Raw genomic sequence first — 63,980 nt, forward strand, 5'->3', positions numbered from 1 at the left:
TCAATCTGTGGATGAACATGTTTAAACATTATGGTAGGAAGGAATGCGGCGTGAGGGATGCAAGGAGAAGATGTAGGAATGGGGAGGTCGGGAACAAGATGGGGAAAAGGAAATTTGGGGAAAAGGAAATAATATTAATGTTGAGATATCGAGATGAGCTTTGGTGCACTGAAGACACTGAGCAAGTGGTAAACATTGATTAGGATCTATAAGGGGGAAAATAGTCATGTGTAAAATATATGGGAATAAGGAATGAGGCGTGATGGATGCAAGGAGAAAATGGAGGAATGGGGGTGTCGGGAACAAAACAATTTTTGTTTGGGGGTAGGGGATTTTCGGAATAGTTATGTTAAGAAATGATGAGTATGTAAGGTGAGTTGTGAGAGACACGATTGGCAATTTATCGATGGAGTAAATTGAATGCAGACAAGACGATAAAAGGCAAAGTGGGGAATTATAAGAAAGGCACGTACAAAATGCATACTATGAAAGGTGGGACCACTAAAGAACTCGACGAAATTAGGGGGGGGGGGTGGTGGTAACAGAAGAGTAATGTTTAAAATGATGAGGATTTATGGCGAGTTGTGAGACACGATGGGCAATCTGTGAACGGAGACAATGCTTGGCCAAGGGAACAAGATGAATGGAATGTTGGGAATTATAAGAAAGGCACATCGTGCCTACGTGAATGATGGGACCACTACAATACCCGCAGAATTAGGGGGGGGGGCGGGAGGTAATTATTTAAGAAATGATGAGTGTTTAAGGCGAGTTGTGAGACACGATTGGCAATATGAGTGAAGACAATGGGAATGTGACGAATGCGTTGTGGGAAATTATAAGAAAGGCAAATTATGCCTACATGAATGCTGGGACCACTACAATACCCGCAGAATTAGGGGGGGGGGGGGCGGGAGGTAATTAGTTAAGAAATAATGAGTGTTTAAGGCGAGTTGTGAGACACGATTGGCAATATGAGTGAAGACAATGGGAATGTGACGAATGCGTTGTGGGAAATTATAAGAAAGGCAAATTATGCCTACATGAATGCTGGGACAACAGGGAACTCACAGAGGCAAAATGCTTGTGTGGAATGAAGGGGATGTTAGTTGCTGCAAGGCATTGGGAATGTACGAAAGCTGATGGCGTCGGGGACACTAAAGAAAGCAAGGCGTGGGAGTGCGTTAAAACAAGAAACGGCTTGAGACTAGTAGGAGGCAAGAAAAGGAGTAGAGAGAGAAGCGTGGCAATTACTGTACAGGGGAAGTCTGTGAAAGACTAACTAGGTGAGATAAGCAGAAACATGGACAGACAAGGCAATGGATTTTAAATATGGCCAGGCCTGCAGGCAAGGAAGGTAATGGCAGAGCTGGGTGCAGCAACACGAATAGACAATGCAAAGTCATAGGCCCTTTTCGAAACCGTAGCATCGGCTTTTGATTCGGCTCAGGCTATAGACTGGCCCGCGGTTGTTTTGACAATGCTGCGTGCTTAGCGTATGTGCTCAGGGCATCAGACGAGAGGATAGAGTCTGAAGCCGAATCCAAACCGAAGCCTTTGTTTCGAAAAGGGCCTTGCTCTGAGTGTCATGTCAGGGTATGTAAAAGGTGTGGCTCAGTCTGCTTGGTGTTTAACACGCAGTGTCTTAAAGGTGTGTCTTTGGAAAGATTACAATGCAGTAAACAGCGTCTCAACCAAAGGGGAAATTGACTGGGTATTTATCATAAGCAATTCCTTCAACAGAATATTACTTTTCCTGCTTGACACCCATGTGTGGAACAAAACAATTTTACCAAAAGCTAGTGTCTTGATACTGTGTTCACCCATGGAGGGAGAAACTGAATTCTTCCTCCAATATTCACCATATCTCAAATGTCTTTCGAAGGGCGTGTTACGAGAGAATGACTGGGTGTGGTTTAACCTGGAGGAACACAAAACAATTCATGTTGGGGAAATGCAATTCTATGCAAGGCGTATAGCTGTGGAATTATACATTTACGTCTAAACCCAGAAGGAGATACGGGTCAACAATGGAACTAGACATTTATAAAGATGGTTATTTTATAAATCATACCAACAAAATTAACATCAGATCACATGTCCTGCGTCACATAAATTGTGTGATGGAACAAAATCTTACCTTGATTTAGGTTAAGATAGAAGGCAAAGGGGCGTGTTACGCGAGAGTGACTGGGTGTGGTTTAAACCTGAAGGACGCAAAGAAATTCATGTGTGAATGAAAATGCATGGGCAGTGCAAGGCGTAGCTTTGAAATAATGTAGTCTAGGTCTATAGCCCTATATCCAAGCAAGGAGGTAGAGTATGGCGGGTGTGAACAATGCACGGGAATTATATATTTATTAAGATGCCATAAAAATGAGGGCATGGATAACAGTGAGGCAAAGCTGTATTAACAAAAAGGTGATAACCGGCGGAATGGTGCACGGGCAGCCAGCCAGCTCTACCGTGGGTGGTGGGTTCAAGTGTAGAAATACATGCTTTGGTGTACAGGATAGTAGGGCCATGACAGTAACATGGAAAAGAACATTAGCCCTGTTGATGTATGGCGGACACTATTGGAGTGCACTGTTTGGTTTGGGTGTAAACAGACAAACTCTAACCTATAGTGTCATATCCAATGTGTTCACCCTATCTCAAAATGTCTTATGGGGGACCGTATGCAAGATATGTTTCTGTTCATCAAAATTGCCACTGTCGTAGTAATTTTGTTCTCCAAATTCCAATTTAAACAATGTGGAATCCTTTAGAAAAAAATTGGAATTTCTTTTTCAGGATGGCTATTCTATACTACAGGAAAAAAATGGCTGCCGGGAGGTTGGTGGGTGGGTTCAGTTGTAGACAAACATTAGTTTGTGTACAAAGTAAAAAGAGACGGACCGTGATATCAACAACTGAAGAAAGGAAAATAGAGGGGAGACCGTGTACACTATTTTCTCTGTACAGCAAAATTTAAATGTCATACAAAAAATGTCGTTAAAAAATCGGGGAACATTTTCAGGAGGGCAATTCAATACTTCATGAAGAAAATGCAGATCGTATACAGAAGATGAGACGGGGATGAGAGATGATAAAGGAATGAGATATAAAGATGGTTGAGCTGATCGATGAATGGGGGAAGAGTGATGGAGAGATTGGGTACTGCATAATGTGTAGAGATCATGATGATGATGTAGAGTGATTGAAATAGATTAGCAGCGACAGAATGGGATATGTTGGTGGGTCTTTCGAGATAACGTATAATCCAGTCTCAACACAAGTCTACTGTGTGATGTACAACCCCCCCCCCCAATGAAACATAAGTAAATGTATACATGAATAAACAGGTAATATAACTGAAATGAAATTTAAACAAATACAAAAATAACGGGGGAATTAAATATAATTAAAAACAATAATAATAATAAACGCCACAAACCACAAGACTGGCACAAAACATCAACCGAAACCTACTTATATTATTAACATAACAAAGAAATGACAAACATTGTTTTTAAGAACATTATAAACTAAAAGAAATATATTAAGGTAGTTATACCAACTTAGTTATCCAACACTGTGGAATATAAACTAGGTTTTATTCGAACAGCACAGACAAAAACACTAACATTTATGGACAGTAAAGCAAACAGATCAAATAAAACAAATAAAAAATAAACCATAATTGTAAAATATTTGTCATCAAAATTGAAAATAGCGACGGCACTGTGACAGCAATAACGGCCGCCATAAAGAAATCACTACGAGTGTACAGTTATTATTATTGAATACATATTCAGTTGAAATGAAAAATAAAGAATTGGGTTGGTAAATTATGGCTCTAGGATAATATTTATTCAACGGCAGTGTCGGAAACCATGAAAGGTTTTGCTCAGACGAATGTTGTAATTGGACGAGAATTAAATGGCGAAGTAATAATGCCTTTGAATTTTTTAAATGAACTCGAACGTGCTTTGTGTTTAATAATCGGGTCAAAGTTGTCTGGATTTGCTCGGAACAAAAATGCTGTCTGATCCGACCGAAGTGCATCACTAGTTAAAATTTCGCTGAATACACATTTTAGTTAAAGTGTCACCGATTACTTATTTAGTTTAAATGTCACTGAATATTCATTTAGTTAAGATGTCACTAAATATTCATTTGTGGAAAATGCCTTTGACTTTTTAATTTAGTTAAAATTTAACTGAGAAATGCATTTAAATAAAATGTCACAAAATATTCATTTATTTGAGACGGTCTCTGTATGCTTGCTCTTGCACGGGCAAAAGTAACTTTGTCAGTTCCATTGTTTTTCATGGATTTGTGCGGTAAACAAAATGTGCTCTGAAATGGTCTATATTACAAAAAGTACTAATTGTGCTAGTAATAAACCAAAGTTATACTCGACATGAAGTTTTTTCCCGGATGATACCCACGGAACAAGCATAAATGGCGTGTTATCTACTAATTCATCTCAGATCGATTTAAACAAGAATATAAGATGGACATCAGCAGAAATACTGGGAGAGAAAAACAAAACATGTGCGATGCACCTCTTTTTACCCAAATAAAAACAGCAACAAATGAACATCGCAATGCACCTTTGAGATTCTGAAATGGTCTAAAATAGATTTTTTTTTTTTTAACCAAAGCTGTTCTCGCCATGTTTTTTTTTCCTTCGGATGTTACCCACGGAACAAGCATAAATATCTGTTTATCTACCATTTTTATCTGACATAAATTTAAACAAGTACAGATGGACACCAAAGGAAATACAGGGACAGGAAAACAAACATGTGCGAAGCACGTTTTTTTTTTTACCGAAAGAAAAACAGCAACAAACGAACATCGCAATGCACCCGTGATATTCTTGCCTTCCTTATATGGTCAAACTACACACGATATAGTATTTAAAGCTACGATGTCTAAAGCAGCAGGGTATACTTATATCTATAGCGAGAGGGTTAGAGCGTGCCTGCCAGGCGTTCTGTATCTTCTAATGTTGAACTCTCTCACAAGCCTTATTTATACCTTCGGGGCCTGTAATAGTGTCTAGTTTCTCGCAATGCTGTATGCATTACCGATGAGTCTGAACCCTACTAGATGGGATACGGGGGCCGGGTGGACGGCTGGCACGGCTGGATGGATGCCCTGACGCGGGGGGAGTTACTCTCTGTCTCCCTCGCGCTCTGGCTGAGTATTGTCGTCACTGGTTTTAATAACATCACCAGGAATAGAAAACTGCTTTTGTTGGAGTTTACCCATTGATGGGGGAGATTTTGTATACCTGCTGGCGAGATTGATTGCATTGCAATTTCGTCTTAAAATGCATGGGGTATTTTTTGGTGATGATATATTTTGATAGGAAAGATCGATCAACCCTTGGTTTATGGACTCTCTGATAAGGAGAAGAATCACAGAAAACGTCCATTTTAATTTGTAAATGCCATTGTAAGCGTGCCTAGTATTTTCTATACACTAAATACAATCAGATGAGAAGCATCTGGCATTTATATATAGTATGCAGATGGGGGGTGCAAACAAAACATGATAGTTGACCTTTTTACAACATTATTTTGACGTTCTTTTTTCTCATTAATATCTAATCCTTGGAATATTGAGATACACCTACAGAATAATGTATTTTGTTTTGTCGAAGTGTTCATTGCGCACACAGTGCAGTTGGGTATCTCCAAGTTGCCTGAAAAATGGCATAATATCCTTACATAGGCCTAATCCCAAAAGATGCCCTCAAATTTGACTATTGCTTGCACATAGCAGCCTCATACAGGCCTACGTCTATAACACAATGCCATACACAGACACCTTAAGATCAACTCAAAACTGGATTTATAACAGGCAAAAGTATCCTTTGGTTTTTGGAACCGAAAATTTAGACAAGTAAGAAATACAGTAGCATTTCTGAGATATCGCCCAAAATGTTACTGTCAGAAATGCTTCTCATATTTGTACCCCTTTCTTTAACACCACGTTCCTTGGGGAATTGTTTCTCAAAACGTTAAACATTATTAACAGCTTTGTTTGTAGTTATTACTCAAATGTATTGTATGCCCCCATTGTTTGTTTCACATCACATTAATTTTATATCATGGCAGCTGATTTTGTCTTCACTTTTCATGCCATTTAGGTGTCTGGTTTCGGAGTAGGCGGGTCACAATTATATATGTATTTTTGTACAAATTATTTAGGGAAATCCCCTTATATATTTCGCTCAAACTTCTTAAAATTACTTCATTACAAGTAAAACAGCGCAATTGCATAGAGCAGAGTGATTCATTTAGGATACACCTTAGAACAAATTAATCAGTTTTATGATGTGAACGGAAAGCCCCCAAATCAGGGGGAAAACTCAGCCATTCAGCAAAGGAACTTACCTAACCTACTCGAAAGGCCTCAGTCCAAGGAAGGGTTCGAACCGCGATACACAACGGTTAAATTAACACCACCACCACACCAACCGGATCAAGCAGCATCAATATTCCAGTTTGCTAAATTCAAGCGCACTGAGATCATGCACCGTATAAGACTGTATTATGTCCGAACAGACACAGATAATAACATACATTTTGATTTCAACAACAACAAAAATAATAATATAACGACAGGAAACTTTACTAATAATTGCACCAACATTTTAAAAATTTATTTTAAAAAACTTTAACAAATTCTCGGTCAATAAAAATCATAAGACATTCTATCAGTATCGAAGCACTAACCTAACCCTCACGCTAATAAAATGGGTATTTAATTTAAACACCACTTAATTTTACAACGTTTCCTCTGGTAGACTGTACAATTAAATAACCCAGAACGCCTACCGTTTACAGGGGAGTGGATTTTTACCCTTGTGGTAGTGTGTGATTCACAGCGGTCAATCTGTTTCAGTTTTATTTGAGCTACTAGGTTGAGTCAGAAATTCGAAATAAAACCGTATGAAGTAAACCCATGCGGACTAGAGATATTGGGTGATGTAACGTATACGAACTTTGACCAGATTCAAATAATACATTTTCGAAACTGTAACAATTTGTGCAGTAATTAACAAAAGTTTACCCTCCCTTTAAAAATGAGTTTAACAAATAAATAAGTGAACAACATTTTATTTTCATGGTGGGCCTACTTTCGATTTATTGTTCTTCTTCTCATGGTATTTCCCCCGAGAATATCTTTCCTATACAAAACACTTCGAACGATTTCTCAATGTCGGTTCAAAAATGAATAAATATTGCCGTTACTTATAGATTTATTTTCTGATAAACACCAAACTTAAATCTAGAAATTCACTGGTCATCCAGCAAAAATAGACTTAAAATGTCAGACCCGTGAGTGTATCTATTTTGAATATGATGTCTCCAGTTGTGAAGCGCGTCTTGATACATAAGTTGCACAAAAACATGACCCAATTTCACAGAGCTGCAGTAAACAAAAGTGAGCTGAAGCACAACAAAACTGTTGCTTAGCAGAATTAGACTACCAACCAATACACTATGTCACATGTACAATCTATGACTGGTATCCTGCTCATGAGCATTATTTTCGGCTTAAAGGCAGTGGACACTATTGGGAATTACTCAAAATAATTATTACCATAAAACCTTTCTTGATTACGAGTAATGGGGAGAGGTTGATAGCATAAAACATTGTGAGAAACGGCTCCATCTGAAGTAATGTAGTTTTCGAGAAAGGAGTAATTTTCCACGAATTTGTTTTCAAGACCTCAAGTTTAGAATTTGAGGTCTCGAAATCAACCATCTAAAAACACACAACTTCGTGTGACAAGGGTGTTTTTTTCTTTCATAGTTATCTCGCAACTCCAACAACCAATCGAGCTCAAATTTTCACAGGTTTGTTATTTTATGCATATGTTGAGATACACCAAGTGGGAAGACTGGTCTTTGACAATTACCAAAAGTGTTCAGTGTCTTTAAGCAAAATGTTCTGCTTTTGCAAAATTTAGTTAATGGCCTGACGTTTCGACAATCATAGTCGTTCTCAAAGGCTTAAAGAGAAAGACTTTGCTAGGGCCGGAACTTCATTCTATTAAAGTCACCTGGAAGTGGTATTTTTTCAAAATAAAGCTTTTGCCACTAATAATATGTGTTTTGATGAGTGGAATGTGAATAAACAGTTAACTAAGGTTTTAAAAAAATCAGTTCTTATGTTATTTACAAATTTAAGAGTAGACCCCGACCCGAGAGGGCGCTGTTCGTGACGTCAATCGAGGCAGACTTTGCCTGTAATGCGTGAGTAAACACAATTGCAAAGTACATGTACGGACCAAGTCGTGGGTTTGTACGTTTCAAAAAAAGATTTTTTGTTTTTTCCGGCAATGCCGACCAGGTGTAATGCTGCTGAATGCAGAAAAACACTTTTTGAAATGTACCAACTCACGACTTGGACGTACATGAACTTTGCACGAGTGTTTACTATACGCATTGCAGGCAGAGTCTGCCTCGATTGACGTCACAAAAGGGGTAGGCGGAGTCAGCCCCCCAAACAACTTTATATATTTTTTAAACATATAAATCGTGACAAACAATTACTAAAAAAATTGTTTTATTGTTCGTAAGCATATACTCTTATGTTTGAAAGAAAAAAAATTATATTTCCAGGTGACTTTAACTATTTTTCCCCCTTTTATACCATAGATCCTTTTAGTTTGTAAGAATTTGCAACAGCTTATTTTATGTTCTCATTTTGCAGTTGTGTGTTATAGATTATAAAATGGCCCTACAAATTCGATGATAGGAAATCCAATTCCGAATTGAACTTCGACGGGAACTCTCCCCCATCAGACGCATCTCTCCGCTCGACCTCCCTGCTTGCCAAGCCCGGCTGGACCGGTCAGACATTAGGCCAGAATCGGGTAAGTTTACCGTCAAGTTCATCAATGAATTTTTTTTTAAATAATCCTTCGCAATTTTGAAGAAACCATTTGCGGTGTTTGATTTTCAAATCGAAACTATCAAGGATGCTTTTTCAAATTCTCCCCACTTTTTTTTTTTTTAAATAAGTAACATTTTTTTAATGAGTAAATGTTATAGGGATTGGGGGTGTGTCTTGGGGGTGTGAAAATATGTGCACTGTTATTATCTTATTATTCACAACGGAATACATCATTTTAAAAGCCAAAAACTGACAAAATACGTGAGCGTTTCAGACGTGATGAGGGTGGATTCAAGTACTGAGCTTGGTAAGTTTGATTTTTGTGTATGTACAGTTGGGTGAACCTAACCTTCTACACTACACCACGCTCCTTCTGGAGGCCATCAACAAGTATGTTTTTACCTTTGTAAACTTTGGTTAGTTCAACGTTTACGTCTTAATAAAAGCAACAATAACAACTGCGTGAGCGATACAACAGCTTGCTAATTTTCAAAGTGTCTGTAAGTAGGCCTACAGCTAAATGAATGATTTAACCGAGTAGGATTCTTACCAAATACCTACAGCATTAGACCAGGGCTCGGCTGTGTATCAATCTTAATTGCTAAGCAAAATGTGCCGTGACAATATGAGATCTTGCTGTCAATATTGACAACTCATCTGATTACGAATCTTAGTGCGTTGTGGAGTCGTGGCAATAAAGGGCTGCACGGTTCACAAAGAACTAAATAAAGATTCATCTTAAAAAAGATCGATATTGCCATAGTTATTTGTATTGTGCCATTAAATTTTCCAGCAAATAAGGTTGATCCACAGTTCAAACGCATTTTTTTTCTCTTTGTGAAATAGGCCCCCTCGACTCGATTTCACAAATACAAAGATTCATCATAAGATAAGTTGTCAATACCACTATAGTGATTTGAATGGTTAAGTCACAGTTGGCTCACTAATTGAGATTGATGCACAGCTTCATTTCGATCTTTATTTTTTTAGAAATCTGGCCCAGGTGTCTTAAAGGCACTGGACATTAATTTGGTAACTACTCAAAATAATTGTTATCATAAAAACTTTCTCAGTACTGAGCCATGGAGAGCTGTTGGTAATATAAACAAAATAATAATCATTGTGAGAAACGGCTCCCTCTAAAGTAACGTAACGTAGTTTTTGAGAAAGAAGTTATTTCTACTTAATAACCTTAGGCCTAACCCTTTTATAAGGCATCGGTAATCAGACAAATTTGTGCGAAAAGGGTGTTTTCTGTTTTTGTTCTCGTGCAACACAAAGCCTTAATGTTGAGAATTACAGATTTGGGACAAGTGATCAGCGGTGTTCTTTAAATCCGTCTTGTCACTAAGTAGAAAATCTGCTGCGTTCTCCCCCCTTCCAAGCGTCTTAACGTTAGTTTAGATCTTAAGTGCTAAGATTTCTTCGTGTCTGTCTGCACGTGGAATATCGATTTTAATACAAAACACTCAGTTTAATAATGGTCCATTAAATGTTGTATAATGCTCCATCGCATATTATAATGCTTGCCCATATAGAAGATCGTGTTAGCATATTGTAAAGGCCCATTATATTAGCAATTTACTCTCTCACATGGCTCGTGGATTTTTATTTATTGCATGTATAATTCATACTAGAAGTTTGATGCACTACTGGTTAACGGGAGAAAATTATCTTCTGAATTGGTAAATTATGCGTATGATAACATTAGGCATGGATTGTATGCAAAGTGCGTGCAGTGTTTTTTGCATAGTGTTTATACAATGACAGCTCAATTAGTTCGAGTCCATCGTATCATAATGATCACTTTTATGATTCGGTACAACTCTATCAAAAGAAGTATAAGACTATAAGACTAAGAGGTAGGTAAGAGGCTTTGTAGAAAACAACTTAATTAATAAGCATGAGTAGAAACGGTCCCTGAATTTTTGTAGTTCGAAAGGAATAACTAACAGGGAAAATATTAACTTAAAGTATGTCAGCAAATTGTGACGACGTTTTACCAGTAGTTGAAGAAAAAGAAAGAAAAAAGGGATTCAAAATAGCTTATTTGGATGTTGTTTTCCCTTATCAAATACATGAGAATACGAGCTTTCAAATGCCACCAAAATTGGGGTCTGCTATGTATGTATTTCGCAACATAGAATGTTTAAAGATAAAGTATATCTTTGGGTTTTTTAAACGTTCGATTGTTGTATGTAGAGATGTAGATACACAATTAAACTAACATGAGAAAATTTCATTTCAAAAGGTGGTAGCGTTTTTGAGATACCCTGCTGCCGAAAATCTGGAGAGGTTTTGTCCACGCAGGAAAAATAATTTGTATTGGTAAACATAATCTGAGAAACGTTTCATACAAAGACGCTTCACAGATAAAAGTGTTTTTGAATCTCTCTGTCCCTTCTCTAAAACCACATTCATGAGAAGGGAATTGTTTTTTAAAAATGGTATACACTATCAACAGCTGCAGCGCTACCTATTCAAGTATGTTTTTATAAACATTTGTTTTTGCAGTTATTAACAAAAGTTTACCCTCCCTTTAAAAATTATTTTAACAAATATATGAATAAAATTTTATGTTCATGCTGTATTCATTGGAGACTTTTTTATGCTTATGTAATTTCCCCCGAGAACACTTTTCCTTCATCAAATACCTACTGCTGATTAATCTACCATCAACTCTGTTATGATAAAGGGATTTAATCTAACATCTTAATCTATTTAATGGGATAATCCGCTGGTTTTAAGCAATGGAAAAGCTAGCGGTTTTTAAAATTAAATATTGTTTAAGCCTTCCAATAAAAATCTTTCAGTATGCGGACTATTGGAAGCGTAGACCATCGAACCCACCCGAGGGTCTTGGGGTCCAACCACCCTCTCCTGCCCGTCCACAACCCCAGCCTGTCCCGTGGCGATTTGGGTAGCTTTAGTTTGCTCAGAAGGAAACGAAGAAATCTATCAAGTGTATGTGTTTTCGTGTTATTCGTGTTACATCAGGAAGGGGTCGGAGATTTATTTGACCCATATTCTTTCGACCTTTTGCTCCAACATGCCCTGGTATAATTTTGAGTTTTGACTTATGACTACTAATATTAAAAATGCCCTAATAATAGCAAGGACTAAAAACATCATCTCGGTAATTCACACCAACGGATAGAAAACTATTTGTGTAAACCTTTCAAAATTCACAATAAATTTGATTTAAATCTGAAGGAAATTGAATATTATACAGTCAAGACTTTGGACTTAACAAACATAACGGGTAAAGCTTTCCCAAACACCCACTTCCTGTGTTCATTTTTTAAATGACAGATTGGTAATGGATATTTAAATCTTTTATGTAAACCAATTCGAAGGAACATGTTATGAAGCTTCCTTCCGTCTGCCGCCCAGCGACCAAAATTCCAGTCCTACAACCCCCTTCCCAGTAACCTCATTCCCTTCCCTTTTATATAAGAAGTCCATCACCTGACAAATTTAACAGTACAGATCCACCTTTTTAACCTCCCATCATTTCATTGTATTCACATCGGAATTATTTTCTCTCAAAAACTCCGAGAGATAGCGAATCAGCACCGTCCACCAGAAGGGGATGCTGTGCCGTGCTTTGCGGCGCAGCTGGTGTGGCAAACACGCTGGTGTAATTTTCTCGGACTTGCGAATTAAGTTCAATACTGTGTTGGGCCGCAGAGTCAATTCATTCAGTTTCTCACATGAGAACAAAGGAAAATTTCACTGTATGGTCCTAGAAATAGACATGTATAAATTATTAGGGAAAGGGCCAGGAAATTAACTTGTCTAGATAAGTGTGATTGGTAGGCCTACTTTCATGAGATCCGTCTTTTGAAAGAGCTAAAAGGTTTTGAAATGATATTTTATTCGAATCTTGTCTTCTTTAAAGGGTATTGATACATTTTGTATATCAAGTTTTTGGCCATGACATGAGAACAAAAATGTATGTAATAATAGTAATATTACCTGTAGAAGTTTCAGCTTCATTAGTCGTCAAGTTTTTGAGAAAACTCCGGACAATGTTCTCAGGAGAGTCGCGTAAATACGTTGGTTGTACATGCTTAAATAATGTTCGTCTCCTTTCGTCTCTATGTTTTAAAGCCATTGGACACTTTCGGTAAACAGTTTTGTCCAAAGGCCCACACTTCGTGTATCACAACTGATATAAAAAATAACAAACCTGTGAAAATTTAGGCTCAATCGGTCATTGGAGTCGGGAGAAAATAACGGGGAAAATCCACCCTTGTTTCCGCACGTTTCACGTGTCATGACATGTGTTTAAAATAAATCCGTATCTCTCGACAACGAGAATTGATAATTGTTTTAATGTTTTCTCGAAAAGTAAAGCAATTCATGGAATAATATTTCGAGAGAAGTCTTTCACCATTACCTTCTGTAAACCCTGTAAGTTAATTGTAAATCTTTGAACTTTTTTTTTTTTCTGTGCAGAAAGTTTATAACGGCTTTAAGGGAAGCTTAATCATTATCTTCAACCTTGTAGGCCAAAGTTTTATATAAATTATAAATGTGGACATTGTTTTTTTTTTCTGTCGTTTGAAAAGTACCCAAACCCTTTCAAACTGTCTCTGGGTCAATCCAAATGATCCTTGAAAGATATACTTATTCCTAACGTAATAACCAACTTATAATAATTATAGGATTGAAAGTAAGAATTTTGATAACAATATACTATGTCAGTTATGAATGAAAACCCACTGCAAGGGTGGGGCTCCGAACCTAGACGGGATTCGAACCCTGGGTTCATCGAGTAAGGCAGAAAGAGAAAAAAAACTGCGATCATATCCGAAATGTTTTGGTGTGAAAACTTTGAAGTGTTGGGAAAAACGTGCTCCCTCACCAAAAAACACAACTTTTCCAGGTCCTTTAAATCGGTTAGCGCATTGTCTATTGACAATTTTGTCGTTAATAATAATACATAAGTAGAAGTCTAGTCCCTTTTGCAAAAAAATTACAAAATTATTTCCAAAATATTGTCTAAAATATTTCTTGATATCAATCATACGAAAACTGTAGGCAAGTTATCTTGTCTGATCTGTAATATTTCGAAAATAGGATACGTGTCATTTTTAAACTAAAACAAAAGTAAGGGGGAGACACGGTAGCAGGTTCCAGTAAAACGACACTTTGTGAACATTAGATTAACTTGTCTTGAAAATTTTGTTTTGTGAACATTATTTGTTTCTGGACAAGACATTTTTGTCTTATTCAGAAGCTTCACTTTTTTATTTATACCCGCCAATATGTAAGTCAAAAATTAATTTCGTAAAATTGATTTCCTCAATTATCCTGATGGCTACCGACCCACGTCCGTTGTCCACATAAGTTTAGATTGCCTACTAAATTTTGCATCGCTTGAATCAGTGAGAAAAACGGTTGAACCTGCAAGTGTTTCTTTCATCAACTATTTTAAAAACACACTGCCATTGTTTCAAACCAAACAACGTATAAATTATAGAAATAATTTTGTTGTCATACTGAACGTTTTGGATTACAGGAATTTCAAACAAAAATATTTCCCTCGGTCTGTCATATCTCGTTCTTAGTGTTTCTTTTCATTTGGCGATTTTAATACTTTGTTCATTTTAGTGATGGATTAGGGAGACTTAAAAGGCGGCTTTTTTTCTTCGATTTATTTTACAATTGACAAGCGAATCTTTCAAAGAAACCCAAATGCTTCAGCTACAGGAATGTTCAAAAAAAATTAGGAATTTTCACAACAGCAATGTTTCAAAATATTTTACTGCAGTAATATTTTAAATATTTTCATCGGTATACCACGTCTCGGTGTTACTGTGTTCTTTTTACACTGGGAGATTATTTAAATTGTTGTACATTTCAGGGTGTAATTTATCGAATTTTGCGGAGGGAGTTAAAATAATAACAAGACAAGTTAATCAAAGACATTTTGTCTTTGTTGAGAAAGCTAAAAAGCATGTTTTTTTCTTAAATTTATTTTTATACAAGTGAAACGCGAATTTGTCTTCGAGACAAGAACGTTTTAGAGGGAATGTTTGAAAATATCTAGGTCTTCCACAAACCGTTGTTATAGTTTTTTTTTGTCGCTAAGAAATGTTTTAAAAAGGCTAGTTTATTGAGTTTGCGGAAAGAAGTAAAATAATAACACTAGTAAATCGAAGACACATTTTCTTTGAGCGACAAGGCTAAAAAGCGGGAATTTTTTCTTCAAGTTATTTTACAAGTAAATCGCAAAATGTGTCTTTGAGACAAGAACGTTTTAGTTACAGAAATGTTTGAAAACATTAATTTACAACAATTTTGCCCTTAGTCTATCACATCTCGCTTTTATCGTTTTCTTTTCACTAAGAGATTGTATAAATTGCTGTACATTTCAGTGTGTATTTTTTTTAGAGTTTGCTGACTGAAATAAATAAAAGAATAGCACTACAACTTACAAGTAAATCGAAGACAATTTTGTCTTTGAGTGACAAGGCTAAAAAGTTAAAGCACAGAGGTGAAGGTTTTTATTTTTTGTGGATGCCTTGTTTTGGGGATTTTTTTTTCTTATTTGTTTTTGCTTGCTGTTGATTTTATTTGGACGATTCAGAATACCAATTGGATCATTGTAACCCAGGAATAGGTCAACCTGGCACAAAGTGACTTTTTGTAGGCCAACTTTTTGGTCGTAACATGAATCCGTAGCCTACTCACTGTGGATGAACATGAATGTAATATGATCTACAATAACTTTAAAAGTATCAGCCTCGTTAGTTTTTAAGTTTTTAAGAAAAAAAGTGACAATCACAGAGCAATGTTTTCAGGAGTCGCGTAAATCCGGCAAACATGCTAATAATTTTCTTCGCACTCGGACAAAAAAATGTTTTCTTGAATTTGTTTTACTCATGTCTAAAAAATACAGCACCTCAGGAAATTATTTCTACAGTATTATCTTCAAACCGTGTAATTTTAATGTAAATCTGTGTACGTTTGTGTTTTGTGTGGGACAAAAAGTACCCAAACACTTTTCAAAATCCCATTTTTTTCTCTCTAAACCTTTGTCCTGGTCAACCTGACTCAGAAATTGGTCAGATCCCCTGGGACCTGGCACCTTGGTATATACTCTGACCAGTAGGTGTTAAGACTGCACAACACCCCCATTTTGTCATTGAAGGCACTGGACACCTTTGGTATTGTCAAAAAGACCAGATTTTTACCTTGGAGTATCCAAACATGTATAGGCCTATAAAATAAAAAATCTGAAATTTGGTCTCAATTGGTCATCAAAGTTCATACAAGAAAAAACGCCCTTGTTGTACAAATTTGTTGCTTTCAGATGCCTTATAAAAGACTCCAAGCCCGAGGTATTTTAAACTAATTGAGTGAGAAATTACTGCTTTCTCAAAAAAATCGTTACTTTGGAGGGATCCGTTTCTCATAATACACTATCAACAGCTATCGTCTGCTCCTTACCAAGTGAATTTTTTTTATTCTTACACAATTCTGAGTAACTACCAATAGTGTCCATACAGTGCCTTTAATGTAGCAAATGAGTGAGAGCTATTTTTGCCTTCAATCAAAAAGTGGAAATGAAAATCTCAAGCCAGACAGATTCAGAATTCAACTTCTGACAAAATATTTACACACTGATTCCACGAAGACCTGTCGTCTGGAACAAACATGAACGAGATAATGCGAAAGGGTATTATGGATATAAGGTCGAAACGGCAAAATAGTGCTTCGCTGTTTTTGGGAAAGAAAAAGAGCCCAGAAATATAATACAACAACTAAAACTTGAGATAGAAAGCAGAACAGTTGCCGTTTATTTGTGTAGTTGTGATTAGGGGGCAAACATTTCAGCGTTGTAGCTTGTGGACAAAATAGTTTAACCGAACATTCTCGCATCCGCCGCGTGTCTCAAACAAACATTCAAAATTCAAGATGGCGAACGGTCGCGATGGCCTGCCTGAGTAATTTTGACATGGATTTTGCTCAACTGTTCTCGGCAACTGAAGGTAGAAAAAAGCAAGTAATGTTACGGATATTGTTGTGTGTGTGTTGAAGTTAAACTTCGACCATCTAAAAGGTGTCAATTAGATATCTACATGTAGTAAATTTCCATGTTTTTTGAAACATTTTTGTGTACGTTGAAATGTTTAACGGCATTTCTGCATGCAGGTGCATAAGCCAACGGAGCGCCGTTCGCGTTGTTCACGCCACGTGTGGTATGTCGGTGCATGGTTGCTGTAGTGGCACGTCGATACTTCGGTCGCCATTAAACATCGGCTGGGTGGAGGTGGGAAGAGGGACTCGCGTGTGGACAAGGAGTAAGCCTATGGCCCTACGTAAAGGTGGAACATCCAGTCGAAACTGGATAATTCAGACGGTGTAGTCTTGTTGTTATCACGGTAACAAAGATAACACGTAAAATGTGATATTCCAAAGTGTAGAGGGCTTGTATTTTGGTTGAGATGAGAGTAGTTTTAGCATGGGGTAGAATTCTACCTCCATGGTTAAAGGCACTGGACAGTGGACAGTCACACCTTTGGTATTGTCAAAGTCTCGCTTGGTGTATCCCAAACATGAATAAAACAGTAAAGATTTGGACTGAAAAAGTAATATAGGCCTATAGATAATTTATTGTTCTTCTTGTTCAGCAGGTTTTTCTGTAATAGGCCTAAGCACTTTTTTTAAGTTGTTCCGTTCTGACAGCAAGTTGTGGCGCGAGGGTTTAATTATTTCTATAGAAAAGAGGGTGTATCTCTTGTTAGCTATTTCATATTGCTGCCTGTCCCTCACGCATCGGAAGAAGACACCCCTTAACTTGCTGTGCGTCGGTCCAGGTTTGGCTGTTGTTCATGCTTGCCTTTTGTTAATATCCAGGGGCAAGTTCAACATAGACATGTCATATTTGTGACAATCAGATATGAAATTTCATACACAAGGTGTTCATGTTTCAGGAAGTGTCTGATAGCACGGACAATGTGATACAGTCATAGGACATTTTCGAAACCGTGCGGTTTTGGGTTGGGGCTCCCCCTCAGGCTTCGCTCGCCATTTTGAACTCCCGTACCGCGTACCTCAAAGCACACTAGTTGAAAATAACATATAACCCAATCCCTTGGTTTCGAAAGGGCACATAATATACAACTATTGACTGCTTCGAGTGCTATGGTTAAAACTATGACTCCCGAGGTGATCCCCGGAGCGTTCTATTTTCCCGAGGCGAAGCCGAGGGAAAATAGAACGCTCCGGGGATCACCGAGGGAGTCATAGTTTTTAACCATTGCACGAGTAAAAGCAGTCAATATTTGTTTTATAACACCCCAAACATTTCTAAATACTGTACTATTATTATTAAGTTACAGACCTGAATGCTACAATCCACGGACGACGCGAATACAGATTGCAAACACTTTTACTTACTGTGTTCAATGGACTAGCGCATGGCAAACCGACGCACTATCACACGGCCGTCGTCTAGCAAAACTAAGACATGTCATGTGACGCGCTCTAAACCAATGAGCAGGCAGAATACTTGCAAGGGGTGTTATAAAATAGGTTAGTAGCACTTGCTTTCCAGATATAGAAAAGAACCGTCCATAACTTGATAACTTGTTTTCAGCTTGAACTTCCGGTGGGGACAGGAAGCAATGTCAAATCAGGTCACCAGAGAATATACACACATAAAATAAAAATATTACATACATTAGACCTTTATTTTTGACGCTAGACAAATTAGTTCAACTGCGTTCATACTTTCTTCAGACATGAATTTTAAATAATTTGAAAAGGTAATTTCTTTCTAGTATGTTTTTAAAACATTTTACCAGATTATTGCTAATGTAAAACGTCATCAGAAGCCAGGTCTATAACTTGAAGAGGTACGTGAAGGTTCACACAGAGAAGCTGGATGGAAAGAAAATTCACGTTAATATTTGCTCAAACCGATCAAAAGCCTGGGGGAAAAAATTACCACTTCAACTTGCCGTCTAGACCGGAATATTATTGGGCCAACTATGAAGGCTTTAGATTTCACTCAATTCTAAGACCTTTTCGTTGATAGGACAGCGGATTGTACAAATCCGATAAGTATTGTTCGGTAGATATTTTTCGAAATATTTAACTTTAAAGGCACTGTACACGTTTGATAATTACTCAATATAATTATTAGCATAAAACCTTGGTAACGAGCAACGGAGAGCTGTTGATAGTAAAAAAACATTGTGAGAAACGACTCCCTCTGAAGTAACGTATATAGTTTTGAGAAAGGGATCATTACTCACTAAAATAACAAAAGACTTCTGGCCAGAAGCCTTTTATTCCTATCTGAAAGCACACTATTTTATACAACAAGGGAGTTTGTTTCTTTAATAACTTTCTTGCAACTTCAATGACCAATTGAGTCCAAATTTGCACAGGCTTGTTATTTAATGAATAAATATGTTGGGATACACCAAGTGAGAATACTTGTCTTTGACAATTGGCAAACGTGTTCAGTGCCTTTAAATCATTTGAATTCGACACATTGTTATTCATTGTAAATGCTATGGAATTATCTTCGCTTTCAATGTTGCGCTTGCTTGTAAAGAGAATACCTAAAATCACAAGGGGGGCTCTTCAAATTTTGCTTTTAGAGATGCTATCTTAGGATGTATTGAATTTTGTAAGATTTGAATGAACTCGTCTCGAGTTTGAGGAATAATACATAGCATTAGATTTTAGTGATGCCGCCTGAGGGCGCTATCAAACAGTAGCGATGACGCTTTACTCGATTATTTTTTAAGGACGAACTAACATTAAAACACAACAACCGTGTCCGTGTTGTGTTCTGTTTCTGTTTTTTGTTGGGGTGTTTATGATTTGCTTGATTACTTGTTTTGTACTCACAGCTAAAGCTTAATGCATTATTATTGAAATTAAATTGTGCCTTTATTAACACTGACCCAAACGCAGCATCTTGTTCCATGTCTGTAGTTTTACCAAGGATTGACATTAAAGATTTGTTTGGCGATAAAAACAGATGAAGTTCTTTCTTGAAAGATGGGGGACATCATCCATAACGGTGTGGGGTCCGGGCCCGCTTTAGGGCCCCGGGGAAATTTGAGCCCGTAGAAAACTAGATGTTCTCTTCCTGAGAGGGGTGATGTTCCATTATTGACCGTGTAGTTCGGGAGCCATTATTGAATGGGTTTCAAGTAGTACTAGTAGGCTACAAACTACACACTTTTCCAACTCCGTTTGTAAGTTTTTTTATAGGTAAACAAAAAAGTTATTTTAACCTGGACATTGTTTGTAATTGTCAACAATTTGAACTCAATTGGTCGTCGAATTTGCAAGATAATGATGGAAGAAAAAAACACCCGTGTCACACAAAGCTGTGTGCTTCCTAATGCTTGATTTCGGGACCTCAAAATCTTATTCTGAAGTCTTCGAAATCAAATTCGTGGAAAGTTACTTCTTTCTCAAAAACTACGTCACTTCAAAAGGAAGCGGGGGCCGGTTTCTCACAATATTTTATACTATCAACCTCTCCCCATTACTCGTAGTCAAGAAAGGTTTATGGTAATAATTATTTTGAGTAACTTACCAATAGTGTCCACTGCCTTTAAAAGCTGACTCCCAAAATTACTGTGGGTGCGTTCGTTTAGCTTCCCTGGGTCTATCCCGCGGTGCTCACTTGGGGGAGCCCCTGACAAGAGCTAAACGAACGACCACTCACCGCTCTCGTAGTGACGTCGTTTACCTGGGGCCAGCCCCCAAGTGACCCACTCCACAAGCAGGGCACTAGGGGGTTGACCTGGTGAGCCCCTGGAATGACGTCAAAAGCTATTCGAACGCACCGGGGCAGGGGATGACCTAGGGAAGCCAAACGAACGCACCCATAGAATCACTGGTTTATTTGGGGGAAAACGCATTCGCTCAGCTTGCAGTTTTATACAGTGCGCCCTCTCGCATAGTGGGAAATGATGCTATTGCACTTTCTGTACTATTTTGAACTATTTTATTCAATTGTGTCTTATTGTTTCCAGAAGAAGTGGCAAATCCTAAAGCTCCGTCCCCTTGCATCTATCCGATTGTCTTCAAACCAATTGAACTGCTGGTATTATAAAATTTTCAAAATGTCATTCATAAAAAAAGATTTGTGGGTTATTCCCTTCTTTACAGAAAAGTGTCTTCTAAAAAAAAAGAAGTTGCCCAGACTTTCTCACGCTTTGAAAATGTAAACACTGGGTCGTGACACGTGACAGACAAAATGGCCGCAGTAAAAAGACGCTTTGTTTTCTTCAGTTCAGTGTTTCCACGTTTTAAACGAATATCTATCGACGAAACCACAGCAAAGTGAGTGAGGTGAGTTGAATATTAGTTATAGAATCCCTTGAAAGAATTTTGACGGGGAAATGAGTTTTCAACACAGTCAAAATGAAGAAAACATGGCTTTGCCGTAGTGGCAGTAAACACACGTACGTGTGCATTTGTATTAACTTAGTTAGACCTTTCTTGTTAGTTGTTTAATATTGTTTGTTGATACAAAGTGCGCGGTTGGGCGTGACCGGTTTCCCCGGGAATTCTGGTTGGCAACAACATGGGCTGTGATAATGTCAACGTGAAAAGACCGAATGGTTATTTTTAAATTGTTTCCATAACTTTTAGACACATGGGCATTTGGAGTGTGTGTACTGTTATACTAGTGTTAGGGTAATTCTCATGATCCTAGCCCGCTTGTGTGGCCAAAAGGGTAATTCTAGAACTTCGTTTTGCTATCCAGTTCTAGAAGTGTGTGATGGGGGATGGGTACTCCTAGAACTATGAGGAACCTCAGGTTCGTTCGGTTATCGTCTGCTGTAACCTCATGAGTCATATCAATCATTCATTGTCTCACAACACAAATGATGGGGTTTTGGCATTTCGATATGAGGTAAGATCTCTTGGTTTTTTTTAATCAAATCTCGCCGAAATTGGGCTTTATGTGTTCTTTAAACTCTCATTGACCTAGAAATTGGTCCAGAAAATCCACTCCGCAATCTCAAAGATTGTTAAGAATTATAAATTCTCACCGTAACTCAGTCCCCATCTACTCCACTACTCCGTTTTACTGCTCAAAAATTGTTATGCCAATGACGATCCGTTCTTTGTGTACAAAACATAATATGTCCACGCGTCTGGCTGGGAACACACGAAGCTTGCTCGGGGTGGTTCCAGGCGCGTACTATGGACATATGTCACATCTTTTTTTCAAGATATTTTTTTTCTTTGGAATTTCTAAACTTTTGTCTTCTGGAAAACTGAATTCTTATTTGATTTGGACAAGGTTAACGTTAAAATATGGTGAGTTATTCACACCAAAACAGATACGTTTTACAAAACTGCCATTTTGCCAGACTCACAATGTGATGTGATCAAGCAATCTTGAACTTGCTCTAAATTAGTCCTTAAAAACTTTGTAAACAAGATACCATAATAGTTTTCACGGTGTATGTTTGATAGTTTTATCTAGTATGTACAAACTTGCCCAATTGCAGAATAATCTGCCTATATAGTTTGACCCTGGCCAACTGCAGTTAGGCCTGACCAAACAGCAAATGGGTCTAACCAACTTCAAATGGCCCCGCCCAACTACAAATGGGCCGTCCAATTACAAATGGCTGGCCCAACTTCAAATGGGCCGTCTTACTACAAATGGGCCTGCCCAACTGCACATATTCCTGCCCAACTGCACATATTCCTGCCCAACTGCGGAACAGTTGTTGTTGGTGTTAAATTGGCCTGCCCAACTGCGTATGGTCCTGCCAAACTGCGGCACAGTTATTGTTGGTGACATTACATTGACAGCCGATAACGAGGCATTGAAACGGACTTGGCTTATTAATTCCAAACTTGGTTTGTGGGTCTAGGGATCTCCCAGAAGCCTATTGTTGTCAAAGCAAAAACTCGAAAAGGACTTAACTCCAAACTTGCAATTGTTGTGGATTGGTCATGGGATTCCCCAGAAGCCTATTGTTTTTGGACCCTCTCAGCTAAATATTAAGGTCGTTATGGTTTAAAAAAAAAAGAAATGTTGTCCGAGCAATAATTCAAAAAGGGCTTGGCGTCAACGTGTTAGCTAGCGAGCCGTGCAAGCCATGTTAGCACAGCCAGTTGGGCTGAAATCACATTTTGATGCATGGCATGGTTGAACTTGTGCTGTCTAAATTTCAGTGAAAATTACTGAACTTTATTATTATTATTTTTGAGTAAAATTAGATTTGGTTTTACCAGATTTCCCTCTTCTTTTTGAATCAAAATTTCAACGACGCAACTTTTAAAAAAATCACTTGAAGTTACCGCGAAAATGCTGACCACACAAAACACAATGCACAAACCACGTATTACACAACGCACGTGCAATACACAACACATGAGCGAGACACACAGACTTGTTTTAATGGTCAGTCGTCGTCATCGACCGTCATCAGCAGGCAGCATGAACTCCATGCACGCGTGGTATGATAGCGTCGAATTCACACGCGCTCTAGATTTTTCTACTGTGACGTCAGTATCGGCAACTGATTGACACTCGGCGCAGTGCAATACACCTTATACCGCATACATGCTGCAGTTGCCTAGTTGATCGGGTTTTTTTCAATTCGACAGCGGCAAACATGACAATCTTTTTTTCCTGCTGGAAATTCAAGAGCACAACGTTCGTTCATTGTAGAGTTTGTTTGAAGCATCAATACTTTTTTGGATTTCACTGTTTGCATCTCTTTGATGTTTGTTCCGCTCGAAAGTTCGTGCTCCTGTTATCTGTAAAACAGCATAGCTAAGCAAGTTGTGACGATCGTTGCTCGTACCATCCGCATAGGTTCAACAACTGGTTCATATATATGTTTCTTTTCAGATTTCAACCTCCCAAATTTATTTTTCAATGCACGTACGTTTTGTTGCCCAGTGGAATTACTTAATGGCACTGTCTTTCGTAACTGTTTGTTCTTTATTCTCCAAAGACCGTTTACAACTTGCATTTGACCTAGTTTCAAGAATTAAACAACCTATAAGACTTAAATGTTATGAAACCTCAACAAATACTAAGGAAAATATTAATTACCATGATCAGTCAGTTAAAATAAATTAAGCAAACAAAATTTATGGTAAATCACTATTGACATTTGACATTCACTATTTTGATTGGTTGCAAATACTTATGTGAATCATTATTTGAAATTAAGTAATAGATTTGTTTAAAACAAATACAAAAACCACAAAAATTGTGCAATTGCTTTAAAGCCTCTCATTTTCAAGTTAAAAAAACAGAAAATTAAATCAAAATAGTTCATTGTACCAGAGAAATAGGTGTCAGAAATGTATCAGAAACCACCAGAGAGCATCTACAGTAGCCAGAGTATCCAGGGCCCATCAAGAGGGCCCTGGTTCCCGGCCGAGACAGACTTCGCGCTGCATGCTCGTTTTGTGTGCTACGAGCACAATGTTTCCATTTTTGTAGTGATTTTAGGTTGCACTCCCACTTTTTCAGTCTGCACTCCCACTTTCCAAATTCCTGGCTAAGACACTGCTTGGCGTATCAACTTAAAATTTGGTTTGTGTATTGGTTTGGAATCCCCAGAAGCCTATTGTTTTTGGACACCCTCAGTTTTAGGGGTGTATGGCTAAAACAAAAGAAATGTTGTCAGAGAAAAACTCAAAATCAACTTGGCGTATCAACTCCAAACTTGGTTTGTGGGTTGGTCTTGGCATCCTCCAGAAGCCTATTGTTTTTGGACCCCCTCAGTTAAATATTAAGCTCATTATGGTTAAAACAAAAGAAATGTTGTCCGAGCAATAATTCAAAAAGGACTTGGCGTATCAACTTCAAACTTGGTTTAGGACTTGGCGTATCAACTCCAAACTTGGTTTAGGTATCCCACAGAAGCATATTGTTTTTGAACCCCCTCCGTTAATTATTAGGGTCATTATGGCTAAAACAATAACTCAGAAAGGACTTGGTGCAGCAACCCAAATCTCAGCGGGGCATTTACATGTATGTTGTCAACACACCATTCTTGTTATTGATGATCTTATCTACATTGGCCTCCTGTTGCTAAAGTTATGTAATTAGCCCAACATTGGCACGATTTGTATCTTAATTCATTTAAAGCACAGTGCAATCGTGCAATGGACCAACATTGGCCAAACCCCACTGGCTGAAGGTTGGCATTATAAGAAAATGAGTTAAATGTTGGCCCTTACTTGACCTGTGATTCGAGCCTAGTTAATCTGAATCCTCTGTTGGTGCGGTTGATCTTCGGTGGTCTTCTTTGGCCCCATGTTGCTAAAGTTATGCAATTGGCCCAACATTAGCTCGATTGGTATCTACCTTCATTAATAATAAAAGCATGTGCGTTGGTTAGATCAACATTGGCGAAACATCATTGGCTCTAGGTTGGCATATTATATGAGAAAGCTGTTAAATGTTGGCCCAATTGGCTTGTGTTCAGAGAAGTCAACGTGGGCCCTCTGTAGGTCAGTTTATCTTTATCTACGTTGGCCCTGTATTGCTAAAGTTATGCAAATGGTCCAAATTGACACGATTTGTACCTTCCTCCATCCAATTTTTGAAACCAATATTGCCCCAACAAACATGTAACTGCTTTTTCGGGCCAATGTTGGCCCAACACTGTAATGCTATCTGGATAGCATTAGCCAGACAAAGTCTATAAAAATGTGAACTAGTTAAAGGCAGTGGACACTATTGGTAATTACTCAAAATAATTATTAGCATAAAACCTTTCTTGGTGACGAGTAATATGGAGAGGTTGATTGTATAAAACATTGTGAGAAACGGCACCCTCTGAAGTGCCATAGTTTCCGAGAAAGAAGTCATTTTCCACGAATTTGATTTCGAGACCTCAGATTTAGAACTTCAGGTCTCGAAATCAACCATCTAAACGCACACACCTTCGTGTGACAAGGGTGTTTTCTCTTTCATTCATATCTTGCAAGTTCGACGAACAATTGAGCTCAAATTTTCACAGGTTTGTTATTTTGTGTATGTTGAGATACACCAACTTTGAAGGCATTAGTCTTTGACAATTACCAATAGTGTCCACTGCCTTTAATTTCTGATAAAATTGATGTAGAGAATGAGGGTTGTGTCTGTCTGTGAATGGGAGGAACGCACTACGAGCCAGTTTGACTACACTTTTTCAGAACGTAGTGAGAACCAGTTCAATGTGATGTAAAGAGCACAGATGACGCTACCGGGTACCAGACCCAAACTCTGACAACACCAGAGCTTAAGTCTGGTGCACCAGACCGCTTGACCACATGACACTACAGCCATTCATCATAATGGGTTGATAGCTGAATGGACAGTAGTGTTTAATCAGTCGCAGTGGACCACAACTTGGTTGGGCTGTCTTTGTTGGTTACTGATCCAAGTTCGCTCAAGGGAGGCACAAAATCAACAGCTAAAATAACTAATAATCATAATAATAAAACACATTTACATAGCGCCAAACCCATTTTTAAAATGTTCTCTGATTTTATGGAAAAACATCAGATGCAAGTTCCTCACTAATGTCACACTTCAAGAACCTGATGTTATCTAGTATAATGTCTAAGTAATTAAGTCTTTGCGTTGTTATTTTAAATGTATAATATTACACAATTGAGTAGTGTTTAATCTTCACAGTGGACCAATTTGGTTTGGCTGTCTTTATTGGTTACATCTACACACCATGGTTACATGTAGGAATGCTTTCCTGAGCTGTTTATACTTGAATCAACATAAGATTGGATTAATGGCAGAATTCATCACTGTCCAGAGATTTAAAACCACATATTCCACCTCCATTTTTTATCTAGATGAATGGACAAGTTGCCAAATGGGGAAAATGCCAAATAGATAAAACAAAATGGCTCCAGGCAAAACCAGAATGAAAGCTGTGGTGATGATAGCAAGAGTGCTGGTGACTTTCTTGTGAGCTTGGTGCAGTTCTTGAGCTGGGCCCTGGATTCCTTGCTCTTCTAGGTTTCTGGCTCCTTGTTTCAGGTAGCCTTGACTCAAGGCTGTTGCCGTAGCGCGCCCCAGCGGGGTGCGACACGATTCGGCAACCTGCACGCAGTGCATACACAAACAACGTATACATTGTATGTACACAGTACATTGTACAGGGAGAACTGTATAGCGAAGTCGTGAGTACGGTCCTGTCTTTCCACCTTGTAGACGTGGCTCAAACAACAGCCTTGACTAGTTTGTAAATTTTCTTGGAATTTCAAGAAAAGATCACAGGATCCTTAAGATAGTGAGTATTTCATGAGTTTCAGCCATCTCTGTTGTCCTACAGCTTGATGTATAAGTTGTCTGGGTGGATACTGTACTGTACTCTAGCTGTTCACTTGATGAAGGCAGGCTTGTGTGTGGCAGACACTCTCAATTTGTGTGGCAATATAATACCAATCGTTGTTTGGTAAGTAGTGTCAACTCTTCACGCAAAGTTACAATGTAATCACTGGTTTTTTGTACACCAGATGACAGCTCAATGATCCCTGTCTCTGTCTTTGTTTTCTCTGTCAATCTGCGTTATTTTCATATTAGTCATAATTTGGACGGACCAGCATCAGATTATAATTAGCCAAATTTCATAAGTAGTAATAATAACCATATTGATATCGCGCCTTTTTTTTTTAAAGCGCCAAGTATTTACTGACAGGTGAGTGGGACAAATCTTTAATTACGAGACCTAATCCTTAGCACAATGTAATGATTTACAAGGTGCTGTGGCGCAAAATGCTGCCAATCCAGCCAGGAACACCGGGGCGATCACCTTCTCTTTTTGACAAGTGCACTGGGTTCTTTTGAATGCATTACATAACACACAGGACCAATGGTTTTACGTCTCATCCAAAGAACGAAGCAATGGTTTTATAAAAAGTATTTTGCTAAAGGACACAAGTGTCAGGCCTGGGGCTTGAACCCAGAAACACCAGAGTTTGAATTCCGTGCTCTCCACCGCTTGGCCACAACACTTCCTTGTCGTTTAAGTATGTTTGTCTGTTGCGAAATGTTTCACAGGGAATCAGTCACAAACAATAGACTTGCATGACCCCCTCCATGAATCATCTTGAATACAGTAAAGACAGATCTTATAAAATGTTTTACCTGTGAGACCACTGAGATGTGTTTATATTTCCTTGATCTGAGGACAATTCAAAACTGGACTTGATAATGGTGTGCGATGTGGTCGAATGGTAAAATAAATAGTGTAAAAAGAACAAGCCCCAGAATTGAGCCCTGTGGCACTCCAAACTCAAAATACCGATGTTCAGAACTATTTTCACAGATGTACACAACCCATTGATTATTGCAGTTTTTAAATCTTCATAATGGACCAATTTGGTTTGGCCGTCTTAGTTGGTTACTTCTACACACCATGAATATTAATGCTTTTCTCAGCTGATCATACTTGAATCCATATAAGACTGGATTGATGGCAGAATTTAATAACACTAAGAACGTTAATACATCCCATATTATTATATTGGAAATGGAAGAGGAGTCAGTTTTATAAAACAAGGACGAGAATATCTGCCATGTTGCTCCAGGCAAAACCAGAATGAAGAAAGCTGTGGTGATGATAGCAAGAGTGCTGGTGACTTTCTTGTGAGCTTGGTGCAGTTCTTGAGCTGGGCCCTGGATTCCTTGCTCTTCTAGGTTTCTGGCTCCTTGTTTCAGGTTGATGAGGATTCTGATGTACATCCAAATTGTAGCTGCAATGGGTAGAAAGAGCAACAGCATTGCTCCGATGTTTAGCACTCCATTTTCCTGAAAAGCTGTTTTAGTTGTACAACTTCCTTTTGTATATGATTCCACAATGAAAATTGTTTGAGGCGTATGCACTATTACTGGAATTATCCAAACAGCAAGTAACAACAGCGTGATCTTTCTTCTAGTGAAGTAGCTTGTATACTGCAAAGGTCGACTGATTCCAATAAATCGTTCAAAGTTGGACAATGTTAGACTGACAACAGATTGGGCGCTGAAACAGTTATGGAATAACAGATAAATAAAGAAACTAACAAAGTGGAAATATCCATTTGCTTTACATTGGGTGATGTTCGTATCTGGTTGACTCGACACATTGAGTATGAAGTTCACTGCAAGAAATGGATGTAGAGGAGCAACTACAGATACCAATGCATCTGCAACAGCGAGATTGAGTATCATCAAATTGGTCACATTATGCAGTTTCTTGGTGTAGATTATAGTCACACATACAAGAACATTTCCAACAAATCCAATACTCCCAACAAGTGGCATCAGGATCTTTAAGATAGTGAGTATTTGATGAGTTTCAGCCATCTCTGTTGTCCTACAGCTTGATATATAAGTTGTCTGGGTGGATACTGTACTGTACTCTAGCTGTTCACTTGATGAAGGCAGGCTCATGTGTGGTAGATAAGGTTTCTTTTGTGATGTTGATATATAAGTTGTCTGGGTGGATACTGTACTGTACTCTATCTGTTCACTTGATGAAGGCAGGCTCATGTGTGGTAGATAAGGTTTATTTTGTGCTGTAATAAAGCACTCGCCTTTCCTTAATTTGAAGAATCACTTCCTCTCCCTAATGGACAATTAATGAGTGTTTTTTTTATACCAAAATGACAGCTCATTAACTCCACTGCCAGATATTGACTCTGTTTTGTTTGCTCTGTCAATCTGTTTTATTTTCAGAGTACACACTTTTAGGACCAGCATCATATTCAATTGATCAACTTTCATAAGTAGCTTCAACAGCACATTCGTCTGTTTTAAACTAATTTGAGGGGAACCAGTCACAAACCATCTATATAGATATGATGTTTTCTTGGCTGGTAACCTGTTTCTTCATAAAAACAGAAGTTGTGTCTTGGAGGTTTTTTGTGTATTAAAGAGAATTACTTAATGTTTGTTTAAATTATGAAAAATCATAGCAGTCCCCTACCTCAGGTGAATGGTGCACATTCTAGGATGTGTTTTTGAAAAAAGACTACTTCACTTACTTCACTCTGCCAATAATATTCATGCCCAAATCCTGTCCTTCATTTCAGAGCTTTTAATAGTCTCCATATTAATGTAAAATGATTTATTTCTATTCAATTAAAGTACAATTGTCTCAGAAGTATGTCGGATCCTGTTTTTGAAAATGTAAGTCATTGCCTTCCTTTAGATGTCAGTGAACATGCCATCCAACCAACCAACATGGTTATGGTTGTCTGTCTGAGTTGGGTGGGGGAGCTTGTTCCAAAGGACAGAAGCAGCTTTTACAACTTTTGATCTCAATAGCACATTTTTCATAGTTCTTCAAACTGATATTGATCCTTTTGACTTAACACTGCGTTGTGAGCAGTCTCTGACAGCAATACAATCTTTGAGATAGTGCAGGGTATACGTACATTCATGAAGAATCTCGAACACAGTCAAGACATATCTAATGCTTGATTCTCCTGGGAAAAGAGAGCCATTGTAGTTGTCTAAGGACTGGCAATGTGTGCACTTCCTTGATCTGTAAACAATTCAGTTAGCGTTATTATGGGCAAGGTTCATCTGTGTGTCGTCTATGCAAATTTTATACAAAACTAGACAAGATAACGGTTGGCGATATTAATGAATGGTTAAATGAATAGTGTGAAAAGAAAATGCCCAGAATGGAGCCTTGTGGCACTCCACACTAATGAGACCGATGTTCAGAACTACTTGGACAGATGCACACGACTTATTGAATAGTACATTTTTTAAATCACAGTGGACCAATTTGGTTTGGCTGTCTTTGTTGGTTACATCTACACACCATGGATATGAATGCTTTTCTCAGCTGCTCGTACTTGAATCCATATAAGACTGGATTGATCACCGAGTTTAGAAATGATAAGAATAAGAATAACTCCCATATTATGATACTGGTAGAAGTTTCTCCTTCAAGAAGCCAAGGCGAAAATGAAAACCAAATGGCTCCAGGCAAAACAAAAATGAAGAAAGCTGTAGTGATGATAGCAAGAGTGCTGGTGACTTTCTTGTGAGCTTGGTGCAGTTCTTGAGCTGGGCCCTGGATTCCTTGCTCTTCTAGGTTTCTGGCTCCTTGTTTCAGGTTGATGAGGATTCTGATGTACATCCAAATTGTAGCTGCAATGGGTAGAAAGAGCAACAGCATTGCTGCAATGCCAGAGGCTGTAGGTTCTTGTAGTTCTACAATTGTGCAATTGTCTCTTCTATACTGGACGACAGTGATGAGCAATTGAGGCAAATGCACTAATACTGGAATTATCCAAACAGCAAGTAACAACAGCGTGATCTTTCTTTTAGTGAAGTAGTTTGTATACTGCAAAGGTTGACTGATTCCAATAAATCGTTCAAAGTTGGACAATGTGAGACTGAGAACAGAGTGGGCGCTGAAACAGTTGAGGAAAAAACTATGAATGAAAAAACTCTCAGCAAGGAATTGTGTGTTTGCTGTACATTGGTTGCTGTTGGATTTTGATGGATTTGACTCATTGAGTATGAAGTTCACAGCAAGAAATGGATATAGCGGAGCAACTACAGATACCAATGCATCTGCAACAGCGAGGTTCAGTATCATCAAATTGGTCATATTATGCAGTTTCTTGGTGTAGATTATAGTCACAAATACAAGTACATTTCCAACAAATCCAATACTCCCAACAAGTGGCATCAGGATCCTTAAGATAGTGAGTAGGCCTATTTGATGAGTTTCAGCCATCTCTGTTGTCCTACAGCTTGATATATAAGTTGTCTGGGTGGATACTGTACTGTACTCTAGCTGTTCACTTGATGAAGGCAGGCTCGTGTGTGGTAGATGAGGTTTATTTTGTGCTGTAATAAAGCACTCGCCTTTCCTTAATTAGAAGAATCACTTCCTCTCCCTAATGGACAATTAATGAGTGGTTTTTGTATACCAAAATGACAGCTCATTAACTCCATGACCAGATATTGCCTCTGTCTTGTTTGCTCTGTCACTCAGTTTTATTTTCAGAGTACACACTATCTGGACCAGCATCCTATTAAAGGAACACATTGCCTTGGATTGGTTGGGTTGGTCTTTGAAAAATGAGTTTGTAACCGTTTGTTATCAAATGCATATGGGTAGAAAGATGTTGTAAAAGTAGAACACAATGATCCACACAAACGTGCCTCGAATTTGTACGGTTTTCCTTTTACCTCGTCAACTTACACGGTCGGCCGTTTATGGGAGTCAAATTTGTCTCCCATAAATGGCCGACAGTGTTAACTTGCAAAGTAGAAGGAAAAGCACGCAATTTTGAGACAAATTTGTGTGGATCATTGTATTCTTCTTTTAAAACATCTTTCCAACCAATGCAATTGATAACAAATGGTTACGAACGCTTTTTATAGACCAATTCGTCCAATCCAAGCGAATAAGTCCCTTTAAATTGATCAGCTTTCATAAGTAGCTTCAGCATATTCATTTTGGTTGTTTACCTATCACCGATGTGTGCTAGCACTGTATACTCAGTACTTACTTGTACCTGATTTCTGTAAAACAAATTCACCATGTTCATCTGTTGCGAACTAATTTCAGGGGAACCAGTCATAAACAATAGACATGATGTATTCTTGGCTGAAGTTGTGTCTGGTAGGTGTTTTGTGTATAAAAAGAGAATTACTTAATGTTTATCAGAATTATCACAAACATCACAAGCAGGTTTGAACTTTTTTTCGAAAAACAACAAACACTTGATGAAGGCAGTCATGTGAGTGAAAGATACGGTTTATGTTGTTGTTGTACACCAGATGACAGCTCATTACCTCCACGCCGCTGTCTTGTTTTCTCTGGCAATCTGTTTTATTTTCATATTGCACCCCTTTCAGACAGGCGCTCCAGAGCAGTACAAACCAAATGCCGAATTAAGTACATGAAAATTTGACGTCTAAAACAGTTAAATGTAGGAGCGACTGGATGCGCTAGAAGTCGAATGATCGACCGTTGCAATCGTTCGGAACAGCTCTGGGGCCCCTTTGGTTTCAGGCGTTGATCTTGTCAGTTATGAGCTGAGCCTGTACATGTTATGTTAAGTTGACCTGTCTGAAACCAAAAGTTTTTAGAGGTCGACCTGGAGTCACTTCTAATTTATTTGGTTCGGCTCAACTCTGGCGAGCCTGTCTGAAATGAGTGTTTTATTAATCATTTGGACCTGCATGAGAATAACTTGGCTAAGCTTCATAAGTTGCTTGAGCATATTCATTGAATAAGAAGCATTTTAACAAGGTTCTATATAGTGATAATCAATACACAACAGTTTCTTGGCTGGTAACCTGTGTTTTGTTGTGCCTAGGAAGTTGTTGTGCTTAGCAGTTTGCTGAAGATGATCCGTAATAGTAATAAGTTTCTTGAGTTTCCAGTTTGTTCACAAATTTAAGCAAACATTATGGGGTTTTGGAAATTAACAATTATTTAAACCTTTAATTTAATAAAAGACTTCTTTTTTTATGAGGTGAGATTTTACTAAATTGCTCCTCACAAATGTTGTTGTACTTAAAAGAAACATCAGACAAACTTTGAGTTTCTAACCTTTGGTCAGAGTCGCAAAATGTGTTGCAATTTAGAAAAGTGTTTTCAAACCAAAGTCACCCATAAGAACACATTGAGCACACTGTATTGTAGTTTGTGCGAGCTCAGTTTGCTTCTGGTCCAGCAAAGTATTATACAAAGTTGGGACTGATCTAAGATCCTTCAAGAAATGCACTAAATCCACCGCTTGATGTTATGAAAAGCATCAGATGCAAGTTCCTCACTAATGTTACGCTGCTATAACTTGTTTATCTAAATGTTAAGGATATATTATAACTCCTGGGGCCAATTTCATAGAGCTGCTTAAGCAAAAAAATTTGCTTAAGCACGAAAATAGCTCGCTTATTTTACACATGTTACTGACCAAAATTTCATGGCATATACATTGCTTATGACTAGTATTTAGTTGTTGTTTACTTAGCATAACAATTGAGTGGAGTCTTGGCCGGTAATCTGATTTTACTAAGCAATGAATTTTTTGCTTAAGCAAAATTTTGTGCTTAAGTAGCTCTATGAAATTGGGCCCAGATGATGACTTGAGGAAGCTAGTGGAAACATTGAGACCAATTAATAACTTACTGTGGGGTAGTGATAATAACAGTCTTCTGTGAAGTCTTTTGGTTGTTATTTTATTTATTTTATTTTTATGAATAATACCGCACAACTGGGTAGTGTTTAAATCTTCATAATGGACCAATTTGGTTTGGCTGTCTTAGTTTGTGACTATGTAATGTCTGTCCGGTGAAAATTGTCTTGTATCGAACTGTGTAATAAACACACCAAACAACCAAACTGATAAAACTTTATCAAGAAGAAAAATAAATTGCTTGGGAAAAACTGCTCACCAACCAAATTTAACTATTGTATAAAATCAGAGGAGTGTTTGAAAAAGACACCACTATTGTAGAGTCAATGTCATATTGTGACAATATTGTAAAAAAAAAATTTACAAAAATTAATTTAGGTCTACTTCATATTATCTGAGCTTCTGTAAAACAACAAAAAGTTTATGATATGTGAGACATTTTCTGCCTGTTTGTGGGTAGATTTGGTGCTTTCTGGAAACTGGGAAGGATATGGAAGTCTTCTACCGTGACTCAAGAGCTAAAGCTCAACATCTTCAAGACAGCCTGCCTACCTATGGCTGTGAGACATGGATCCTTACCAAGCACCTCACTGCATTACTCAACAGTTATCACACAAACTGCCTCCGAATCATACTTGGAATAAAACGTCTCAACAGGGTTACCAACACCAGGTAGTACATCATCAGCCACCAAAGTGCATTAACTCAGACCATCCAACAAGACAACTCAGATGGGTTGGACACATCTTACAGAAACCCACCAACGAGCCACTGAACATCTATGCTCTGTACTCCCCATAGCTTGAGATTCAGAGAGTAGCCTAAACAGGAGAGAATGGGAACAGCTTGTGTGTGTCTGCTGTGCAGCCGACTGATGATGGTTGTGGGTGTTTATTTTGATTGCAGCAATCAAAATAAGCAATAGAAATTGTTCAAGCTGTGACAGCACTTCAGTCTGAAACATATCTGTGGTAGTTTGGCTCTTACATGTATATACAAATGTCAAAACGTGCAGACTTCCAGTCAATCCAGTTTTGTTCACAGCGTTTGATGGGGAATGTTGGGGGGGGGTGGTTGATTAGACAACTAGAAATATGACAAAATCCGTTATTTAAATCAAACTTGTATTAATGTCTTTTTTATTTTACCATTTGACACAATTCAGGTACACAGCCCTGTTCTGAGCAAAGGAGGTCAGGAACAAGGCAAGATGAGTCCAGAGAGAGTTGCTCCCAAGATCGTCTAATGTAAGTTCAAATTCCTCTCATTATTAACCCATTGAATGCCCCCAATATGGGAAGCCAGCCGGTTTTAAACACCCCCAAGTGACGTGCTCCCCCCCAACCAATAGGAATAGCGAAACTGTCTGGGGAATTTATGAATGTGGTTTAAGGTAACACCATATGTAAATATCTACTTTGCTGTGTAGATTTTGTTTTTGTGAAGTTGTCTTGCTCGCTGTTTTATTCTACTGCTGGGGAGAACTGAAAAGAACTATCATGCCTCAGTAACTCCTACCTGGTCAAAGGAAATCGTTCGGGACTACTTTGTTTGCTTAGTGGATTAAGGGACTTCTCATTATTAGTCTCAACAGTTCGACTAGCGTGCTCTTGTCATCATCAGGATGACAAATAAAGTCTGTGAAATCCCTTTGAGAACGTGGTAAATAATTTGTATTGAATTTAAGAGCCAAAAGTTTGGTTGTACATCTACATGTACATTAAAATTTTGTCTAGAGGTAAAGTCATACTTTGCTAATGCCCCCCCCCCCCCAACCCCCAAACAACTTGTGTAGTTTCTTTCTGAAAGCCTATTTGTTGTAAATATTAGTAAGCATCCTCAGAATTATTTCATCTGAAATGCCCCTGTTGTTTAGAAATCAGTAAAACATTTGAATCTGATAAATGGTTTATGTGTGAATCGTTTCTCAGATTTCTCCCATGCAAAGCTTCAAACACCATTTATCATTTCAAGTGTTACTTCAAAAGCTGATGAACAAGGACGACACTCAGAGTCACAATACAAATCATTGCGGCAACCAACTAATCCTTAGTAAAGGCGAATCGTAGTGCTTTGTGAAATCGTACTCTTGCTCGTCTTTTTTTTTCTTTTCTTTTATTTGTCAGTCCCATCCATGTTTTCCAGTTTTGTCCTACTGTGTGTGCCCGTTCCCTCTCACTGCCCATATTTAGCCATCGCCTCCATGCCTCTGTCCCCACGATGCGCTGGCATTAGTCTTTTGCTTGCCAGTGTTTGCCCATGTAAACTCTAGTGATTCTTTCCCAGTTTCGTTTATACTTCGTTCTCATGTTTTCCAGTTTTGCGTAGGTCCCGCTAGTGGTTCTTTCCCCTTTTCACGATTTATTTTTTCCCTGTTCAGTTGATTTCTTTCCTGTCCCATATCACATACCATCAGAGTTCCTTTTCGTTTTGTCCTTTCCCGCACGGCCAAGCCCTGTTCATTTGTCCCGTAATTTTTTGCCATTCCCCATCCCCCATCTCTCAGACTTACCACTGTGTGCCCTTTCCTCTCCCCGTCCCACATCTTACCCAGGCCTCCATCCCCTGTAGCTGTGACTGCAATGTTTGCCTGCACCTCCGTTGTGCCTGCCTCGGTTCCCCGTCCTCGTACCAGTGCAATATACATCTCTTAATATTCATGCATGACGTCATAATTCTAACCCAAAATGTGGCCTCGTTTTGGGGTTAGAATTATGACATACTCTACTTAAATATTAAAAGAGGCGTATTGTTCTTAGCTTGCACTGTCTGCGCAAAGTTACTTACACTCACGCGCTATGACTGTGATATCACAGTTATCACAAAGGGCGCCTGGTGGTTATAAAGTAACGCAGACCCCGCGACAACCCACGGATAGCCCCCCCCCCCCCACCCACAATTTACTGCACACTCGCACTTTGACTGTGACATCACACATTTTGAGAAAAGAGGTAATTGCTCTGTAAAGTATTTGAATCTGTCGGAAAGTCTTTAGCCCTGAAGCCTAAAGATTTATTTTAAAGGGAAGGTACACGTTTGGTAATTACTTAAAACAAATATTAACTAAAAACTGACTTGGTAACGAGCATTGGAGAGCTGTTGATAATATAAAACATTGTGGGAAACGACTCCCTCTGAAGTAACATAGTTTTTGAGAAAGAGGTAAATTCTCACCAAAAATATTAAAAAGACTTCTAGCTAGAAGTCCTTCATTCCTATCTAAAAAGCAAACAAATTAGTCCAACAAGTTGTTTTTTTTGTGTTTTTTTCAACATTTTCTCGCAACTTTGATGACCAATTGAGCCCAAATTTTCACAGATTTGTTTTTTTATGCTTATGATGGGATACACCAAATGAGAACACTGGTCTTTGACAATTACCAAATGTGTACAGTGCCTTTAAACTTACAGTGTTTAAAGATAATAATCCAATATTACATGTACATGCTCAGGTAAACTCAGATTTCAAAAACTTCAAAGTCCTTTTTGTAGCATACATGGGCATATAGTTTAGGCATATCCTTTACTGTCCTAGAAACAAAAAACACATACATGGCAACTATGTTTTCCTGATAGGATGGTTAAGGCATTTCCTTAACTATCCTAGGAATATAAATACATGCTAACTGGTTAAGGAAATGCCTGAACCATCCTAGGAGGAAACACAGAAGTTAACACTAATTTTTTATCCTAGGATAGTTAAGGAAATGCCTCAACCATCATAGGAATAATGAAGACACGCTAACTGTGTTTTTCTTCTTAGGATGGTTTGGGCATTCATTTCCTTAACTATCATGTACATGTACATGTACATGTATATATATTGACTGTGTTTCTCCTCCTAGGATATTTTAGGCATTTTCTCAACTTTCCTAAGTCTGTTTATTGTTTTCCCCCTTGAAGGATAGGTTAGCCAACGGTGCGTGTTGTAGAACTGATGTTTATTTAAATCCTGGAAATAAGGAGGATTCCTTTTTAGAGAAATGTCTGAAAACTGTTTTTATAGAGTCAAGAATAATTGTAATATTTATGTGCCTTTTTAAATTTGCCGATTTGAAATAGATTGTGTGTAAGTCTCTTGATGAAAATGTCCCCCGTAGGTGCTGTAGTTTTGAAAAAAAAAAAAACAATTTCACCAAAATTATTTTTGTTGCAGTGAGACAAAAATTAATTTAGCATGTACAACACATTCACGCAACTCTCCTGAAAACATTGCTCCGTGATTTTCACCCTTTTTTCTTGACAACTACTCAAGCTGAAACTTCCACATAATTTATCACATACTGTACATCTTATTTGTTTCCCTTTTTTTCCAGGGGATAATGGTTTATTTACAACATTTCACAAAATCGTACATCAGATCGTTAAAACAAATATAATAGTGTAAGCAAGATATATGGTTTTAAAAGAGAATTAACACTAACATTAATCTTGAAAAAGAACATAATAAAAATCCCATTTATAATAGAAAATGGTCATAATAGAAAAGTGTAAATAAATTTGTCCATGGCATAATAATTTTTGAGTTCTGTGTTGCAAAAGAAGGATGGTCCGTTCTTAGACATTTTCATTTTGTAATATGAAAATGGCAAACTAATAAAATAAGGTTTGTAGCTTTACATTTAAAGTCTTTTTTGCCAAATGGAAACACTTCATTGTCAAGGATGTTGTTTAGCTTAGTCTTACAATTAATCCATGAAACAACTGCTGTCCAAAAAGAAATTGTAGCGGCACATGAGCAAAACAAATTGATAAGAGTCTCCTCCTCATTGTTACAAAATGTACATAAATTAGAGTCCAGCTTTTTGATTTTGAAAAGAAAACTGTTTGTGCCTAGAATTCTATGAATAAGTCACTATTGGAACCATATTAGTCTAGTGTCTATTCAGCAGTTGAAAGGAATTTTAAATTAACGACCATTTAGAATAACTATAATCTGTTTGCAAACTAAAGTTCCACTTAGGAATAAATGTATAAGTGACTTTCCTGGAGGAGGTCAAGACCTTGAAGATTCTGTCGAAGCCTTTCTTGTCCCTCAAAAGGATCTTGAAATTGAATGGAATAAAAGAAAGTTGAACATTTCCTTTCGTAAAAAACAAATAATGTTTGAAAAAGCAGACTTGATGGCCCTGACCACACCCCCAAATTCCCCAAAAAATGGTTTTAATATGAAATTTATTTCTGAAATCATTGTAGGACAAAAAATCCCGGCATCATCGACAAGGTTATGGATATAATTAACTCTTGCCTACTCCCAATGTTTGAAATAGATGCATTTTTTATCCACCTTTATTTTGTCATTGTGCCACAGAGTATTGGTCAATATTTCTTTCTCGGTCTCTTGGCTATGTGCCATGGTGAATTTTGACCAGGATGTAAAGACATTTCTCCAAAAAGGTTTCCCATACAGAGTTTTTGTATATGTGCATAAAGTAGTTTCAGGGAACCCCCTGCAAAACTGGACAATCCAGAAATGTCCATAATCTTTTGGAATAAATGAACCCAACCACTACCATTGTCAGAAATTAGGAGTCTGCAGAGCCAAGTTATTTTAAGAGCGTTCATTATTCACGAACATCTATCATACTGAGCCCACCTTGGCTGTAATCTTGAACCATTTGTTTTCTGCTAGCCCGGCCGTGTCCCCTCCAAATAAATTTAAATAACATCGAGTTTAATTTGTTAAAAATTCTAACAGGTGTATCAGGGATGGTTAAGATAAGAAAATCAAGCTAAGGCGCTGGACTGATGTGGCAATTGTAAAAGACCTGTATTCTTACTTGGTGTATCCCAACATAAGCATAATGTAACAAATCTGTGCAAGTTGGGGCTCAATCGGTCATCCAAGTTTCAAGAAAATAGTGAAGAAGAACACCCTTGTTGCACATGTTTGTGTGTAGATGCTTGACAAAGGCTTCAGGCCTGATGAAGTCTTTCTCAGATTTAAATACATAAGTGAGAAATGATCTCTTTCTCAAAAATTAGATTACTTCAGGGGAAGTAATTTTTCCGATGTTTTTGGCTTGACTCATGACATTATCGACATGACATCTGAAACCACTCCAGAGTCATTCCAAACGACTGCAACAACAGTTGATCTATGGCGTCCAGTCACTTCTAACTGTTCAGACATCAAACTTTTTATGTACTTTGATTTTAGAGTGTTGTTCGGTGCAACTCTGGGTGCCCGTCTGAAACGGTGTTACTCATTAGCATTGTCGTATTTCTCACAAAAAGATTGGACAAAACTAAAAGCATCAATCTGTACGCAGAGCAGTTTATACAGTTGTTATACTCTCTAATTTGTTTCCTCTATTTTACAGTATGCCGATGCCACCTATGCCCCCCGGGTTCAGACCCATGATGGGTGGTCCACCCGGTATGCCACCCATGCCCAACCTTCCTGGGATGCCCCCCGTCCCACCTATGAGACCCCCTTCCATAACTACCTCCAGTGGATCCATCAGTGCACCCTCAGCGATCTCCAGTGCAGTGACGATATCAAGCAGTCATCCACAGCAACAACCTAACCTCTGTTACCAAGTCCAGCTGCTGTAAGTATAACATTCATTGAGAAAATAGATTAAAGCCCAGTTCATGCTTGTCACAACCCCTAGTCCCCTGCACGCTCACGCGCAATGCGTCCTCGGCTTGCTACTCGACAACCATACAAATGATCCTGGAAACCTTTGTTTTGTAATCAAGAAAATATAACTTAAAGGAACACGTTGCCTGGGAAGACATTCTCGCACTCGTGTGCTGTTGCTGCCAGGAACTCCTCAAACCTCTCTCTGGTGACGGTCAGACATGCAATGCGATGGTGAACCAACCCGATCTCACTGGATACTGCAAATGTCACATTGCATTTCAGACCACGTTGCCCATTGACCACTCTTCTTGCTGGGACTTTAATCTGTATATGAGTGACTTCATTCATGAAGTAGGGTTCCCTTCTGTTGAAAATATATTTTAAAGTTAGTTGGCTTTGAAGCCCCAATTCCCAAATTATACAAACCATTCATGATGGACAGGAAACTCAGTTTACTGGGTATAACTTGTAAATGAGCAGTTTTCGATATTTACTTTTGGACTGTAACCTAGGGTAAGTCCATTCATGAAGTAGGGTTCCCTTCTGTTGAAAATATATTTTAAAGTTAGTTGGCTTTGAAGCCCCAATTCCCAAATTATACAAACCATTCATGATGGCAGGAAACTCAGTTTACTGGGTATAACTTGTAAATGAGCAGTTCCCGATATTTACTTTTGGACTGTAACCTAGGGTGAGTCCATTCATGAAGTAGGGTTCCCTTCTGTTGAAAATATATTTTAAAGTTAGTTGGCTTTGAAGCCCCAATTCCCAAATTATACAAACCATTCGTGATGGCAGGAAACTCAGTTTACTGGGTATAACTTGTAAATGAGCAGTTCCCGATATTTACTTTTGGACTGTAACCTAGGGTGAGTCAAAGAGAAATTGACAGCTTGCAAAATGAGTACCTTTATTATAAAAAAAGAAATAACTCCTCTTAGGAATGATCCATTTCTTTCATTATTTTTCTCTAATAAGCAGGAGAGAGTGCTTGTTAAATATAAGCTTTACTGAACTTTGAGTGCCATTTGTTTGTTTAAAAAATTTCACCAATCCTTGTTAACTTCTTTTTGACTCACCCTTTAGTAAAGTCAGTCATAGACTTATGCAGCAAATCAAATAACTAGGTTCATGAATGCTCACCCACATTCGGTGATATTAATGGTTTGATTTTGTTATTGTTTTTTGCCTTGTTGCTTTCCTGCTATTGTATAACTCTATACCACATGTTCTAGATTTCTTCTCAAATTAGGCTTACGTTTTAATTTGTTATCAATATAAACCACAAGGGAAACTGACTGGGTAAATTATAAAATGATTTTTGGGGTTGAACAAAGAAATGACTAGAGTGGGATTCGAACCAACATTCTTGACATTCTGTTAGGAATTTAAAGTGTTATCATATTTTCTGTAGCGCGACTTGAAGACCATCTCAAAAAAGATTTATTGAATCCTCTGACTTATTTTTATGAAACAGGGCAGCAGGACGAACCGTCAAGTAGAGCTTCTAGGAATCTCAGAGAGTGGAATCCAATTGATCAAAAGAGAATACCATTGTCTAAAATCTGCTGACAGTCCTGGAATGCATCCAGTAAGTTCACCTTCCCAATGTTATTTCAGCCATATTTGTCTTACTTACTTAAGTATATTAAGTGCATGTCTAATGGGGAAACAGGTCAACTCGCTACACACGCCAACTCAGACACACACCAACTCGTACACACGCAAACTTGTACGCATACAAACTTGTACGTCAAGTGTCTGTTCATATTTTTTGTTGGGTCAACGAGGTTACTTTTATTAGTTAGTTGACGGATTACAAGAAATAAATTCCAATTGTAGAAGGTGATTTTTTTTACAAATTTTTATTAGTAGCGTAATTCTTTTCCGCTGAATGAGTTAGAACGCTTTCTTTCTTGAGCCATTACAATGTAAAGAAAAGATCATGTTTACCAAATCCAAGAGAAGAGATTTATGGTTTAACTGACTGTTTACGAACGTAACATACATGTAGTATCATAATTACCAAAATGAATTTGTAATAAGCAGACTGGTGATAACAGTAATTCATTATAGCGGACGGGGTAGGGGGGATACTTGTTTCAATAGCTAGCTAGCTTTCGGGCAGACTTATTTTGATAGATAAAGATTGCTGACAATGTTGATATACATGCATAAAAAAGTATAGTAAACATATGTAATTTCAAAAAACAATGACAACGTGAAGTATTATGAAATGGAAAGAGAATTGTGGGTAATTTGGGATGGAAAATAAAACTGGAAAGCAAGTTCTTTTTGAAGATGCCGAGGTGCCCATATCTGTCAATAAAATAATTGTTCAATCATGTCATGCCTCTCACTGACTGGTGCTGTTGACTCGGGGAGTGGCTTGTTTTTGAAGATGCATTCTCAAGAGAGTTGACAAGGTATGAGGAGGTGCCCTGTCAATCAAACCATCATCAGTCAGTTTGTGCCTCACACTATATGGGCTCGTTGTTGTCTGGTTAAATGCGGCTTAACTGAAGACACTATCTCTATTATGTCTATATTATGATTGCTGGAATTCCTCATCGGTCCACTCAGGCTTGCTTTGTGTATGTGTACCGTATAAAAGTCTAAAACAATAAAGCATGTCCAGTCAGTTGTATCAACAACCTCAAGTGTTTTCCGTTTCAATATTTCAAGATTCAAGACTTTCCTGTGTCAAGATTCAAGATTCAAGACATTATCATGAAGTATCCCTGCATGTTCTGCACCAAGTCTGTGCGAAGAAACTAGAAGGCACTAATTTGCTACGAATGCTGCAACAGATGGCAGCATCTGGCCTGTGAGACTGGTTTTCTGCTGAGGACTACGAAAGTTTCTTGTATGACTCTTAGGAGCTACAATCGTGGCATTGTGAACTGTTACTTATTTTCCAATTCCAGTTGGAGAAAGTTCTAGAGCATCCACTTTAGAACAATCTCCTGGTGAAATCGTTGATGATGTGATGGAGGTTGACGAGACATTTTCCTTTTATGGTAACGATGTCCTGGCCGAATCGTTCAATATCCCTGGCAGTTTCCTTGTACCACAACCACCAGAGGAGTGTCACAGAAGCTCCATTACCGAGATTGCCTGATTCTGGAGATGATCCAGTGATCACCTACATGTATCAGATCATGTATGGGTGGCATGGTTTGCTTGTGCGTAAAGCTCTCGCCTCTCACCAAAGTGACTCCAGTTCGATTCCCGGCTAGGGCCGTATGTGAGTTGAGTTGTGTGTTGGTTCTCTACTGTGCCACAAGGTTTTCCAGACTGTCCGGTTTTCCTCACTCGGGAAAAATCAAACACTTTCGATCTTGGCTGTGCTCCGTGGTTATAATGGGTTGATGTGGCTGGCAGCTGAATGCGCCCTTGCATGCCTGCTTCTCGAACACGTTGTAGCCGCGTCCTTTGCAATTCAGCTCTTAGAAGCGAGTAAGGATGATTAGCCCCCCAAATTAATATTATTATTATTATTATCATGGAAGGCGGAACCCAAAGGGGAAGTGCTCTCTTGGTTGATAACCGTGGGTTCATGTACACCGAGAGATGGCAGCGAAACCCGGCTTTGTCAAGGAAGACATAGGGGCGCAGACTTCGCAGCAAGTCTCTTCGTTGTGCATGCATTCTTTGTTATACATGTACAGAACGGGGACAGTTTCACTGCTGGCTCCTGTCGTGAACATTGCCATCCCGCCAACCCAGGTCCCCTACACAACAAACTCTTTAGTCCAGTCGTGCATACGGAAGTTGATGTCACTCCTTTTCCTGCGCCCCATGAACATGTCCTTGATGCCTTCAGTCATCTGAGATCTTCCGTTTCCCATCCTCTTGTAATCCAGCTCTTCAACTACGTGAAGGATACATGTACGTGGCTCTTGATGAGCAGTGTTTGGTCACCATCGAACTGGTCCATCTTCAAACAAAGCATCCGGACCAATAACGCCGTAACGGGGTGGCATCAATTACTTAACTTGAAGGCAGGTGCAGGTGGGGGCCTTAGTCTGTACAAACTCATCCCACTGAGGTACAACGAAGCGAAGTTGGTAAACATGCAGATGACGCAGTCCAAGATGTGCAGAAATCGTCGACGCTGCACACTCTTCTTCAAGCAACGATACCCTGGGTCGCCCCTTGACTGACTCTTCTTCTTACAACGGTACCCTGGGTCGCCCCTTGACTGATTCTTCTTCGACCAATAGAACACTGGGTTGCCCCTTGACCTGCCCCTTGGCCATGCAACCAATCAAACCAGGAACACCGGGGTGAACCTCTTCTATTAACGATAAGTTCACTGGGTTCTTTTACAAGCACTACACAACACGCAGAACCAACAGCGTTACGTCCCATCCGAAGGACGATATTAGAAAAATTAGACGACTTTATGTCACATCCGAAGGATGTTAATAGACGCATTTTGAATTAAAAGCCTACATTTTCTAAAGTGAAAACAAGGCCAATCCGCTTCTGAAATGCAGTAGGCGTAATGATTTTCTCTTGCCTAAGAAGTTTGACCCCAGTTATAGGGAGACTCGTTCCTTTTTTATTTTCTTGATAGCACAGCTTTTTCTTGATCATCAGAGCAGTGACTTATCGTAAGGGAAGGATCTAAATCTTAGTGACCAGCAAGCATCAGAGACTGTCCAACTGGCTGCACTGCAGCACTAGGCAGAAGATAAGGTCATACCACATGGTGAGTTCACTTTGAAGGGTGTTGATAAATTTTGTAATTGTAGATTAAGTTTTAAACCACTGTGAATGAAGATGTATGTAACATAATTTACCTGTACAAGTTTCAGCTTCATTAGTCATCAAGTTTTTGAGAATAAAAGTGAAAATCACTGAGCAATGTTTTCAGGAGATGCGCATAAATACATGTACATGTATGTTGTACCATGGAGGAAGCTTATAAGGGTACATACAAGAATCATTTTTGTGGTATTGTTTTACTCATTTCTCAAAAACTATAGCACCTCCGCGAGTAGTATTTTAAGGGAAGCTTTCTACCATCTTTATCTTTAATGTAAATATGTGGACATTGTGGTTTTTGTCGCACAAAGAGTACCCAGAACTCTCTAAAGACACTAGACACCTTTGGTAATTGTCAAAGACCAGTCTTCTCACTTGCTGTATCTCAACATATGCACAAAATAACGATTCTGTGAAAATTTGAGCTCAATTGGTCGTTGGCAGTGTGAGATAATAATGGAAGACAAAGCACCCTTGACACATGAAGTTGTGTGCTTTCAGATGCTTGATTTCGGGACCTCAAAATCTAATTCTGAGGGCTCGAAAACAAGTTCAGGGAAAATAAGTTTTTGTTTTGAAAACTACGTTACATCAGAGAGACCCGTTTCTCACATTGTTTTATACTATCAACAGCTCTCCATTGCTCGTTACCAAGTAATGTTTTATGCTAACAATTACCATTAGTAAATGTCCACTGCCTTTAAGCCGCATTCCCATTGGACTTTATTTTGTTAGACTTTTCTGTAGAATGCTTAAATAAAATCTGACGGTGAGGCCTGGTAAACTGCCCTGATGTCAACTTACTTTGACTGTAAGGTACAGGCTGAAAGAGGTACGTCGCGAATGACTTCCACCCAGCCAAGATAACTTAATCAGGGCCGCTAAATAGTCAAATTGAAACAGCTCTGCGCATCGAAACCTTGCTGTAATACTTTTTTTAAGCACTAAAATACTTGCTTCATTTGAGACATGACTTAGTTCTTCAGGGTATAGATTGTGTGTAGGGTATATTGAATAGTTTGTCAATATATGAACATTCAAAATTAGGGGCGGGGGATGGGCGGATGGATCAAAATAATTTCAAAAAATAATATCAAAGTTTTGAACATTGATAAAGCCTACTTTGTGCATGGTTCCAAGTGTGTAAAAACTAAATGCCTAAAACAAAAAACCTGCTTTTGCTTTTTCGTGTGAACTGCTTGGTTCTAGATGTGTGTAAAAGAAGAGAGACAAAAAGAAAGAAGAAGACAAATCTTTGTTTGATTATGATGTATTTTTATAGGCTGCAGGACTTAGAGAACATTCAGAAAGTTCCAAGGGAGGTAACTTTGTTGAGATTCTTGTGCTACTTGGTGAAAAAGATGAATTGATGACAAAACACAAAAGGTAACAAGACTGAGGTACCTCAGCCCCCAGCCCCAAAATCCAAAATCCAAAATGAGATTTTAGAACTGATGGCCAGAATGGTGCAGGAAGAAATAAGTCGGCACATTCAAGAAAGTACTCTATTATGGTTGACGAATCAAAGGACATAAGCGGCAGAGAACAGCTCTCATTGGTGATGAAATATGGAGTTTCTTGCATTCGAAAGACTGCATGAATTAAATGCCTGATCATTGAAAGAAAAGATGAAAGAATTGCTATTGGAATGTGCACAATCAACCCATGAATACATTTAAACTCGTCTGTGTCGGCAATCTTGGATTTTTGGAATTTGGAGCATTACGGGACATTTTTTGAGCTTGGCATACATTAAATTTGAGTTCAATACCCTTAATACCCTTAAAAAGATTGTATGCCACAATTTGCCTTCAGTGTTGATTTTTTATGAAAATTTACCCAGTCTAAAGTAATTGCGTTGGCCAGACTTACGATGGTGCATATTGGTCATGAGCAGCGTCAACCAGGGCGTACAGCCATTGTTTTGAGAGATGAATTTGCTCCACAGGCATTGTATATTCACTGCTTCAACACAGACTTAATTTAGTCATCGTGGATACATGAAATGTGTGAGGATGGCGAATTCTTCCTTCTGTACCCTGGAAAATTTGTATGCTCAAGTGTTCCAATGTAACTAATGTAATAACTGTCAAGGAACAGAAGGAGTTAGCCCTCTAAAAAAAAAAATGAAGCGTTTTTGTTTGCATCTGAAAGCTTACAAATTTGTGCAACAAATGTAATAGACTCCATGTAATAGATTCTTTGTCAAGCGCCTTTGAACATATTTATGGATACCGGTGCTATATAAGTTATTTTAATTGGTTGTTTGATTGAACAAGGGTGTTCTTTTTTCATTCTCTTGCAACTTTGATGACCAATTGAGTCAAAATTTTCACAGATTTGTTATATTAATGCATATGTTTGGATACACTGCCGAGTGATAATACTGGTCTTCCATTAGACCAACTGTCTACGACAATCTAAATTTAATCAGGCATTTGTTTTAATTGGTGTTAATTTTTGTGTTATTTCAGCATGCGTCAGATTCCCGTGTTGGAGGTGGATGCTTATTGGCCATCAACAAGGCTGGAATTCACTAGATACATCCACAGTCACATGTAAGTTTTTAGGATAGATCACTTTCGCTTTGTTTGGTGTTTGGGCATTCTGCCCGAAAACATACAGGGCCCAATTTCAAAGCGCTGCTTAGCGGCCGATTTTGTGCTTACTTTGCAGACTCTATTTCATAACGCTGCTAACCGTAAGCACACGAAAAGGTACGCTAACCTTCCAGTGCTTACCGCACGAAAATAAATGATGTCACAATGCAAATCTACGGTAAACACGCAATATGGCCGCCCAATTTTTCTGCTAACCTGTAAATACGCTAAGGCTTAAGTAAGCACGCAAATTTGCTTACCGTTAAGCAGCGCTATGAAATTGGGCCCTGGATCTATCAGAAGCAAACTGATAAAAAAAATGCAAATTATTAGAGCCACAAATAACATTATGTACATAATTATTCCTACAAAGACTTTTTGCAAATTATTTCAAATTGTTCTGTTAACTTTTAACCAGCTCTTCTAATTTGGACATAATTACCAGACCTTGTTTTTGTTTCATTAAAAACTTAGGTCTAGTTGTTATTATTACTGTTATAATTGTGATTAATATGTGTGTTTGTGTGGAGGTTACAATCTATGGTTATTTGAAATAGGGGATTGAAAATAAACAGAAAATTGCCTCATTTGGCAAAGTTGAACATTGCATGGCGTTCCTATGTGTAATGGCTTTCTAAACTAGTAAAAATATACATTTTTTACTTGGAAAGTGCTGATAAAATAAATGGATGTATTAAAGTCACTAAACACCCTTAGAAATTGTCAAAGACCACTATTCTCACTTGGTGTTTCTAAACATCTGCATAAAATAACAAATTTATGAGCGGAAGTTGCAAGAGAATAATGAAAGAAAATCAACCCTTGTCGCACAAAATTGTGTGTTGCCAGATGCCTCAGAAAGGCTTCAGGTCTGAAGTATTTTAATGTTACCTGAAATTACCTCCTCTAAAACTATGCTGCTTCAGAGGGAGCCATTTCTCATTTCCATTAATACTCAACAGCTGTCCATTGCCCGTATAACCAAGTAAGTTTTTATGCTAACAATTATTTTGAGTAATATCTATGTATTTATAATTTCTATGCCATTAAGGGACATTTCAAAAGTAGGAACATTCCAATCTTTTGGATAAGTATCAAGCACTGCTTATGGACAGTCCCATTGGACCGCTGAATGTTCCAACGGAATGTTAAAAAACTTATGTAGCTACTATTTGTGTTGGATTGCTCTGGTATTCTGTTTCATTGATGCAATCCAACTGAACATTCTGGCCTGAAGTATGAAATTTTTCATATGAAATGTTACGTACTTCAGAGGAAGCTGTCGCTCACAACGTTTTATACTATCAACATCTCTTCATTGCTTGTACCAAGTAAGTTTTTTGCTAACAATTATTTTGAGTAATAACCGGTAGTGTCTACTCTACTGCCGTCTTCTCACTTGGTGTATCTCAACATATGCCCAAAATAGCAAACCTGTGAAAATTTGAGCTTAATTGGTCTTCGAAGTTGCGAGATAACTATGAAAGAAAGAAAAACCTTGTCATAAACAAAGTTTTGTGCTTTCAGATGCTTGATTTCGAGACATCAAAATCTAATTCTGAGGTCTTGAAATCAAATTCGTGGAAAATTACTTCTTTCTCGAAACCTACATCACTTCAGAGGGAGCTGTTTCTCACAATGTTTAATATTATCAACCTCTCCCCATAATACTCGATACCAAGTAAGGTTTTATGCTAATAATTATTTTGATAATTACCAATAGTTTCCTCTGCCTTTAATGACATGTATTTGCTTTGTCGTTATTAGGAATCTTAGTGACTGATGGCTTTGTTTAGATGGCGTCATCTCGGAGGGATCAGTGGCAGGCAATTTGTGGACCTTCAATGCTGCAACTTGATGGTGCAAAGAGTCACCAACAGACTTCGAGCAATTCTAGTAAGAATTATTTTCTGAAGTATTTTTAAAGGTTTGTTATTTTTATTGATTACTTGGGACCAATGATTTTTATATGATTACAAATAGTCACTTGGGCCCTATTTCATATAGCTGCTTAAAAGCAGAAAATTATGCTTAAAGGTACTGGGCACCTTTTTGTTATGTCATAGACCAGTACTCTCACTATGTGTATCCCAACATATGCATAAAATAACAAATCTGTGAAAATTTAACATTTATTAAATAGTTTGCAGTACCCGCTGTGGTCTAGTTGGTATGACACTGCTCTAGAATTGCAAAGGTCGTGGGTTCGAATCCCACACGAGTAATATGCCTGATGTTTTTTTCCACAGAACTCGTGTATACAGTGCTCACACACATCGGTGTATTTGGGTAATAACCAAAATTAATATAAGATTTTATGCTAACAATTATTTTGAGTAATTATGTTTAACACCCTTCTGCTTTAAAACAAAAGTAAGCAAGCAGAATACTGTTTAGAATTGTATGTGACACTGCAGTTTGGCTGTTAATTTTATTCTTAAAGGCAGTGGACACTATTGGTTATTGTCAAAGACTAGCCTTCTCACTTGGTGTATCTCAACATGCATTAAATAACAAACCTGTGAAAATTTTAGCTCAATTGGTCGTCACAGTTGCGAGAAAAGAAAAAAACACCCTTGTCACATGAAGTTGTGTGCTTTCAGATGCTTGATTTCGAGACCTCAAATTCTAAATCTGAGGTCTGTAAATCAAATTCGTGGAAAATAACTTCTTTCTCGAAAACTACGTCACTTAAGGGGGAGCTGTTTCTCACAATGTTTAATATGATTTATGTTTTATGATAATAATTATTTTGAGTAATTACCAATAGTGTCCACTGCCTTTAAAACAAAAGTAAGCGAGCAGGATACAGAGTACATGTGACACTGCAGTTTGGCCATTAATCTTATTATTTTAAGCAAAATGTTGAAGATGCATTGAGGAAAGGTGAGCATTTTAAAACTTAACCATTTGGTTATTTTTTTTTTTAAATTAACCCTCAAGGTTTTTGGTAGTTGTCAAAGACCAGTGTTCTTACTTTTGGTGTATTTCTTATATATACATAGAATAGTAAAAATTTGGACTCAATTGGTCATTGAGTATGCAAGAGAATTATGACAGAAAAACACCTTTGTTGCCAAAAATTGTGTGCTTTTAGATGCCTAACAAAAAGCTTCAGGCCTGAAGTCTTTCCTTATTTAAGTGAGAAAAATCCTCTTTCTTAAAAATTACGTAATCGTTACTTCAGAGAGAGCCGTTTCTCACAATGCTTTAAGTAAGTTTTTACGCTATTTTGAGCAATTATTACCACTAGTGTCCAGTGCCTTTTAGAGACACTGGTCACTAGTGGTAATTGTCAAAGACCAATCTTCCCACTTGGTGTATTTTAACATAGTTTATGCATAAAATAACAAAACTGTGAACATTTGAGCTCAATTGGTCATTTAAGTTGCGAGATATGAATGAAATAAAAAACACCCTTGTCACATGAAGTTGTTTCTTTCTCGAATATTACATCTTTCTCAAAAACTACGTTTCTTTAGAGGGAGCCATTCCTCACAATGTTTTATACTATCAACAGCTCTCCCTTACTCATTACCAAGTAATTTGTTATGCTCAAAATTATTTTGAGTAATTATCAATAGTGTCCACTCCACCGCCTAATTTAAAAACCTCACACTTGTCTACTTCTGTTTTCAGTGCACTGAAATCATTTGTGAGATTGGCCTTCACATGCAAGCCCATGCATTCAGCAAGCACCCAAACCAACCATCCGAGATGACACCACAGACTACAACAACATTCAACATTCTAACTGTGCTGGATAGACAATGAATCAACTTGGAGTGGTAGAAGTGTAGGAGAGCTGAGAAGAGCAACCAAAGAGAACAGGTGATCCTAACCAGCATGCCAACCACAGTGACGACAGCCCATACAACCCTACGAAGCACTGGGGAGAAATCACCAATACCTGAGATGACACCTAAAGCGATACCTAAAGCAATACACTGTATTATGCGGTAGGAGGAAACCTCGCTATAGCTTTTGTTTGTAGAATAAAAAGAAACATCAAAATAAAACTAGATAGTCAATAGTAGGCCTACGCATTGGTGAATCCATCTACTTGTTTATAGATCATTATTAATTTTCCCCTTCACAGTTGACTTGTCGAAGCTAATGATGATGAAACCCCACCAAACGCTTATTAGTAAACACAAAGGAAACTGTAACATCATGGAGATGTTCGCATTTGATCAGTATGAGCATTGAGCCAGATAAAAGCCTTGAAAAGTTATTGTGTACATTTTATCATACAAAAATAATCGCCATAAATATTACCGTGGGTGTTTAACGAGGGGGTTTATTGCTCGCCCATGAGGACTTGTACAAATATTACCGAAAGGGTCAAAAAGGTGCATTTATTTAAAAATAAAAAGCCTTGGCTATCTTTAAAAATGTTGAACTACGATTTCAGTACTTAACTGCAAGAATTTTGGGAAGAAAACAAATTATTTCGGCAAACTCGGGTGGTGCAGGGACTAGAGGGTTAAAGTCACCTGGAAATTTTTTTTTTCTTCTTTCAAACATAAGAGTATATGCTAACGAACAATAAAACAATTTTTTTTAGTAATTGTTTGTCACGATTTATTTGTTTACAAAATATATAAAGTTGTTTGGGGGCTGACTCCGCCTACCCCTTTTGTGACGGTAATCGAGGCAGACTTTGCCTGCAATGCGTATAGTAAACACACGTGCAAAGTACATGTACGTCCAAGTCGTGAGTTGGTACATTTCAAAAAGTGTTTTTCTGCATTCATCAGCAATACACCTGGTCGGCATTGCCGGAAAAAAACAATTTTTTTTTTTTTGAAACGTACAAACTCACGACTTGGTCCGTACATGTACTTTGCAATTGTATTTACTCTACGCATTACAGGCAAAGTCTGCCTCGATTGACGTCACGAACAGCGCCCTCTCGGGTCGGGGTCTACTCTTAAATTTGTAAATAACATATGAACTGATTTTTTTAAACCTTAGTTAACTGTTTATTCACATTCCACTCATCAAAACACATATATTAGTGACAAAAGCTTTATTTTGAAAAAATACCAATTTCAGGTGACTTTAAAGACACTGTACACTATTGATAATTGTCAAAGACTCTAGTCTTCACAGTTGATGTTTCTCAGCGTATGCATAAAATAACAAACCTGTGAAAATTTGAGCTCAATCGGTCGTCGAAGGTGCGAGATATTAATGGGAAAAAAACCTGTCACACCATGGTCACGAAATTTACGTCACTTCAGAGGGAACTGTTTCTCACAATGTTTTATACTATCAACCTCTCCCCATTACTCGTAATCAAGAAAGGTTTTATGATAATACTTATTTTGAGTAATTACAAATAGTGTCCACTGCCTTGACTGTATCAATCTTAGTTAGTGAGATTTCACAACACAAATCATAACAGACAATGCACCAAGGTTGTACCGATGTACACAACTTTTGACTATTATTTGTATTTTTTAACTCACCAGTGTGCGAACACGATGACACGTCCGTTTCATCCTCGCCGTTTATCGCTAGGTCTGCCCTGTAGATTATCTTCGTAGACACTTGACTGGCTTGCATTCCCTTAAGTGCCAAAGCTGATGTGTAAAAAAAAAATCAATGTACATTGTTAATAAACAGCTACTTAAGCGGAATGCTTTTAACGGAAATGCTATTTTAATTGGTTTTAAAATGCGTTTGTTCACCATTTGAACATAATTTTGAGTTTTGCGTAATTATTATCGACTAAAAAATCAGGCCCCAACCTCAAGGTTTTGAAAAATTAAAAACACTTCTGCCTTTGACGGCGCACGTCAAAAAAGACAGTGCTTTGACGTCATGTCTTGTCTGGGAGTTTGCTTTGTTTGCTCCACGCTACAACAAAGCGGCTATACAAATTGGAGCTCCCAACAATGACGTAACATGAGTGATTGCGTGAATGAGCTTTTCGCGAATCTTTCAGAAAAGCGCTGGATAAGGGTATTCAAAATGGTTATTTTTTTACACAAGAAAAATCTATTTTTGGTCAAAAGACTAAATTTCCTTAATGATTGAACCCATTTTAAATGAATTTCAGCAAAGTTCACGACTTGACATTTTCGTTCAAGCAGGTCTTTAAAGGCAGTGGACACTATTGGTAATTACTCAAAATTATTATTAGCATAAAACCTTTCTTGGTGACGAGTAATGGGGAGAGGTTGATGGTATAATACATTATGAGAAACAGCTCCCTCTGAAGTGCCATAGTTTTTGAGAAAGAAGTAATTTTCCACGAATTTGATTTCAAGACCTCAAGTTTAGAACTTGAGGTCTTGAAATCAACCATCTAAACGCACAGAACTTCGTGTGGCAAGGGTGTTTTCTCTTCCATTATTATCTCGCAACTTTGATGACCGATTGAGCTCAAATTTTCACAGGTTTGTTATTTTATGCATATGTTGAGAAACACCAACTGTGAAGGCTAGTCTTTGACAATTACCAATGGTGTCCACTGGCTTTAATATTGTTTAACCCATACACCGAAGTGTGACAGCACTGTATACCCAGTACTTTCCCGAGCTCTGTGAAAAATTCACAGGCAAAATACTCGGGTGGTGTTTGTTTGTTTGTTTGTTTGTTTGTTTGTTTGTTTGTTTGTTTGTTTGTTTGTTTGTTTGTTTGTGGAAAATTAAATCTACTTCGTGGAAAATTACTTCTTTCTTGAAAACTACGTCGTCAGAGGGGAGCAGTTTCTCACAATGTTTTAAACTATCTAACAGCTCCCCATTACTCGTTACCAAGTAAGGTTTTATGTTAATAATTATTTTGAGTATGTACCAATAGTGTCGACTGCCTTTCAAATTTGGGGAAAATTTGCTACACACAATCATGAGTCGGTGAAATTCAAGAGGCGCAGGCAGGATGGAAGTTTGTGACAAAACGTTATTGCTTTATTTTAGGCGTATTTGCAACGGTCTCCTTCACTTGTCTGCTCTCGCCGAATGCCAGTTAAAAGAATTGCAAGCGAATCTAGAATTATAAACTTCAAACCAAAAACAATTCGCTAATCCCCCAGCAGCAACTTACTAAAATAACTGTTTTTTATTGTTATGTAAAATTACCCGAGTGGTTAAACATAACAAAATGCATTTGAGGACACACATGGTAAGACAACTTCAACATAAACATATTTCAACATAAACATAGCGAGGGGCAATTTTCCAGCATTATCATGGTTAAACAAAATCATATAATAATATTATTTCTTTGTTTTGTTTTGCATCTCTTTGTGAGTGACAACTTTTGTAACGGTTCTATAATGATTATTAGTAGTATTTGGAAGGGATTTCTCGTGGTGTGGTTCGTATTTGGGGATATTGTTTGTTTAATTTCATTTGTTTATCCTGTTGCGCTTGGTATTTTCATAGAGTGGTATTTTTAACCAGAATTAATCAAAATCATCCAGCAAGTGCATCAATTAACCATCTAATGCAGGCTCATTGACTTTACGCGGGAGACTCTACAATCTGCCGACAGAGGGCGCGATTCCTATTTAAATACTTAGTCAGATACCCTAAACCAAATTCAACGCTGAACGTATAGATGAAGTCGAGCTTGATAAATCACGTGTGTCCCATTCAGAAACGCATGCGGTATCGGAATTTCTCAAAAACATGGACGGAGAGGAGTGACTTGCTTCTTTGAGAGAATTTTGCCCGCATTTGGCTCCATTTTACCGTTTCCTGAAAAAGAAACGGTAGTTATGAAGTGCAAGACATGTGCTCACAAAGTAAATGCAAAAAGTAAGTTTGGAATATATATATTTATTGTGGAAACCGGAGCTTGTAAAGTTGTGTGTGATAACCCCCTTGACTTGTGCGTTATTTATAAAAGGGGTAGGCGGGGTCTGGACGTGGTCAAGGAGGCGGTGGGGAGGAGGCTGATGCATGATCGCAACACTCAGACTTTGAATATTAAACACATTAATGCAAATTCAGCTCAATGACTTTGAGTCTGATGATGTAAATGACCTGTGACTGATTATTTGTAGTTGACAAAAAATATTGATTTTTTTTTTGATAACTTTCAGTATGGCGCCACCACTTTTTCACTCATTTTTACAAAAAGGGATATATCAATCAGGTAAATTAGATAGATACTATATTATTTTATTTCGAATGAAAAAGTGGTGGCGCCATATGATACGGAATCTTTTCCCTTTTTTTTTTTTAGGATACAAAAATTAGGATAACTTTCCGTATGGTGCCACCACTTTTTCACTCATTTTTACAAAAAGGGATATCTCATTGAGGTAAATAAGATACTATATTATTTCATATCGAATGAAATAGTGGTGGCGCCATACGGAAACTTTTCCAAAAATTACATTCCTTTCACAGATTTTCAACAAAATGTAACACTTGTGTAAAGTTGTTTTTATTAATATTATCAGTGATTTTTTTTTCTTTGTATATCACTACCAATTAATAGCACAGACAGCATTTTTTAAATGAATGAAAAGTCACTTATTGTCTTCTTTCTCATTACAGCTGCATTACATACATGGTGTGGTCTATCATTCATACCTGCGTCTCAACTCTCACAAGAATGTTGAAGGTCGTCAGGAGGTCGTCGACCAGAAAGACCTAGGACCACTGGTGAGTGAAACACTGGAGTTTTATCTTACATTTCTTGGGAATTGTCCACATTGTTTAGGTTTATATCTTGATGTTTACATACAGAAATGTTTGTACATTATTGTTGTTTAGTTGCCCCTGCTAGAACCATCAAAACATTTTGTTTTAATTTTTTCTTGGGATAACTTTCCGTATGGCGCCACCACTTTTTCACTCATTTTTACAAAAAGGGTTTGCCACCTGTAGGGGGACCTCTGGTCAATTATGAAATGGTTTGAAAGAAAAAGGCACAATTTCGTTTTGAATAAAAGCAACCCCAAAGTTCTTTGTTGGTACTTGTTTATTTTATTTCAGAGGTTTTATCCCTCATCAAAACACATATTAGTGACAAAAGCTTTATTTTGAAAAAATACCACTTCCAGGTGACTTTAAACCTGGTTCATACTTTCTGCAAATGCAAAGTGAATTTTGGCGACCCAGCCCTGTTTAGTTACTGAATGTTTTAAAGAGGTTGAACACAGTTCAACTGTTACGAGTGATTCATTGCGAGTTTGTGACAACAAAATTTGTTTGCATTTGCAGGAAGTATGAACCGGGCTTTAGGCTTGTAGATCCTTTTAGGTTTATCATACAGTTTCCATAGATTGCACAGGGGTAAGTAGGTACCTGTGAGGGCAGAGATGGTTCTTGTGATTTATTTATCACTACATATTTGGCTGCACAGGCAATTTCTGAGTTGGTTTGATGAATGAAATAAATGGTCCATTGATCAGGGGTAACATTGTTGAAGAGCCACGAGCGTCACTGAATGACGGATTTCAGTGCTACATGCGGATTAGTACAAGCAGAAATTCACTGTTCATATTATGACATGTGTGTAAACCCTTGTCGGAAGTGTCATGGCCGAGCGGTTAAGAGCATCAAGTTCAAACTCTGGTGTTTCTGATCAGCGGAGTGTGGGTTCAAATCCCCAGCCATGACACTTGTGTCCTTAAGCGAGACACTTAACCATTGCTTCGCCCTTCGGATTGGATGTAAAGCCGCAGGTCCCATTTAAAAGAACGCAGTGCATGCACTTATCGAAAAAGAGAAGGGGTTCGCCCTGGTGTTCCTGGCTTTGGCTGCTGTATGCGCCGTAGCACCATGCCATTACATGGTGTGCTAAGGATTAGGTCTCATAATTTCAAATCTTCATCCCACTCACCTTACAGTAAAAATATTTGGCGCTTTGTATCCTTTGGAAAAGGCGCTAAATATGTTTATTATTATAATTTTTAATATTGTTATTATTAAAGCACAATATGGTTACAAGTGCATCCATCAGCAAAACAGAAACCAACAAAACATGCAATTGGATCTTGCGAAGGATCTGCGGTGAACTTTACAAAGCGTTAAGAGTAGTCTTATCTTGTTAGGACAAGTTACTCGTCTAACTTACGACTAGCCTTAAGTTACGACCAGTCCTAACTCTTTGTGAAATCGACCCTGTTCTTTCTGTTTTCTAAGCAAGTAGAACCAATAAACCTATTTTGCTGAAACTTTCACTGTTTTATTTCATCTTTCTAACTATTTGTGAAATCGACCCCAGGATGGTTAGGGTCAAAGGTTCATTTTTTAATGTAAAAGTAATTTTTTTATATTTACAGGCATCAAGAGATTGAGTACTCCTGAAGAGAATCAACATCTTCGGATCAGTCTACACTTATAGATCTCAAGACAAGAGCTCACTGGAACAAGGAGACGAAATCACCACCGGCGACGACGACAACGATGACGACCTGATGCCACAGAAATGGCTTACTAATGAGGAGGCCAATTTTTTGACTGGTTTATTCATTGAAAAATGCGCCACTTCATATAAGGTGATTTATAAGTTTTGAAAAACAAGCCCCCAACTATTTGGTTTTATATTTTGAACTCTGAAAACAGAAGAGCAAAAATTCAGTGACAAAGGGTTCGCCACCCGTAAGGAAACCCCTGGCCGATTTTTTAACTGTGTTTGATTGAAAAATGCACCACTTCAAATTGAAAGTTGACATTTGGTAAATTTTGAAAAATAACAGGAAACCCCTCCAAATATTTTGATATACAAATAGGTTCGTTTTATTTCAGAGGTTTTATATTTTACCTGTGAAAACAGAGAGCAAAAATCAGTGACAGTCTGTAAGGAAACCCCTGGCCAATTATTTTTAAATGTTTGTGAAAAAAGCAAACATAGTTTGTTGATGTGTCAAAATCTTTACCTTGGATGGATTCATCGCTACTGTGACAGGGTTTTGCTTCTTTTTGTTTTCTAAGCAAGTAGAACCAATTAACCTATTTTGCTGAAACTTTCACAGTTTTATTTCATCTTTCTAACCATTTGTGAAATCGACCCCAGGATGGTTAGGGTCAAAGGTTCATTTTTGTATGTAAAAGTAATTTTTTATATATTTTTGTATATTTACAGGCATCAAGAGATTGAGTACTCCTGAAGAGAATCAACATCTTCGGATCAGTCTACACTTATAGATCTCAAGACAAGAGCTCACTGGAACAAGGAGATGAAATCACCACCGGCGACGAGGACAACGATGACGACCTGATGCCACAGAGATGTCTTACTGATGAGGAGGCCGATTTTTTGACTGGTTTATTCATTGAAAAATGCGCCACTTCATATAAGGTGATTTATAAGTTTTGAAAAACAAGCCCCCTACTATTTGGTTTTATATTTTGAACTCTGAAAACAGAAGAGCAAAAATTCAGTGACAAAGGGTTCGCCACCCGTAAGGAAACCCCTGGCCGATTTTTTAACTGTGTTTGATTGAAAATGCACCACTTCAAATTGAAGTTGGCATTTGGTAAATTTTGAAAAATAACAGGAAACCCCTCCAAATATTTTGATATACAAATAGGTTCGTTTTATTTCAGAGGTTTTATATTTTACCTGTGAAAACAGAGAGCAAAAATCAGTGACAGTCTGTAAGGAAACCCCTGGCCAATTATTTTTAAATGTTTGTGAAAAAAGCAAACATAGTTTGTTGATGTGTCAAAATCTTTACCTTGGATGGATTCATCGCTACTGTGACAGGGTTTTGCTTCTTTTTGTTTTCTAAGCAAGTAGAACCAATTAACCTATTTTGCTGAAACTTTCACTGTTTTATTTCATCTTTCTATTAAACCATTTGTGAAATTGACCCCAGGATGGTTAGGGTCAAAGGTTCATTTTTGTATGTAAAAGTAATTTTTTTATATATTTTGTATATTTACAGGCATCAAGAGATTGAGTACTCCTGAAGAGAATCAACATCTTCGGATCAGTCTACACTTATAGATCTCAAGACAAGAGCTCACTGGAACAAGGAGATGAAATCACCACCGGCGACGAGGACAACGATGACGACCTGATGCCACAGAGATGTCTTACTGATGAGGAGGCCGATTTTTTGACTGGTTTATTCATTGAAAAATGCGCCACTTCATATAAGGTGATTTATAAGTTTTGAAAAACAAGCCCCCTACTATTTGGTTTTATATTTTGAACTCTGAAAACAGAAGAGCAAAAATTCAGTGACAAAGGGTTCGCCACCCGTAAGGAAACCCCTGGCCGATTTTTTAACTGTGTTTGATTGAAAATTGCACCACTTCAAATTGAAAGTTGACATTTGGTAAATTTTGAAAAATAACAGGAAACCCCTCCAAATATTTTGATATACAAATAGGTTCGTTTTATTTGAGAGGTTTTATATTTTACCTGTGAAAACAGAGAGCAAAAATCAGTGACAGTCTGTAAGGAAACCCCTGGCCAATTATTTTTAAATGTTTGTGAAAAAAGCAAACATAGTTTGTTGATGTATCAAAATCTTCACCTTGGATGGATTCATCGCTACTGTGACAGGGTTTTGCTTCTTTTTGTTTTCTAAGCAAGTAGAACCAATTAACCTATTTTGCTGAAACTTTCACTGTTTTATTTCATCTTTCTAACCATTTGTGAAATCGACCCCAGGATGGTTAGGGTCAAAGGTTCATTTTTGTATGTAAAAGTAATTTTTTATATATTTTTGTATATTTACAGGCATCAAGAGATTGAGTACTCCTGAAGAGAATCAACATCTTCGGATCAGTCTACACTTATAGATCTCAAGACAAGAGCTCACTGGAACAAGGAGATGAAATCACCACCGGCGACGAGGACAACGATGACGACCTGATGCCACAGAGATGTCTTACTGATGAGGAGGCCGATTTTTTGACTGGTTTATTCATTGAAAAATGCGTCACTTCATATAAGGTGATTTATAAGTTTTGAAAAACAAGCCCCCTACTATTTGGTTTTATATTTTGAACTCTGAAAACAGAAGAGCAAAAATTCAGTGACAAAGGGTTCGCCACCCGTAAGGAAACCCCTGGCCGATTTTTTAACTGTGTTTGATTGAAAATTGCACCACTTCAAATTGAAAGTTACATTTGGTAAATTTTGAAAAATAACAGGAAACCCCTCCAAATATTTTGATATACAAATAGGTTCGTTTTATTTGAGAGGTTTTATATTTTACCTGTGAAAACAGAGAGCAAAAATCAGTGACAGTCTGTAAGAAAACCCCTGGCCAATTATTTTTTAAATGTTTGTGAAAAAAGCAAACATAGTTTGTTGATGTATCAAAATCTTTACCTTGGATGGATTCATCGCTACTGTGACAGGGTTTTGCTTCTTTTTGTTTTCTAAGCAAGTAGAACCAATTAACCTATTTTGCTGAAACTTTCACTGTTTTATTTCATCTTTCTAACCATTTGTGAAATCGACCCCAGGATGGTTAGGGTCAAAGGTTCATTTTTGTATGTAAAAGTAATTTTTTTATATATTTTTGTATATTTACAGGCATCAAGAGATTGAGTACTCCTGAAGAGAATCAACATCTTCGGATCAGTCTACACTTATAGATCTCAAGACAAGAGCTGACTGGAACAAGGAGATGAAATCACCACCGGCGACGAGGACAACGATGACGACCTGATGCCACAGAGATGTCTTACTGATGAGGAGGCCGATTTTTTGACTGGTTTATTCATTGAAAAATGCGCCACTTCATATAAGGTGATTTATAAGTTTTGAAAAACAAGCCCCCTACTATTTGGTTTTATATTTTGAACTCTGAAAACAGAAGAGCAAAAATTCAGTGACAAAGGGTTCGCCACCCGTAAGGAAACCCCTGGCCGATTTTTTAACTGTGTTTGATTGAAAAATGCACCACTTCAAATTGAAGTTGGCATTTGGTAAATTTTGAAAAATAACAGGAAACCCCTCCAAATATTTTGATATACAAATAGGTTCGTTTTATTTCAGAGGTTTTATATTTTACCTGTGAAAACAGAGAGCAAAAATCAGTGACAGTCTGTAAGGAAACCCCTGGCCAATTATTTTTAAATGTTTGTGAAAAAAGCAAACATAGTTTGTTGATGTATCAAAATCTTTACCTTGGATGGATTCATCGCTACTGTGACAGGGTTTTGCTTCTTTTTGTTTTCTAAGCAAGTAGAACCAATTAACCTATTTTGCTGAAACTTTCACTGTTTTATTTCATCTTTCTAACCATTTGTGAAATCGACCCTAGGATGGTTAGGGTCAAAGGTTCATTTTTGTATGTAAAAGTAATTTTTTTATATATTTTTGTATATTTACAGGCATCAAGAGATTGAGTACTCCTGAAGAGAATCAACATCTTCGGATCAGTCTACACTTAAAGATCTCAAGACAAGAGCTCACTGGAACAAGGAGATGAAATCACCACCGGCGACGAGGACAACGATGACGACCTGATGCCACAGAGATGTCTTACTGATGAGGAGGCCGATTTTTTGACTGGTTTATTCATTGAAAAATGCGCCACTTCATATAAGGTGATTTATAAGTTTTGAAAAACAAGCCCCCTACTGTTTGGTTTTATATTTTGAACTCTGAAAACAGAAGAGCAAAAATTCAGTGACAAAGGGTTCGCCACCCGTAAGGAAACCCCTGGCCGATTTTTTAACTGTGTTTGATTGAAAATTGCACCACTTCAAATTGAAAGTTGACATTTGGTAAATTTTGAAAAATAACAGGAAACCCCTCCAAATATTTTGATATACAAATAGGTTCGTTTTATTTGAGAGGTTTTATATTTTACCTGTGAAAACAGAGAGCAAAAATCAGTGACAGTCTGTAAGAAAACCCCTGGCCAATTATTTTTTAAATGTTTGTGAAAAAAGCAAACATAGTTTGTTGATGTATCAAAATCTTTACCTTGGATGGATTCATCGCTACTGTGACAGGGTTTTGCTTCTTTTTGTTTTCTAAGCAAGTAGAACCAATTAACCTATTTTGCTGAAACTTTCACTGTTTTATTTCATCTTTCTAACCATTTGTGAAATCGACCCCAGGATGGTTAGGGTCAAAGGTTCATTTTTGTATGTAAAAGTAATTTTTTTATATATTTTTGTATATTTACAGGCATCAAGAGATTGAGTACTCCTGAAGAGAATCAACATCTTCGGATCAGTCTACACTTATAGATCTCAAGACAAGAGCTCACTGGAACAAGGAGATGAAATCACCACCGGCGACGAGGACAACGATGACGACCTGATGCCACAGAGATGTCTTACTGATGAGGAGGCCGATTTTTTGACTGGTTTATTCATTGAAAAATGCGCCACTTCATATAAGGTGATTTATAAGTTTTGAAAAACAAGCCCCCTACTATTTGGTTTTATATTTTGAACTCTGAAAACAGAAGAGCAAAAATTCAGTGACAAAGGGTTCGCCACCCGTAAGGAAACCCCTGGCCGATTTTTTAACTGTGTTTGATTGAAAATTGCACCACTTCAAATTGAAAGTTGACATTTGGTAAATTTTGAAAAATAACAGGAAACCCCTCCAAATATTTTGATATACAAATAGGTTCGTTTTATTTGAGAGGTTTTATATTTTACCTGTGAAAACAGAGAGCAAAAATCAGTGACAGTCTGTAAGAAAACCCCTGGCCAATTATTTTTTAAATGTTTGTGAAAAAAGCAAACATAGTTTGTTGATGTATCAAAATCTTTACCTTGGATGGATTCATCGCTACTGTGACAGGGTTTTGCTTCTTTTTGTTTTCTAAGCAAGTAGAACCAATTAACCTATTTTGCTGAAACTTTCACTGTTTTATTTCATCTTTCTAACCATTTGTGAAATCGACCCCAGGATGGTTAGGGTCAAAGGTTCATTTTTGTATGTAAAAGTAATTTTTTTATATATTTTTGTATATTTACAGGCATCAAGAGATTGAGTACTCCTGAAGAGAATCAACATCTTCGGATCAGTCTACACTTATAGATCTCAAGACAAGAGCTCACTGGAACAAGGAGA

At 37.8% G+C, this 63,980-nt stretch overlaps 2 long non-coding RNA genes across 6 annotated transcripts; both read left to right on the forward strand.

Annotated features, from left to right (window-relative positions):
- The first annotated feature begins 21,148 nt into the window (after positions 1–21,148).
- On the forward strand, positions 21,149–52,016 carry LOC117292655. Of its 5 annotated transcripts, XR_004519300.1 has the most exons (10): positions 21,149–21,243; positions 35,210–35,291; positions 40,367–40,597; positions 42,110–42,223; positions 45,238–45,349; positions 46,688–46,791; positions 47,880–47,963; positions 49,773–49,901; positions 50,255–50,294; positions 51,645–52,016. It is a non-coding gene; the product is annotated as an uncharacterized LOC117292655 (long non-coding RNA). The 5 variants fall into 5 exon arrangements; XR_004519299.1 differs by lacking the exon at positions 50,255–50,294 and having other exon boundaries at positions 45,220–45,349; XR_004519303.1 differs by lacking the exon at positions 50,255–50,294.
- Positions 52,017–55,606: 3,590 nt separating this feature from the next.
- LOC117293109 lies at positions 55,607–58,296 on the forward strand. Its single transcript, XR_004519356.1, has 3 exons — positions 55,607–55,777; positions 56,525–56,632; positions 58,258–58,296. It is a non-coding gene; the product is annotated as an uncharacterized LOC117293109 (long non-coding RNA).
- The last annotated feature ends 5,684 nt before the right edge of the window (positions 58,297–63,980 follow it).

This window comes from Asterias rubens, chromosome 7 (genome assembly GCF_902459465.1).
Source record: "Asterias rubens chromosome 7, eAstRub1.3, whole genome shotgun sequence".
In the NCBI taxonomy this organism is placed as follows: domain Eukaryota; kingdom Metazoa; phylum Echinodermata; class Asteroidea; order Forcipulatida; family Asteriidae; genus Asterias; species Asterias rubens.